This window comes from Salvelinus sp. IW2-2015, linkage group LG12 (genome assembly GCF_002910315.2).
Source record: "Salvelinus sp. IW2-2015 linkage group LG12, ASM291031v2, whole genome shotgun sequence".
NCBI lineage: Eukaryota > Metazoa > Chordata > Actinopteri > Salmoniformes > Salmonidae > Salvelinus > Salvelinus sp. IW2-2015.
This window is the reverse complement of record NC_036852.1, coordinates 13,092,748-13,164,836: the sequence shown is the minus strand read 5'-3', so window position 1 is coordinate 13,164,836 and position 72,089 is coordinate 13,092,748. Positions and strand designations below refer to the sequence as shown.

The 72,089-nt window shown below is 41.2% G+C and overlaps 2 protein-coding genes across 3 annotated transcripts; both read right to left on the bottom strand.

Annotated features, from left to right (window-relative positions):
* Nucleotides 1-29,466: 29,466 nt before the first annotated feature.
* On the bottom strand, nucleotides 29,467-31,014 carry LOC111971148 (neurogenic differentiation factor 1). Its single transcript, XM_023997937.2, has 2 exons — nucleotides 30,951-31,014; nucleotides 29,467-30,556 (listed from the first exon to the last, which is right to left on the bottom strand). The coding sequence occupies exon 2, from the start codon at nucleotides 30,543-30,545 to the stop codon at nucleotides 29,550-29,552; it is 996 nt and encodes a 331-aa protein (XP_023853705.1). The 5' UTR covers nucleotides 30,546-30,556; nucleotides 30,951-31,014; the 3' UTR covers nucleotides 29,467-29,549.
* A 7,476-nt stretch (nucleotides 31,015-38,490) lies between these two features.
* LOC111971075 (integrin alpha-4-like) lies at nucleotides 38,491-62,370 on the bottom strand. Of its 2 annotated transcripts, XM_023997876.2 has the most exons (28): nucleotides 62,097-62,370; nucleotides 61,839-61,954; nucleotides 60,547-60,650; nucleotides 60,170-60,299; nucleotides 59,884-59,951; nucleotides 59,642-59,768; nucleotides 59,281-59,366; nucleotides 58,503-58,565; nucleotides 56,358-56,495; nucleotides 56,006-56,114; nucleotides 55,688-55,782; nucleotides 55,102-55,192; nucleotides 54,836-54,881; nucleotides 54,506-54,660; nucleotides 54,046-54,206; nucleotides 52,853-53,005; nucleotides 51,858-51,934; nucleotides 51,263-51,413; nucleotides 50,885-50,983; nucleotides 49,874-49,950; nucleotides 49,466-49,555; nucleotides 49,281-49,362; nucleotides 48,992-49,099; nucleotides 42,602-42,937; nucleotides 42,261-42,386; nucleotides 42,076-42,171; nucleotides 39,631-39,750; nucleotides 38,491-39,252 (listed from the first exon to the last, which is right to left on the bottom strand). In XM_023997876.2, exons 1-28 carry the CDS (start codon nucleotides 62,270-62,272, stop codon nucleotides 39,172-39,174), a joined length of 3,261 nt encoding a protein of 1,086 aa, XP_023853644.1. In that variant the 5' UTR covers nucleotides 62,273-62,370; the 3' UTR covers nucleotides 38,491-39,171. The 2 variants fall into 2 exon arrangements, with proteins under 2 accessions (XP_023853644.1, XP_023853645.1); XM_023997877.2 differs by lacking the exons at nucleotides 38,491-39,252; nucleotides 39,631-39,750; nucleotides 42,076-42,171 and having other exon boundaries at nucleotides 42,320-42,446.
* Between the last annotated feature and the right edge of the window lie 9,719 nt (nucleotides 62,371-72,089).

Here is a 72,089-nt window from a genome sequence, read left to right as displayed (position 1 = left end):
CTTTGCTTAATATAAGGAATTTGAAATTATTTTAACTTTTGATACTTAAGTATATTTTAGCAATTACATTGAGTTTTGATAGTACTAGAAATACTTTTATACTTTTACTCAAGTAATAGTTTACTGGGTGACTACAACCATTTCGCTACACTCACATTAACATCTGCTTACCATGTGTATGTGACAAATAAAATTTGATTTGATTTGACTTTCACTTGAGTCATTTTCTATTAAGATATCTTTACTTATACTCAGGTATAACAAATAAGTACTTTTTACACCAATGGTGATGCGTAATTCCTATTGGAATCCAGCCAGTTAGGATATCCAATAAGTACAGTAGAACTGCAACCTGACTTCAGAATGACTGCCAGCGTAGGGAAAATGATATACTGAGACTACCTCAATCATCTAAACTGGAACAACCATCTCAGTACTAATCCATCTACTAACAGATCGGATTAGTTTAGAAAAATGTATGATGTATATCTTTGTAGCATAAAATGTATCAACCAATAAATGTACATACAAAAACAAAAATATTTAAACAAATCATTCTGAAAATCACCCTGCAATAGAGCATGCTGGGAAATAGGATATATGGTTCTATGTAGAACCCTTCATGCCTTACAAAAAATTCTTATTGCCTTCCAAAGAATTATGAAAGAATCCTTTCCTCCAAAAGCTGTTCTTAGGATGTTAAGGTTCATAGGTAGAACCCTTTGCCATACACAGAACCCTTTTATCTGCTGTGTAGATTTGGCCTAGTGTTTTAGGTTATTGTCCTGTTAAATTGTGAATTCATCTCCAGAAGCAGTCTGAATCAGGTTTTCCTTTAGGACTTTGTCTGTGCTTAGCTCCTCGGCTTAGTAAACTGCAAAAAAATCTAAACAAAAGTCTATTTCGATAGATTTAACCACTAAGTCTAAGCCGTTTGGGTGGAGGGGGCTGGGAGTTCTAAGCTGACCAATGTAATTGTTTTAAGACTGCCATACCATGGATCATTTAGCTATTCGATTTTTTATTTTAGGTATAAAAAAATGTTGCGGCATAATATATTGAATTTGGCCTTTACTACTATAGCCCATAGAAATACATTGAATAACACATTCATAAATGCCAAAAAAAAAACGGTCAAAAAATGAATCGTAAGGAATACGGTTTTGAAGTATCTGTCCTATATCTAGGAGATATAAGAAAAGCTCAGGAATTATATATATATWTTTTTTTACACATATTCAACCCTTTTTTGGGAATGCACAAAACTACCTCCATACTATCGTTAATTGTTTTAACTGGCATCAGGTACCTTCCGTCGAGTCTCTTGACAATTGTGGGGGTAGTAAAGCAAAATGATCATTGCATTTGTGAGAATCTCCCCTTTACACAGTGGGGTCAAATTAGTTTGTAGTCCAAACCGTTCAGATGTTTTCTTGAGATTACAGATTTTTTTCTGTAGCTCAGCCAACTTCCACTGCAGATGCGGAATGCCGCTATAGGTAGATATCTGAAACTATCTATAGCTTACACTGATGGATTTTGATGGGGATTTTTTATTATGTTACTTAGATTGACGCATCAGTACGTCAATTGACTCTAGGGGGTTTTAATGTTGATCTTGTCAGATTTGTATTTGTATTTATTAAGGATTCACATTAGCTGCTGCAATGGCACCAGCTACTCTTCCTGTGGTCCAGCCAAATTAAGGCAGTTGATGTATCAATTCATTCTTTGCAATTTATATAAAATTCTCTCTACAAAAAGAATGTTCAGTGTATGGTATATTCAACAGTCAGCATAGTGCAGACTCTGCCATGTGGAAATAGAAACAATAGAGCATTTATTTGGGTGCTGTCCATCGGTGGCCTGTTTTTGGAGTCAGGTCTAGGAATGGTTGTTATGCCGTAATATCAGGGTGCGGTTGGACCTGCAAACTGTATTGCTCTGGGATTTGAAGGACAACAGTCAGTCAATAGGAAATATCATTGTGCACTTGGGTAAAATAGTTATTCTTGGGGCAATTTTGGCAGAAGTCCCTAGTGAGACACCATCGGAGAATGGATGGATGAATTGCGAGAGGAAATTGTAGAATGATGATTTATTGGGAAAGATGGGTTGATTTGTGACTGTCTGAAGGGTGGAATTGGTGAGTTTTGGAATCATTATATACACAAATGTACAGTATAAATGTTTGAGGTCCTCCAATCAGGGCTGAGGGAGGGGATTAAATAATTGTGTATTTTGCATTTCGCTATTTATGTTCTGTGGTTTGGCTTCATGCTGTGAGCGTTGTGTGTGCTGGTCCTGGTAGTTATGGGTGCGCTTGCCTCCATGCCCACCCGGGCGTCAGGCAGGGCTTGGTTTTTCCCGCCCTTGGAAAATCCCCTTGGTCCGGGGGCGGGGCCTTGCCAGCATCTCGGGCAGGAGGGGCGAGCGCACCCACTGACCAGGGCACCCACTGATGGGAGCGGCTATTTGTATTGTCTGTGTATTGTATTGTATTGTTGTTTTAAAGAAAAAATATATGTACATTTTTTTATAATTATGAAGACAGTTAAATACAACTTACAATAAATTTAACAACAGATTTCACAACACATTAAGTGTGTCCTCGGGCCACTAGTCTACTACCACATGTCTACAACACAAAATCTATGTGTACGCGTGTGTTTAGTACATATGTTATCATGTATGTGTGTATGCATGTCTGTGCCTGTCCCCGCTGTTCCATAAGGTGTATTTTTATCCTTTTTTTTTCTGATTCTACTGCTTGCATGAGTTACTTGATGTGGAATAGAGTTCCATGTAGCCATGGCTCTATGTAGTACTGTGCACCTCCCATAGTCTGTTCTGGACTTGGAGACTGTGAAGAGACCTCTGGTGGCATGTTTGTTTGTGGTATTCATGGGTGTCTGAGTTGTGCGTTAGTAGTTTAAACAGACAGCTTAGTGCATTCAACATGTCAATACTTCTCACAAAAACAAGTACTGATGAAATCAATCTCTCCTCTACTTTGAGCCAGGAGAGATTGACATGCATATTATTAATGTTAGCGCTTCGGGTACATTCAAGGGCCAGATGTGCTGCCCTGTTAGGACCCCTGTTCTGGGCCAATTGTAACTTTCCTAAGTCCCTCTTTGTGGCACCAGACCAACACAAATGGACAGTAGTCCAGGTGCAATAAAACTAGGGCCTGTAGGACCTGCCTTGTTGATAACGTTGTTAAGAAGGCAAAGCAGTGCTTTATTAAGGACAGACCTCACCCCATCTTAGAAACAGTTTCATAAATATGTTTTGACCATTACCATCCTCAAATTGCTGAATCACGCACTGGCCCACTCCACCGTAGCCAACTCCATTTTATTGGCAATGATACTCTTTTACTGGCTGTGAGTGTGACATTGTTAAACGCAGCACAAAACACACACATCAATTCTGAGAGGGAAATGATCAGCGCTAGCGCGATGGATGTGACGAGAGTGGACAATGCTAATTGAGCTCCAGTTGGCGGTAGCTCTGGAAATGCGGCGTCCCCATGCAGACAGAACGAGTCTATCTGGGGAGAATTACATCAGGAGTGTTGAGGGGAGCTGCTGTTGGCTCCACTCTTAAAGCCCTAGAGAGGACAGGGAGATCGTTCAAGATTGATGTCGAAATTGGACGTCTATCCATGTCCTGAGGACATTGGGAAATGCTTTCAGAACTGGCCACTAGGGGCAAAAGTGAGTGCTATTACCATCAAGTAGGTTTGGGTTTTGCTAAAGCATTGTGGATGGATGTAAACCAATGGCTCTGGATAAGAAGGTGTTGTGTTCGATCCCAGTCGTGGACACTGTTTTTTATTTTTTATTTTAACCCTATCCCAAACCTTAACCCTTACCTTAACCATTCAGAACGAGTGCCTACATTTTACCCTCAACTTCAAAATGTGATGTTTGTAGAATGTGGATGAACATCTAATTCTGCAGTAAGACTGAGAGTTTGTTGCGCAGAAAAACCTATAGTCAATAAAGAAAATAAAACATTCCATTTTCACACTGTTATACAAATGATATTAATATGTACAGCATAGAATATGTACATTACAATACAACAAGCAGAGCTGATAAAAATATAAGCCAAGCACTGGAAGCTCCTCAGAGGAGGAAGGGGAGGACCATCCTCCTCAGTGAATTTCATAAAAATACTAATTGTAAAACATTAAAAAGTGATCCTTTTCAGATTAAACAATACTAAATATATTCACTTCACCAAATCATTTATTAAAACACACTATTTTGCAATGAAGATCTACAGTAGCCTCAACAGTTCTCTCTGGGGTAGCACCATGGTGTAGCCGGAGGACAACTAGTTTCCGTCCTCCTCTGGGTACATTGACTTAGGAGGCTCATGGTTCTCACCCCCTTCCATACTTACACAGTAATTATGGCAACTTCCAGAGGACATCCTCCAACCTACCAGAGATCTTGCAGGATGAACTGACATGTTGTCCACCCAATCAAACACCCTGGTCTCATAGACTAGACATAACATAGTAAACGTAAATCCAACACTCAAAAAAAAGAACTTGAATTTAGTGTGGTTACATAAGACAGATGGTCCCATGTGGCTCAGCTTGCAACACCAGGGTTGAGGGTTTCCATTCTCATGGGGGATCAGTATGAAAAAAAAGTATGCTCTGGATAAGTGTCTGCTAAATTACTAAAATGTAAATATATAAATGGTTTAGTTTTGTAAAAATATTTTTGCCTACTCAAACACCTGGCTCAAACAGAGAGGGATGCTATGTTAACTAGCTGGCAATGGCTATCAAGCACTGGAACTCTTCCAAGTCAAGTTAAGCTTTTGGTTTTATTAATTTATTGCCACTGGTGCCTGCCGGCGTAACTGCTAAACTGCTTGTTGTACACCGTACTACATGATTGTAGCGAGTTTACTAACGTGTTAGTTCTAGTAGCTATKTTGACTATGAGGTTAGCTAATAAGGCAACAATGATGTAGGCTGTGTGTAGCGGTTAGCAGTTATGGTATGACGGTTTGGTTTCTGGTTACAGAATAGCGTGTAGATGCGAGAAGGAATTATACAACGAGCAAAGAGATCATGCTGTTTGTATGTGACAGCCATAAAAGTGAACTGTGTTTCGGGGTGATCAGGGCTGTATTCATTCCGCCAATTCTGTTAAAATATTTCTTAAATGGAAGCAAACGGAATGAAGTGGGGATAAACAGACCGGAATTTGTCAAATAGAAACTCTCTTTTGCAACTGTTTGGAAATCAGCTAGACGCAGGCTAAAGTGTGCAAGTCTGTATTGAATGTGTCACTGTCTGGCAGACACTATACCCATCACGAGGTTGCTACAACCTACCCTACGATTAAAAGTTTACAAAGTTGGTGCACAGATCTGTCACCTTGATTACTCAAATGATTCTCTCAACCTGTACACCAATTTTGTAAACTTTTATTCGTAGGGTAGGTTGTAGCCACCTCTTGATGGGTATAGTGAACATTAAAGTATCATGTAGTAGCCTAAATCTAATGATGTTACAATAAGCTGGGTGAATGGAATATGAATGACAGTCATCCAATATGCTGTAATAGAAATGAGGCTATGCTCATTAAAAAACAAAAATGGTTCTCCCTCATTTTAACACGGCACCGACTGCCACTGCAATCAAGGGGGCGTTCAAGTTGTTACAAAATGTTTCATTGTGATGGGGAGGTCTGGAACCACACCTCTTCTTTCTCTTCACAGTCAGTCCTTTCCTGGTTCAGTTGGTTGGTCCAGTGCTGTAGGGCCATGTCTGTGTCTCCCCCTTCTGTGTGAGAAAGGCCTCAGTCCTGCCAGTGTGGGGTGCTGAAGAGCTCCAGGTCAGGTCTGGGTGGAAGGGTGGAGAGGATGCAGACGCTTGCCATGCAGAGTCCTGCCTTGGGGTGGAGATTTTAATGGGTTGAGGCTAAAATATACTCACTGGCCCAATGGCACGCCAAACTGTCTGTCCAAGCTCTGACCTCTTCTTCGGCCCCAAGTCTACAACACAAATGCACTGAGTTAGCCCCAACAACTCCATTGCGAGAGAGAGCGCGGGGGGAGAGGAGGGTAGACGAGAGGAGAGGAGGAGAGAAGAGGGAGATGGGGGAGAGAGAGAGAGAAGGAGGAGAGGAGAGGGGAGCGGAGAGAGAGAGAGAGAGAGAGAGAGAGAGAGAGAGAGGAGGAGGGAAGAGAGGAGGAGAGTAGCGAGGAGGTAGAGAGAAGAGAGAGAGGAGAGAGTTAGAGAGAGAGAGAGAGGAGGGAGAGAGGAGGAGAGAGAGAGAGAGAGAGACGAGAGAGAGAGAGAGAGAGAGAGAGAGAGCGAGAGAGAGGAGAGAGAGGGAGGAGAGAGAGAGAGAGAGAGAGAGAGGAGGAGAGAGAGAGAGGAGTAGAGAGAGAGAGAGTGAGAGAGAGAGAGAGGAGAGAGAGAGAGAGAGGAGAGAGAGAGAGAGAGTAGAGAGAAGAGAGAGAGAGAGAGGAGACTGGCTGCCTGAAAAAAAAGCTGGGGATATATGCCGCCCCCAGTCCAGTGTTATGTGGAAACGCAAATTACATGTTATAGTAGGTGTGTATGTGATCCCTGGTGGGGATTGAACACACAACCTTTGTGTAGTGTCACTCGTTACAACTGACGCCAACACGGAACAGTAGAGGGGCTCACCTAGGTCTGGCAGTTCTTTTCGGGTTGACTGCGTATGTTAGTGTAATGCCTAATGTGTGGATTTGTGTTTAAGCTAAAGTTACCGGTAGAATTCAGGGGTGAGTTATGTGACCCAGCTATGAGGGACATTGGCAGTCCTACTAAATGGGCACAACCGTAGTGAGCACTGCTTGGAGATTGGTCAGTCATGGCATAGGGATAGGATTTAGGATTTAAATAAGCTGTGACTGTTGTTGTGGTTGTTGCCACTTCTTGTTGTTGTTGCCACTGTTGTTGCTGCTGTAGCTGTTGGAGTTGGAGTCTTGCACTCTCATTTTTGATAATGTGGCAGTTATTCTGGTGGTTTGTTGCCATTCTCGTTGTTTGTTGTTGCAGTGTCAGGCGGTAGCCTGGAATATGAGTGTTGTCCATAGTCTGAAGCCTCTTAGTAGGGAGTACTTGTTGAGGGTTGGGTTGGCACACTGGGCTCTCCAGGGGCTGTGCCGCTCGCCACTGGGTGTGTTTAGGCCAGACCAGGGTTTGGATGGGGAGGGGATGCGGGCACGACTAGGGGGGGGGGGGGGGGGTGGTCTAGCTTGTTGAGCTTGGGTGGGGGGGGGCGGGGGTCAAGGTTCACAGGCATGCTGGGAATATCTCTTTCCTTATTGGTGGGTTTGTTAATGATGCGGTTAGAGTGACAGGACCACTGCTCTTCCTCTTCTTCCTTAACCTCCTCATCTTCCTCTCTCTTCCTCCTCCCTGTCCTCATCCTCCTCATAATCTTCTTCCTCCTCCTTCCTCACTGAGTTGTAATGGTAGAGAGAGGGAGGGTGAGATGCAGCGAAGTATATCTCCCAGACACAGTTGAACCACGCGAAGGACACTGGGCAGGGAAGTGGGCACAGAATGACTCTTCTGTAGGAGTGGCCGTTTTCAGCTCTCTGGGACCCCTTGAGGCCATATCATTCCTAGGATCCTGCCTGGCCTGTTTCTCACAAGCAGAGGGCAAAGGTCTACATTCATCACTTGCAGGCGCATCAGGAAGCATGACTGGGGGCTCCATAACCTGACCCAGAGCCAGAGACATGGGGAGAGCTGGATTCTGAGGCGAAGCCTAGGGCGGAGCCATTGGTGACTGTGAAACAGGTAGGACACTTTGGCACTGGAAACAGAACACAAGGAGCACAAAAACACAATTATAGAAAACTCTATGTACAGGGCTGTTGTGTAAACAAATGGTATGACCTGTAGTGTCAAATCATTCTCCAAGCTGTAATCAGCCAGGAACTATGAATTACTATCCAAACTATTCATCACATTACGAATAGTAGGCTATCTTACATAAGTCTGCAAATGTGATTATGCATGTAATGCTTTTATTAAAAGGTGCATTTGTATTGGGAAAACGTTCTTCCCCAAACTTAACTCACGCACAGTCTATGTATGCCTGGTAGGCTACACCGCTTGTAAAGCAGATTAATGTGCTTCATTTTAAGAAGTGAGCAAGAAATAAAGCAGCACAAGAAAGCTGAGATCCTCTTTTATATCGTGTCCAGTCAAAAGTCTTTAAACACGTGATTGCGCAATGGCTGGGCTTATAAGACCACGTTTCACTAGGCTCTGTAGGCTATGCATTTGCATTGATGTCAGAGTGATTAGAAGAACGATAAGTACCAGGCCATTAGTGACTGGTAACAAGTTCGGTAGGCTACTAATGACCATCAGCGGCATCAGAGCTCAGTTTTGGAGAAGCCTAGTCACCGTAACTAAACGGTCATATTGAATTTGATTGCGGTCATGGTGTGGTGGTAATATGGTGTGGTGGTAATATCAACTAGGGTTGTTTCCCTAGTTGGAACTAAGGCATTTTCGTTTGTAAAGTGCAAGGGGTGCAATATTTGACCACATTTGTCTCGTATCAGATCAGTTAGTGAGTAGCGAGGAGAAAGTACCGGTTTGTAAGGTCCTGCACGGGTGAGTTTTTTTGAGCTGCACCCACCCCACGAGTCCCCCGATATCTGACATCAGGACAGATTTTTCTCCGCAACCCGACCCACACATATAGAATCGTTCCAAAAGCCGATCCATGACACACCAACTAACACCAATGTATTTAATTGTTTTTATGACTCCAGAGTAGTAAGCTATAAGGCTATTAGTCTGTCAGAATTCATTTGTGTGCATGTTTATTCAACATTTGGATAAAACGTAACCATAACCATGAATTAAGAATAGGCCTATCTTCTTATTTTTTCATAATGCGATGCTGCACATAGCTCTTTTTCATAAGGAATCAAATTGTCTATCTAAGCCTTGCTCACAATCCAGGCCTGAATGCTCAAATCAGTTTTGGAATACTGACTGTCCAAACAGCAAGTTACAAGTGACCAAATCGGACTTGTGTGTGTTCAGACAGCAGTCATTTGCTGACATGTCTACGCTAGTTGTCATAGTAATGGCAGGTGTGTGCGCAGTGGTGTAGGCTGATTGGTGGTGGTGCTAGTGCACTCAGAAGTTATCTAGCAAGCTACGGTGACAACAATGCCTGCCATGGATGTTTCCCAGTTGCTTTGAATGTTCAAAATCATAGTGTAAGAACACTTTTAAAGCCTCAAAGGATATTGATCGAATTTTCAAAACGAGTCATTTTTGGCTAGCCAAGGCAGTCAACTATCTTGCTAGTTAGCTGTTTAGCTTTCTAGCACATTCACTAATTTGTTTGTAAACAATTAACACATTAGTTAGCTACCACATGTTCTTGTCAAACTGTCAAAACAGTAGCAAACAACAAGATATGCCAAATAATATTCTTAAAAACACTTGAGGGCAAATTTATCAGATTTGACCGTTCAAATACAAGTTGAATGGCAAGGATCTGTATCTGATTTCAAATCAGCTATGAAGGTGGTTTGAAATGTGTCTTGAAATATCCGATTCCATGTGCATTTTGGCTTGTCAGACTGCAAGGAAAAGAACAGATTTAAACTGCAATTGTGAACAAATCTTTATTAGCTTAATTAATGAAAGACTATAGCCAATATAACAAAACAATACCTTCACATGCAATTTTATTTTATTTTTTATTTCACCTTTATTTTTTTATTTTTTTACCCACTTTTCTCCCCAATTTTCGTGGTATCCAATCGCTAGTAATTATTATCTTGTCTCATCGCTACAACTCCCGTACGGGCTCGGGAGAGACAAAGCACAACCTAACCAAGCCTCACTGCTAGTTAACACAGCGCGCCTCCAACCCGGAAGCCAGCCGCACCAACCGTGCACCTGACCCCCTTGGTTAGTGCGCACTGCACCCGGCCCGCCACAGGAGTCGCAATGAGACAAGGATATCCCTACCGGCCAAACCCTCCCTAACCCGGACGACGCTAGGCCAATTGTGCTTCGCCCCACGGACATCCCGGTCGCGGCCGGCTGCAACAGACCCTGGGCGCGAACCCAGAGACTCTGGTGGCGCAGCTAGCGGGTGGCGCAGAGCACTAGACCACTGCGCCACCCGGGAGGCCTATTTCACCTTTAATTAACCAGGTAGGCAAGTTGAGAACAAGTTCTCTTTACAATTGCGACCTGGCCAAGATAAAGCAAAGCAGTTCGACGCATACAACACAGAGTTACACATGGAGTAAAACAAACATACAGTCAATAATACAGTAGAAAAATAAGTCTATATACAATGTGAGCAAATGAGGTGAGATAAGGGAGGAAACGGCAAAAAAAGGCCATGGTGGCAAGGTAAATACAATATAGCAAGTAAAACACTGGAATGGTAGATTTGCAGTGGAAGAATGTGCAAAGTAGAAATAGAAATAATGGGGTGCAAAGGAGCAAAAATAAATAAATAAATACAGTAAGGGAAGAGGTAGTTGTTTGGGCTAAATTATAGATGGGCTATGTACAGGAGCAGTAATCTGTGAGCTGCTCTGACAGCTGGTGCTTAAAGCTAGTGAGGGAGATAAGTGTTTCCAGTTTCAGAGATTTTCGTAGTTCATTCCAGTCATTGGCAACAGAGACCTGGAAGGAGAGGCGGCCAAAGGAAGAATTGGTTTTGGGGGTGACCAGAGAGATATACCTGCTGGAGCGTGTGCTACAGGTGGGTGCTGCCATGGTGACCAGCGAGCTGAGATAAGGGGGGACTTTACCTAGCAGGGTCTTGTAGATGACCTGGAGCCAGTGGGTTTGGCGACGAGTATGAGGCGAGGGCCAGCCAACGACAGCGTACAGGTCGCAGTGGTGGGTAGTATATGGGGCTTTGGTGACAAAACGGATGGTACTGTGATAGACTGCATCCAATTTATTGAGTAGGGTGTTGGAGGCTATTTTGTAAATGACATCGCCAAAGTCGAGGATCGGTAGGATGCAGTTTAACGAGCGTATGTTTGGCAGCATGAATGAAGGATGCTTTGTTGCGAAATAGGAAGCCAATTCTAGATTTAACTTTGGATTGGAGAGTTTACAGTCTAACCAGACACCTAGGTATTTGTAGTTGTCAGAACCGTCCAGAGTAGTGATGTTGGACGGGCGGGCAGGTGCAGGCAGCGATCGTTTGAAGAGCATGCATTTAGTTTTACTTGTATTTAAGAGCAATTGGAGGCCACGGAAGGAGAGTTGTATGGCATTGAAGCTCGTCTGGAAGGTTGTTAACACAGTGTCCAAAGAACGGCCAGAAGTATACAAAATGGTGTCGTCCGCGTAGTGGTGGATCAGAGAATCACCAGCAGCAAGAGCGACATCATTGATGTATACAGATAAGAGAGTCGGTCCAAGAATTGAACCCTGTGGCACCCCCATAGAGACTGCCAGAGGCCCGGACAACAGGCCATCCGATTTGACACACTGAACTCTATCAGAGAAGTAGTTGGTGAACCAGGCGAGGCAATCATTTGCGAAACCAAGGCTATCGAGTCTGCCGATGAGGATGTGGTGATTGACAGAGTCGAAAGCCTTGGCCAGGTCAATGAATACGGCTGCACAGTATTGTTTCTTATCGATGGCGGTTAGGATATCGTTTAGGACCTTGAGCGTGGCTGAGGTGCACCCATGACCAGCTCTGAAACCAGATTGCATAGCGGAGAAGGTATGGTGCTGTCTCTTATACACATCTAGATGTGTATAAGAGACAGGTTGCATATCACGGGGGCTGTTCGATGCTAATGCAGAAYGCCATAGGATGTTTTTGTGTTGGTTAAGGGCAGTCAGGTCTGGAGAGAACCAAGGGCTATATCTGTTACTGGTTCTAAATTTCTTGAATGGGGCATGCTTTTTTTAAGATGGCGAGGAAGGCATTTAAAAGAAAAACAGGCATCCTCTACTGACGGGTTATACACATCTAGATGTGTATAAGAGACAGGGCTATGTGTAGCCAGGTGGAAAGCATGGCCAGCCGTAGAAAAATGCTTATTGAAATTCTCAATTATAGTGGATTTATCAGTGGTGACAGTGTTTCCTGTCCTCCGTGCAGTGGGCAGCTGGGAGGAGGTGTTCTTATTTTCCATTGACTTTACAGTCTCCAATAACTTTTTTGAGTTTGTGTTGCAGAAAGCAAATTTCTGCTTGAAAAAGCTAGCCTTGGCTTTTCTAATAGCCTGTGTATATTGGTTTCTAGCTTCCCTGAAAAGTTGCATATCACGGGAGCTGTTTGATGCTAATGCAGAACGCCATAGGATGTTTTTGTGTTGGTTAAGGGCAGTCAGGTCTGGAGAGAACCAAGGGCTATATCTGTTACTGGTTCTAAATTTCTTGAATGGGGCATGCTTTTTTTAAGATGGCGAGGAAGGCATTTAAAAGAAAAACAGGCATCCTCTACTGACGGGATGAGATCAATATCCTTCCAGGATACCCCGGCCAGGTCGATTAGAAAGGCCTGTTCGCTGAAGTGCAATATTGTTTAGATAATGAAATAGTCACATTGAAACTTAAATAAACTATTTCCACAATTTAATAGGCTATAGGCTGCAAAAATAGTCTACTTTCATTTAGTAGGCTATTGGCTACTCAAACTTTTACCAGCAGCACAGGTTTAACCCTATCAGTCCCGAGACCCGAGCAAAAATCGTCTTTCCATTTATCTGAGTTTCATATATGTCCAGCCCTTAAATTTCGCCTCACAATGAAGTGTTACCATTTTATGTTCAGGACAACCAGGGCTACAAGAACAAACACAAAAGAATTTGAGAAAAACAGACAAATGTCAATAAAAAAAAAGTCTGTCAAAGCAAAAATCTGATAAAAAGTAACTTACTTATATGAATGCTGCAAGTACATAAATGGTTTGCTCAGTGGGAAAATAATATCCATTAGTCAGTGACAACTGTGTGGAGCTTATTACAGTATTATAGACACCATGTCCTTGGATATCCTATGATCTTCTATGTAGAAGAACCCCTTACCTTCTAACAACTCTTGTGTAGCTTGTGAGCATCACAGAGCCAAACATGGATTGCTAGTTGGTATCTACCGACGCAGAAGAAATAGACCAACCCATGTTCGTGTTTCTGAGAGACTCGACTGTCTTTACATAGATAGCTTTTAATACTTTGTAGTTCAAACCACATTTGACGTTCGTGTAAAAATACCCGGCCCCGGGCCCCTTCAGGATTCGTTCTTGTCTCACAAACACCACTCTAGCTCAGCCCCCGTTAATCATCACATAGTAGGTATCTATCAAATGCGGAAGAAGTATACCAATCCAATGGTACTACCCAGAAGGCTGTAGCTCAAACACTTAATGTTTAAAAGGGGTTAGAAGTCCAAAATGAGCCAGCTTTTCAAATACTTCTTTGCACTTTTCGAAGCTCTCGATGAAATCCTCCTCGAACGTGTACACCGCGTTGGACAGAGAGGGCAGAGGTATGAACGCCCATTATTTGCCAAATTTGCTTTTTTTTAAGATAAAATAATGGTTAAAAGTCTGGGTAAAAGACTTGCTGGCACGAAAATTCGCATAAATGACCAGTTCCCGAAGGAAATTGCGGAACGGCGCAAAGTTCTGTATCCAATTTTCAAGGAAAAGAGATTAAAAGGGAAAGGAGTAGCTCTCGTTGTCAATAAACTATATATTGATAACCAGTTGTTCAGAGACACAACGACTACTCCATGGCTATTTTAAAAATTACAAAGTTCTTATAGACAAGGAAAATAATGAAACACACAATTCTAGCCCGGTTATGGATTGTAACAATACAACAAAAAATATGGCTTTTCTATATATCTTAAAATATAACTAATTTGAACACAAAAGCACCAATTCAACATGGTGACAATAAACTCAGTAAACAGAAGGCATAGTATGTGTAGATGGTGTGGTGTGTGATTTTTGGTGTTTGGGAAAGTGTGGCATTGAGTGAGAAAGGAAATGGTTGCATATCTCAGAACCAATGTATTGCTGTGAGCAGGGGTTGTGAGAAAGCTTTCAACGTTGATGGATATACTTTTTAGAATTAATTATACATCTTATTTATCATGGTGGAACAGCGTTTTAAAATAAATTATACATTTAATGTATTTATTGTCCTATCATGGGAACAGTTTAAAAAAAAAAWWTTATTTATTTATTTATGATCCTATATTGATGGAACGGTCCACAACCCTATACCCTAGACACCCACCCGAATGACCCAGATACTGGGATGTCCCTAACTGTTTTATGGGCCTGCTGCAAGCGGTCTGTATGCAGCCAAAATGCGATCAGAGACCTAGAGCAGCACTGCCCCCTCAAGATTCTGAGCCTGCTTGGCAGGGTTGGTCCTGCAAAGCCAAAGCCCCCTAAAGGGAGAGCATAATATACAAGATAATTCTCAAAGCTGTTAATGAGAACCTTGACGACCTTGTACCTAGCCGGTGGAGATTCCGGTGGGGTGCCCCCACCCAGGCAGTGGCAGTGCTGGCAACACTAATAACACTAGTAACCCATKGGGAGGGGGGTCACACTCAGACATTCAGAGAGGGGGTATATTATTGTGGCCCTGGTGGCACAAAATCAAAAGTCTGACTACATGGAGATGCTTGGGAATATGGTCAATACGGGGGACCATGTTGTGGGTGTTTCAGGGGAAAGGGGTACATCTGACCTCCATCATCTAGGACGTGACAATGTTTAATAATATCTCCCCATTTCTGCCCATTTTTTGCACAGTTTTGCAGGCCTTCTCATACAGCTGCAACTGTATATGCATTTGTAAATCAAGATCTTTCTTGAGTTGGGCTCTGGGATGGTGCAACTGTTGAGAATGTGAGCCTCTGGTTGTGTGGGGGAAAGGGGTTGAGTGTACATGTGTGTGTATGAGTGTATCCCACAACTGTTGCGAGGGAGTAAAATATGTTAGGGACAGTATAGGATGATTCACAATAATTGCTTGCAATAATGTAATTTTTTTAATGGCGAGAGGTAAAATCCTTTGCATAAATTGCCTACATTACTACAAATATTAATAGCTAATTATGGACAATAAGATCAACAGGATTTTAAAAATATATATCTATTTTTGATTGCTGTATATAATACAAATCGAGGTGAGGGCGATGGAAATGCATTTGGCGGTTGATCTACTTCTGTTCTTTGAGTTGCACTGTGTGCTCTTTTCGAAGGATGCATCCCAGTCTCTTCAGGGCTATGGGATCCGGGTGTCGGGGGTGGTCTGCCGGGTATTGGGGTGACAACCCAACTTGGGATGAGGAGGGCTTTTAGCGGGTGGAATAGTGGGGACCAATTGGAGGTTTACTTAGTAGCAATGCAAATATCATGGTACAGCTATATAGACACTCAATCATCATTTTACTTTTTAATGGTAAGTTTACAAACATATATTTTGATAAATAGAATTGAAAGTTGTGTCTCATGGTAAGTGATGAAATAAGTATAGGCAGTTTTAATTGTAATGGCTTAGCAGATAATAAGAAAAGACGGTCAGTATTTACCTAGCTAAAAGAGAAGAAATATAATATCTATTGTTTACAGGAAACTCATTCAACAATTTTAGAGGAAGTTGGAAAGTGGAAAAAGGACTGGTTGGCGAAAGATATTTCTCCCATGGGCAAAGAAATTCAAAAAGGGGTGATGGTATTAATTAACAGTAATTTTGATCCAAATGTGCAAATTGTCCAAACAGATCATCAAGGTAGATGGATTATTTTAAATATGTTATTGGACAATAAACAGATATGGCTCATTAACCTATACGGTCCAAATAATGATGATCCAAGCTTCTTTGAAAATATATTTAAGAATGTATCAACTCTACAAGCAACACTAGACTCTATTATTATGGTGGGAGATTTTAATACGGTCTTAAATACCTCTATGGAACGGAAAGGAAATCCCACTACAAACTATCACCCTCAGGCACTTAAGGAAATCATGAATGTCATGGATATATTGGAATTAGTGAATATATGGAGGCTTAAATACCCTGACCTAGTGAGATATATGGCAGAGGCATAATCAAGCTAGATGTCTGGATTACTTTCTTATTATCATTCTCTCTGGCACCAAAAGTTTAAAAAAGGGTTGATAGGGGACAGAATGTGGTCGGATCACATAATTGGCATATATATTATTCTTAAAGAATTTCCACGTGGGCGAGGATATTGGAAATTTAATCAAAGCCTACTACATGATAAAATGTTTAACTAGGACAGAAGAAATTATAACTGACTTTATCAGACATAACATAGGTACAGCATATCCCCTTATTGTATGGGACACTTGTAAATGCAATTCAGTACTCATCTATAAAACAAAAGTAATTTAGATCAAAATAGTCCATATTAACAAATGAAATTTAAGGACTAACAGTACAGTTAGATAGCTATAAAAACTGTACCTGTCACGTTCGTCGTATGAATCGGACCAAGGCGCAGCGTGGTATGCGTACATTCTTTATTATAATAAGAATGAACACTGAACAAACTTAACCAAAAGACACCTGAAGCTTTACGAAACGAGTGCTGACAGGCAACTACACATAGACAAGAACCCACAAACACCAAAGGGAAATGGCTACCTAAATATGTTTCCCAATCAGAGACAACGATAAACAGCTGCCTCTGATTGGGAACCATATCAGGCCACCATAAACATACAAATACCTAGACCTACAAAACCCTAGATATACAAAACCCAAGACAATACAAAACCCTAGACAATACAAAACTAGCGTATCCACCCTAGTCACACCCTGACCTAACCAAAATAAAGAAAACAGAGATATCTCAGGTCAGGGCGTGACACGTACCATAGAGCACAGAATAAGTTAGAGGAAAAACAAAAGAAATGGAGGAACTTATTGAAGAAAGATCCAGTTTAATATATTATAAAAATAAAGCGAACTGGATGGAATATGGGAAAAATGCACCAAATCCTTTTCAATTTCAATATACAAATGCTACCAAAAAAATAAGTATTGAAACTTGTTACAAATGGAGTCACGCATGATTCACCGAATGATATTTTGAAAGAGGAAGTAAAGTACTTTAAGAATATGTTTTCATTTCAGTCTCCTCCATCTCCACTAAATAGCTAATTGTATGGATTTTTTTCCAAAAAGTAATGTAAAATTAACATCTGACAGAAAGACTCATGTGAAGGCCAAATTACAGAGTAGGAACTTCTTGATGCAATTAAACACTTTAAGGATGGGAAAACTCCAGGGCTGGATGGCATACCAGTGGAAGTATACCCAACTCTTTTTTATACTCAGAGACCATTATTAGCATGTTTTAACCACTCCAATATAAATGATAGATTATCGGACACGCAACAAGAAGGTCTGATCTCATTATTACTGAAAAAGGACCCAAGTGGTATTTTTATTTATTTATTTTATTTTACCGTTATTTTACCAGGTAAGTTGAGAGAACACGTTCTCATTTGCAGCAACGACCTGGGAATAGTTACAGGGAGAGGAGGGGATGAATGAGCCAATTGTAAACTGGATTATAGGTGACCGTGATGGTTGAGGGCCAGATTGGGAATTTAGCCAGGACACCGGGGTTAACACCCCTACTCTTACATAAGTGCCATGGGATCTTTAATGACCTCAGAGAGTCAGGACACCCGTTTAACGTCCCATCCGAAAGACGGCACCCTACACAGAGCAGTGTCCCCAATCACTGCCCTGGGGCATTGGGATCTTTGTTTAGACCAGAGGAAAGAGTGCCTCCTACTGGCCCTCCAACACCACTTCCAGCAGCACCTGGTCTCCCATCCAGGGACTGACCAGGACCAACCCTGCTTAGCTTCAGAAGCAAGCCAGCAGTGGTATGCAGTGGTATGATCCAGTCCATTTAAAAAATTGGAGGCCTCTTACACTTCAGTGTTGTGATGCAAAAATCCTAGCTAAATGCTTGGCGCATAGTATTAAAAAAGTATTCTCAGATATTATTCATCCTAATCAGACAGGATTTTACATGGACAATACATTGGAGATAATACAAGACAAGCGTCTATGAAAACAGTCCCCAACCAGAAACCGTGGATTGATGGCAGCATTCGCGCAAAACTGAAAGCGCGAACCACTGCTTTTAATCAGGGCAAGGTGACTGGTAACATGACCGAATACAAACACTGTAGCTATTCCCTCCACAAAGCAATCAAACAAGCTAAGCGTCAGTATAGAGACAAAGTAGAGTCGCAACTTAACGGCGCACACACGAGAGGTATGTGGCAGGGTCTACAGTTAATCACCCACTACAAAAGAAAAACCAGCCCCGTCGCAGACCACAATGTCTTGCTCCCAGACAAACTAAACAACTTCTTTGCTCGCTTTGAGGACAATACAGTGCCACTGACATGGCCCGCTACCAAAACCTGCGGGCTCTCTTTCACTGCAGCCAATGTGAGTAAAACATTTAAACGTGTTAACCCTCGCAAGGCTGCAGGCCCAGACCAGATGGCTGGTGTGTTTACGGACATATTCAATCAATCCTTATCCCAAACTGCTGTTCCCACATGCTTCAAGAGGGCCCCCATTGTTCCTGTTCCCAAGAAAGCTAAGGTAACTGGGCTAAATGACTACCGCCCCATAGCAGACACTTCCGTCATGAAGTGCTTTGAGAGACAAGGATCAAATCACCTCCACCCTACCTGACACCCAATACCCACTCCAATTTGCTTACCGCTCCAATAGGTCCACAAACGATGCAAACGATGCAATCGCAATCACACTGCCCTAACCCATCTGGACAAGAGTAGTACCTATGTAAGAATGCTGTTCATCGACTACAGCTCAGCATTAACACCATAGTACCCTCCAAACTCGTCATTAAGCTCGAGACCCTGGGTCTCGATCCCCGCCCTGTGAAACTGGGTCCTGGACTTCCTGACGGGCCACCCCCAGGTGGTGAGGGTAGGTAACAACATCTCCACCCCACTGATCCTCAACACTGGGGCCCCACAAGGGTGCGTTCTCAGCCCTCTCCTGTACTCCCTGTTCCCCCATGACTGCGTGGCCATGCACGCCTCCAACTCAATCATCAAGTTTGCAGATGACACTACAGTGGTAGGCTTGATTACCAACAATGACGAGACGACCTACAGGGAGGAGGTGAGGGCCCTCGGAGTGTGTCAGGAAAATAACCTCTTACTCAATGTCAAGAAAACTAAGGAGATGATTGTGGACTTCAGGAAACAGCAGAGGGAGCACCCCCCTATCCACATAGACGGGACAGTAGTGGAGAAGGTGGAAAGTTTTAAGTTCCTCTGCGTACACATCACTGTCACGAACGTTTAAAGGAGCGGACCAAGGCGCAGCGTGTGTTGAGTTCCACATCTTTATTAAAAGTGAATCTTCTCAACAAAATCAATAAACAAGCAATGAAACATGAAGTAACGTACTGCAACAAGCATATACCACAAACAATATCTCACAAATGCAGGTGGGAACAGGGACACCTTAAGTATGATCCCCAATTAGAGACAACAATAATCAGCTTCCTCTAATTGGGAACCATACTCAAACCCAAACATAGAAATATATCGACTAGAACACCACCTAGTCACGCCTTGACCTACAACACCATAGAGAACCAAGAGCTCTCTATGGTCAGGGCGTAACAATCACGGACAAACTGAAATGGTCCACCCACACAGACAGCGTGGTGAAGAAGGCGCAGCAGCGCCTCTTCAACCTCAGGAGGCTGAAGAAATTTGGCTTGTCACCAAAAACACTCACAAACTTTTACAGATGCACAGTCGAGAGCATCCTGTCGGGCTGTATCACCGCCTGGTACGGCAACTACTACGCCCATAACCGTAAGGCTCTCCAGAGGGTAGTGAGGTCTGCACAATGTGTCACCGGGGGCAAACTACCTGCCCTCCAGGACACCTACACAACCCGATGTCACAGGAAGGCCAAAAAGATCATCAAGGACAACAACCACCCGAGCCACTACCTGTTACCCCCGCTATCATCCAGAAGGCGAGGTCAGTACCTCTGCATCACAGCGGGGACGGAGAGACTGAAAAACAGCTTCTACCTCAAGACCATCAGACTGTTAACTTTGTCGGGATTGGTGTCACTTCCACGGGACAGTTGAGCTAACGTAGGCTAATGCGATTAGCATGAGGTTGTAAGTAACACAAAAATATCCCAGGTCATAGACATATCTGATATTGGCAGAAAGCTTAAATTCTTGTTAATCTAGCTGCACTGTCCAATTTACAGTAGCTTTTACAGTGAAATAATACCATGCTATTGTTTGAGGAGAGTGCACAATTTTGAACATCAGAAGTTATTAATAAATTAGGCACATTTGGGCAGTCTTGACACAATTTTGAACAGAAATACAATGGTTCATTGGATCAGTCTAAAACGTTGCACATACACTGCTGCCATCTAGTGGACAAATTCTAATTTGCACCTGGGCTGGAATGATACACTATCGTATTTCTCTTGCATTTCAAATATGATGGAACAAAAAAATACAAAATAACAGTTTTTTTTCTTTGTATTATCTTTTACCAGATCTATTGTGTTATATTCTCCTACATTCCTTTCACATTTCCACAAACTTCAAAGTGTTTCCGTTCAAATGGTACCACGAATATTGGGGGTGAATAGTTGTGCACGCTCAGGTTTTCAGTTTTTTTGTCTTACTTCTTGTTTGTTTCACAATAACAAATATTTTGCATCTTCAAAGTGGTAGGCATGTTGTGTAAATCAAATAATACAAAGCCCCCAAAAATCGATTTTAATTTCAGGGTGTAAGGCAACAAAATAGGAAAAATGCTAAGGGGGGTGAATACTTTCACAAGCCACTGTATTGGGGGTGGCAGGTTATTATATTATATTATATATATTATATTATATTATATATATACTGTATTAGTGGTCAGAGCGTTGGGCAAGTAACCGAAAGGTTGCGGGGATTGAATCCCTGAACCTACAAGGTAAAAATCTTTTCATAACCCACTGTTCCCCGGTAGGCCGTCACTGTAAATAAGAATGTGTTCTTAACTGACTTGCCTAGTTAAATATTATAATAATGAAGTCGCAGGAGAAATACTGGCAAATAGACACACTTAAAATAGATTTTTTTATGTGGATTTATATGAACTCAGGGGAAAATGACAAAATGCACTTTATATTTATTTGACAGGAGACATTTTGAGATTAACCAACATGAACAAAAGCAAACAATATTTGATATAGGAACTCGAAAAAATGCTCAGCTTTTGAAAGGAAATGTTGTTTTCTATGCAACTCAAGTTTTTGAAATGTCTCAAATGTTATTCTAAATTTCAATAGACTACATGCCATCTAAATTGCAGTATTGTTTTTGTAAAAAAAATACAAATTGTGCCATGCTGTAAATTATTAGTTATTCCTGTACAGTGAGACAAGGTGTTGTCATTTTGTAGGGCGAGCCTGACTGCCTGGTTCTAATCAAATTTCACCCATGTTTCCACAGTGATTAGTTTAAATAGCTACAATAAGGTCTGTGTAGCATGTAGGTGTACTGACTAGCTATTATTCCGAGAAGGTGATGTCAATCAATCTTTGACTAAAAAGAAAGACTTAAAAACCTCTTAAAGATATTCATTTGGTTAAAAAAACGTATTGCAAATAGTTAGCCTAAGTCTTACACAGACCTTTTTATCGCTATAAAAAATACATCTTGTGCGAAAATGGATGGGGGCAAATGGCAGCAAATCACTTCTTTGCTTTGTGTACTACAAAATGACACCGGCACACCTCAGCACTCTATTGCACTGAAATGTGGTTTATTTTATTTGCTTAACTTTTAAAAAGACAGGTTGACACCCTCAGTTATTTTGGAAATGCATGACCTCTGTTTGTCACTTCCACTAAATGGTACTTGTCTTTAGGATGTTACCAATTACCTGAAGTTGAACCGATTTCAAGTAAGGAAAGTGCTTATTCTAGAAACCACTGGTTTGAATGCATTTGCAACTCTTCAAGGCGCCACATGGTGGCACTGGTTAACACCATACACGCCTCACCAGTACCATACTTGACCCCAAATTAACCCACATACTACAGGTGTCATCTGTACTATAATCATCATTTCATTTAAGAAACATTTTCATTGCCATCCATTATGAATGTAGATCATTAAATATATTCTTACTGAACCTTCAAAGCAGTGTGTTTGTATTTCCAAAGTCTGATGTTATTTCAAATCAAATGTTATTTGTCACATGCACAGAATACAATGCTTACTTACATGGACTTAACCAACAATGCTGTTCAAGAAATAGAATTAAGAAAATATTTAATATTTATTTTACTTTTGTTTATTTGTTATCAAAAAATCTAAAAGAAAATACATAACAATAATGAGGCTATATACAGGGAGCACCAGTACCGAGTCAATGTGCAGGGGTACAGGTTAGTCGAGCTAATTTTTAAAGTGACTTTGCATAGATAATAAACAGCGAGTAGCAGCAGTGTAAAAACAAAGGGAGAAGGGGGGGTGGTCAATGTAAATAGTCCGGGTGGCGCTTTGATTAATTGTTCAGCAGTCTTATGGCTTGGTGGTAGAAGCTGTTAAAGAGCCTTTCGGTCATAGACTTGACGCTCTGGTACCCCTTGCCATGCGGTAGCAGAGAGAACAGTCTATGACTTGGTCTTTGACAATTCTTTTCGGCCTACCTCTGACACCGCCTAGTATATACAGTTGAAGTCGGAAGTTTACATACACTTAGGTTGGAGTCATTAAAACTCGTTTTTCAACCACTCCACAAATGTCTTGTTAACAAACTATAGATTATTGTCAGATTTGCCGAATGGAGGGCGAGGGAGAGTTTTGTGTGTGGAGTAAAGGTGGTCTAGAGTTTATTTATTTTTATTTAAAAAAAATTAAATCCTCAGGTAGCACATGTGACATGCTGGTAGAAACGAGGTAAAAGTCCCCGGCCACTAGCAGCGCCGTTTCTGGATGAGCATTTTCTTGTTTTCCTTATGGCCTTATACAGCTCATTGAGTGCAGTCTAATTGCCAGCATCAGTTTGTGGTGATAATATAGATGAGAACTCTCTTGGTAGATAGTGTGGTCTACAGCTTATCATGAGGTATTCTACCTTAGTCGAGCAATACCTCGAGACCTCTTTAATATTAGACATCGCACACTAGCAGTTATTGACAAATAGACACACACCCCCGCCCCTCATCTTACCAGATGTAGCTGCTCTGTCCTGCCGATGCACGGAGAAGCCAGCCAGCTCTATATTATCCGTGTCATTGTTCAGCCACGTCTCGGTGACGTTACAGTCCCGTTGGTAGGATAGTCTTAATCGTAGATCGTCCAGTTTGTTTTCCAATGATTGCAAGTAGGCCAATAATACAGAGGGAAGTGGTGGTTTACCTACTGGTATACAAATTCTTACAAGGCACCCTCCCCTCCTCCCCCTTTTCCTCTGTCTTTTCTTCACGCTGATGACAGGGATTTGGGCCTTGTCTTGACCAAGCAGTATATTCTACGCGTCAGGCTCATTAAAGAAAAATCTTTGAGGTGAGTAATCGCTGTTCTGATGTCCAGAAGCTATTTTTGGTCATAAGAGACGGCAGCAGCAACGTTATGTACAAAATGAGTTACAAACAATGCGAAAAAACAAACTTAACAGCACCGTTTGTTAGGAGCCCATAGAACGGCAGCCATCCTCTCCGGCGCCATTATATTCTTACTTTACACAACGCACAAATCTTACAAATCTTATATCAGAGTGATGTTCCAGACACTGTTGACAGAGATGGGCAGTATTTCTGTGACATGTATTTGAAATATGTATTTAAATTAGTTCTGAGTATTTTGTTATTTGTATTACGCTGGGCTGAACTACAAGCCTATGTATTTTGTAAATGAGCTGTGATGTGTATTTACAAAATCATTTCTTGATCCATTTTTGGAGCGGTTCACAATTTTCTGGCCCCCTTTTACCCTTTTATCAGGAATCTAATGGCACTATTTTGTGATCAGTGTCTGTTATATTAACCATATATGAATGTACAGTCGGAAGTTTACAAAGACTTTAGCCGAATACATTTAATCTAAGTTTTTCACAATTCCTGACATTTAATCCTTGTAAAAATGTCCTGTCTTAGGTCAGTTAGGATCACCACTTTATTTTAAGAATGTGAAATGTCAGAATAAAAGTAGAGAGAATGATTTATTTCAGCTTTTATTTCTTTCCTCACATTCCCAGTGGGTCAGAATTTTACATACACTCAATTATTATTTGGTAGCATTGCCTTGGAAATGTTGAACTTGGGTCAAACGTTGTGGGTAGCCTTCCACAAGCTTCCCACAATAAATTGGGCGAATTTTGGCCCATTCCTCCTGACACAGCTGGTGTAACTGAGTCAGGTTTGTATACCTCCTTGCTCTCACACACTTTTTCAATTCTGCACCCACATTTTCTATGGGATTGAGGTCAGGGCTTTGTGATGGCCACTCCAATACCTTGACTATGTTGTCCTTAAGCCATTTTGCCACAAATTTGGAAGTATGCTTGGGGTCATTGTCCATTTGGAAGACCAATTTGCGACCAAGCTTTAACTTCCTGAATAATGTCTTGATGTTGCTTCAATATATCCACATAATTCTCCTTCCTCATGATGCCATCTATTTTGTGAAGTGGACCGGTCCCTCCTGCAGCAAAGCACCCCCACAACATGATGCTGCCACCCCCGTGCTTCACGGTTGGGATGGTGTTCTTCGGCTTGCAAGCCTCCCCCTTTTTCCTCCAAACACAACAACGGTCATTATGGCCAAACAGTTCTATTTTTGTTTCATCCGACCAGAAGACATTTCTCCAAAAAGTACGATATTTGTCCCCATGTGCAGTTGCATGCCGTAGTCTGGCTTTTTTTATGGCAGTTTTAGAGCAGTGGCTTCTTCCTTGCTGACCGGCCTTTCAGGTTATGTTGAAATAGGACTTGTTTTACTGTGGATATAGATAGTTTTGTACCGGTTTCCTCCAGCATCTTCACAAGGTCCTTTGCTTTTGTTCTGGGATTGATTTGCACTTTTCGCACCAAAATACGTTCATCTCTAGGAGACGGAATGCGTCTCTTTCCTAAGCAGTATGACGGCTTCGTGGTCACATGGTGTTTATACTTGCGTACTATTGTTTGTACAGATGAATGTGGTACATTCAGGCGTTTGGAAATTGCTCCCAAGGATGAAGCAGACTTGTGGAGGACTACCATTTTTTTTCTGAGGTCTTGGCTGATTTTTAAAAATTTTCCCATGATGTCAGGCATTGAGTTTGAATGTAGGCATATAAATACATCCAAAGGTACACCTCCAACTGACTCAAATTATGTCAATTAGCCTATCAGAAGCTTCGAAAGCAATGACATCATTTTCTGGAATTTTCCAAGCTGTTTAAAGGCACAGTCAACTTAGTGTATGTAATGTCTGACCCACTGTAAATGTGTTACATTGAATTATAAATTAAATAATCTGTCTGTAAATAATTGTTGGAAAAATTACTTGTGTCATGCAGAAGATAAATGTCCTAACCTTGCCAAAACTTTAGTTTGTTATTAAGAAATGTGTGGAGTGGTTGAAAAACAAGTTTTAATGACTCCAACCTAAGTGTATGTAAACTTCTGACTTCAACTGTATATACATGTAGGTAGAGTTATCAAAGTGGCTTATGTATGGATAGTAACTGTAACGGCGTTCCTCCTCCTCTTCATCCGAAGAGGAGGAGCAGGGATTGAACCAAACTGCAGCGTTGTATTTAGACATAATGAATTTATTTAAGTGTAGACGAAAAACACGAACTTCACTTGAATACTTACAAAACAACAAAACGAATGTAGACAAACCTGAACATACGAACTTACATATAACACGAAGAACGCACGAACAGGAAAAATGACTACATAAATCGATGAACGAACGAAACAGTCCCGTATGGTGCAAACAAACACAGACGACACCCACGACAAACAATGTGACAACACCTACCTTAATATGATTCTCAATCAGAGGAGATGAAAACCACCTGCCTCTAATTGAGAACCATATTAGGTACCCATTAACCAACATAGAAACAGAAAACATAGACTGCCCACCCAAACTCACGTCCTGACCAACTAACACATACAAAAACTAACAGAAAACAGGTCAGGAACGTGACAGTAACAGAGTAGCAGCAGTGTAAAAAAGGGGGGGCTGGGGCAATTCAAATAGTCTGGGTAGCCATTTGATTACATTTACATTACATTTAAGTCATTTAGCAGACGCTCTTATCCAGAGCGACTTACAAATTGGTGCATTCACCTTATGATATCCAGTGGAACAACCACTTTACAATAGTGCATCTAACTCTTTTAAGGGGAGGGATTACTTTATCCTATCCTAGGTATTCCTTAAAGAGGTGGTGTTCAGGTGTCTCCGGAAGGTGGTGATTGACTCATTAGATATGATTAGATATTCAGTAGTCTTATGGCTTGGGGGTAGAAGCTGTTTAGAAGCCTTTTTAACCTAGACTTGGCGCTTCAGTTCCGCTTGCCGTGTGGTAGCAGAGAGAACAGTTTATGACTAGGGTGGATGGAAATGTTGAATTTTTTTTTTTAAATGTATCCACCGTGTGTCATCTACAGTATCTGAGGTCAGTGAATTGAAGTCCGTGAACGCATAGATCGGCTTGGTCCATGCCAACACTTTTTGTTTACTTTGTATGTACATAGTTTGTAGGTCAGTTAACAAACAAAGATGTCCTCACTGCTCTGAATGCTCAAGGAAGACATAACATGCTTGTCTCAAATAGGCTAATCTGTATTAGTCTGACAATCTTAACCGAAATCACGGGCTAAATTTGGATTGGAAAGTAAATCCCTAGAAGGTAACTGGGATTCTGGGCACACTGCTCCTGCTTGGTGCCTTTATGTACCTTGACCATCTGATGCAATGACTTTTTCCAAGCCCCAGGATTACCCTCCTTAATCGGGGTTAAATGAGAACCCGTGAACGCACCCCACCCGAGCAACGGCTCATTCTAAGAAGGGTTTAACCCAATCTCTAGAGCTGACCCTAAAGTAGATCCCTGAGAGAGACACTAACTAGCAACATGCACACACAAACACAGATGGGCAGAATTTATTTTACATGTATTTGAAAAGAGAGCTCGGAGAGATGACCAATCAAGTTAAGTTTTGTTTCATATCCACTTTTAAATCCACTGTCAAAACATGCTCTACCAGCCTGTTCAGGGTTCATTTTGGAATATTTTTTATTTTTACCTTTATTTAACTAGGCAAGTCAGTTAAAAACAAATTCTTATTTTCAATGACGGCCTAGGAACAGTGGGTTAACTGCCTTGTTCAGAGGCAGAACGACAGATAGTCTTTATTTAGTCTGGTAATAAGTCACGGAGTGGAAAATTTACTCAAACTTTTTTATTGGCAGACATATTTTTTGGGAACACATTGACATAATATTTTGGACATACTGACTTTTTATGTAGGGGTCGTGTCAGAGTTTGTATCACTGGAATCATGCAGCCCCAGCCACTCTGGCATTCCTTGCTCGGTCCCTCTTTCTTTCCACATTATCATAGTATTCAAAATAAGATAACATTATACGATATTGCTTAAACATTCAGATATTATGCGTATTATTCGAAAGGGTAACTATCTCAGTGGATAATAGTTACAGCAGTCTGTCTAATGGGTGTGGGGGTTGCTATAATATAGGCAGGATCTCATTCACATGATGGTTTTGCCCTCTTTACACACAACAACTTAGTTTTGAAGTTAATCGTTTTGAAGTTGTTTTCCAGTCAAGAGTCTTCTCCTCATTTAATCCCATGACACCTAAATCTGTTGGTCCTTAATACTTAGCTAGCCTTGTCAAGCTTGGATTTGTATCATGAAGGTGTAACCAACACACACATAGGTTGTCACTGTTCATGTTTACATTGTAATGTATATACTGAATTATATTGTTTATGAGGCCCCTGATCATTTCAAATCAAAAGGACAGTACAGGCCTTGTGTATTGTGGAAATAATGTGGGCAACAAGGGTGTCACCTTATTAACCATGGAGACTAAAGAGTGTTATTTCAAATGCAGAGGTGGATAGGACTCAGTGATCTCATAAAATGGCCGTATCAATCTATTTGTCCTCGGTTCAGGTATAATAGTGTTTCACACATTCATAATATAAGGCTGCAGAGTTTATAGTATACTCATATGGTGTACTATATATTACTATACTGTATAGTAGTGTGTAATATTTGTATTTATTAAGGATCCCCATTAGCTGCTACCTGGGGTCCAGCAACATTAAGGCAATTGTATACAGTTTAATATATTAGATGACATTACATTTCATAACACTTTTTACAAGACATTGTAAAAGGCCACTACTCTACTACATATCTACAATACAAAACGTTTGGCAGCAGTTTGTGCTGATTGTTTTAGGTTGAGTAGTACTTTAATAGTAATCCATGTCCACATTTGGGTTCAAATAGTATTTGCTTTATTTAAAATACTTTGTTATAATTGAACCTGCCTGGAGTGCCAGATGGGTGGGGTTTTGTCACTATTGCATTGGTGCCATTATGCCTGGCATGCTCAATCAAGTGCAGCTAAAGTATCTGAAAGAAAACACATACTATTTGAACCCATGATCTGATGTCTACTGACACTGTCTGAAGCTTGAATGGTGGCGGAAGGCCACACGTTGCGTCTTTTTGTGTTCAGTATCCTGTTGTGTTTTGACTACGAGTAATTGATAGGCGAACGTCAGAGGCTAATGACAAATGAAGTAACTGTATTATTGACTAATCATAATATGTATGAGAATCCAACAACTACAGAGCAGCTAGAGTATTGACCCATTGAAAGGAGAAGGACATGATGATGACTATTGACATATTTTTTCCTTTGAACAGTGCAGTCAGTCCATGTTTGCTAATTTTGTACCAGTACAAAGCTGGATGTCCATTATCGTTAGTTAGCCTACATTATTCGATGTTCTAATTGAAGCACCGGACAGCACATACAATGTTCTTGTTAGCAGGCTAATGCTTGGGTAAAACAGCGAGTAGCCTAATTAATGGTATACATTGATAGCACAATCATTACAAAGAGGGATAAGTAATTGGTTGAGAAATACACAAACAAAGTCATACATATAGAAATGTTTTTATTTCCATTATTGTTTGTTGTAACAATTATTTGATGAATGCAAACTATTGGTCTTGGTATATGATTGGGTTGGGCAACACAGACTCATTTGATCTTTCTACCGAGAAGTTTGCAGCGAAGAATGAAACAGTATAATTGTATGTCATACTAACGTTAGTAACGAATACATTAAATGCATACATCATTTACAAGTGCATTCACTGTCCATGAGTAATCAAACAAAATGTTTGGCATTGAGCTAAGCGTTCAGCATCCTCTCGTGATGAGTCTCAAATGACATAATGTTGTCCATGGGAATATCAAAGCGCTTTGATGAGCTTGCATAAAAAGGATGAAGACATTGTACTCCCGCCAGACCTTGAGTTGCATATTGTATGGAAAGGGCAAAGTTATTGTCGAACTCTGCCGTTGACTCGTGCTTGTAGGAAAAGTTYCCATTCACGCTCAATGGTGGACTTAGGGGTCCCTCGAACCGGGGGCTGGTGCTGGTACAGTCTGTGAATGTAGTTTCAAAGAWCGGCTCAAGCGCATTGTCGACAGTGTGGGGCTTGGCGTGGTGGATATGGGAGCTGTCCATTGTACCATATGGCGGGCTMGGGTAAGGGTAGGAGGGGTGCAAAGAGAAGGACGCAGTCGATGTTTGGTGCACCTGAGACGGGATGTCCTGGACCTGCTCCGGTAAAAACGTCCTGGGGTTGAGCTGCAAACATCCTGCCACTAGATTGGTGGTGGGCTGGGACAGTCCTTGGCATAGAGCCTGCACGAACAACATCAAATCTGGACATTCATCTGATTGCAAGATCTCAGAGAGAGCCCATATGTAATTTTTTGCCAACCTCAATGTTTCTATTTTGGAGAGTTTCTGAGTATTCGAGTAGCAAGGTACAACTTTACGCAAAATCTCAAGCGCGTCATTGAGCCCGTGCATACGGTTTCTTTCTCGCGCGTTGGCCTTCATGCGCCGGACCTTAAACCTCTGTCGGGCTTTTGTAATTTTCTTTATCTTGGTCCCAATCCTCTTTGGGCTATCATCAAGGCTCTCTTCTTGCCCCGACCCTCCTTCTCCCCCCTGCTCGTCATCGTTGTTACTCTCTTCCATTCTGTTGAATCCATCCTCGTCGTCATTGTCGCCGTCCTTACTCATGGTTTTGTGCACACCATTTACGGTTTCCATGTTCTGAGTGGCGCGGCATCCCTCAGTCCATTTGGAAACATGCTGCTGTGACACTGGCATGGTGCTGTCCTCTGTTGGGGCAGAGAAGGAGAGTTACTTCCACAGTTCAAAACTGCTGATACAAAGACACCTGCGGTAAATGTGTGTGGCTCTGTGAAATCCTAACGCCCATGTATGATTCTGTAACTGAATGATMTGAGCTTAGACAGATTAAACTATTAATACCTGCCAAATAGCCATGCAGGCAATGAATCATGTTATGAGGCATAGTAGGCTGAATGGGGCACTAGTACTTTACGTCATTATCATCCTTATGCATCATCCCTGCGCTTAATAAAGTGCCTTTGCAATTGTTTTCATAAAAAACACCAGCAGAGTAATGTTTGAACCCAACACAAATAGCAGTCTACAGACAAGAAAAAGTTAACATTAGAGACATTCTTAACAGAAACTATAAATAATTACCTTTTTAATGCAGAGTATGTTGTTATAAGAGTTCCATATCCTTTGAAAAGTCCTGATTCAATCTGTCTGCAAACCTCAGATGCTGCAGTTTTATAGTATTGATGCTGAGGCTGACTGATGGTGCAGTGCACCAATGGATGCACTTTATAAAATCCATGCGTGGATAACGGTAGGATCAATGCCCGCCCCTTTCTCAGACACGTGCCATGTCGCGGACCTAGACTCCGGCAAAAGGCCTCAAGCTTCACGTGATGTTTCCAATTTAGATTCACTGGACGTCTGGGTGCCTCCCCTATTGTGGCTGAAAAGAAATACGACCATCTGTCACCAGTCAGACTGCACGGACCTGTTAACACCCGCAGGATAAATGAACTCTTCCAATTAGCAGGTGTATGCCATGAAAGAAGCTTGCTCACACGCACCCTAACCCATTTCTGCCAGCAGCATAGGCCTACATTTTGTTTCCATTGAGGCCTAGAGTTATGGCAGAAAGATTAGGTTGGTTATAGGCCTACAGTTACGTTTAGTGTGACAGTGTGTATTTATTTTGGGAAAATGTTGGATTTGATGGTTGGATTAGCCCAAAAGCCTAAGCAATTGATATAGGCCTATTATTCTTATTAGACATTTCAGGTAGTAGAATACCGTTAACTTTTCATTAACACCTGTAGCCTATTCTAGGCTATAGGAAAAAGCTTGTAGCCCTAAAGAGTGCCCTTCACAAGAAAGTTTGAGGCCCAAATGCACAGAGAGGTAGACCTGTGGGTCAGACAACTCTAAACATGGATTTAATTGGGTTTTTAAATTCTAACCGTGCGTGCCTTGGCTGGTGGCTTAAGAGACGGTAGATGCGAGGTCTGAGCCAATAGTCCTTCTCAACCAGGGTTGGGCACTCGAGCCGCACACACAATAACAATATAGCAGTGTTTCCCGCTTCACTAACTTGGTCAGAATGGTCTTAGAGCTGTGTGTGTAAAAATGTGACATGATGGGAGAATATAACACTGTCTGTATATATAACACTGTCAACTCGGTTACATCCCCTCTCATCTGTATCTTAATCGGTAAGAATTAACCTGTGTTACCTCCGTGAATGCTCGGTCATGATACGAGCAACCCTGTTGATGATACGCTGTAACTGGTTAAGACCGGTCTTATTGCAATGATGTAGGGTGGAAAGCCACACTGTGGCACAGTAGTCCAGGTGAGTTTTATCATGGGTGCTAAATTGTCAGGATAATCAAATCAAATTCAAATCAAATCAAATGTATTTATATAGCCCTTCTTACATCAGCTGATATCTCAAAGTGCTGTTCATCCTTGAAGATGAAGTCCCTTGCCCTTTTTAGAGTGACAAATCCAGATAATCCAGATAKTAGTTTCCCTGTGACCAGGCTGGCGTGTTCAGTCCAGTGTTAGGTGTAGGCCCAACTACATCCCCAGGTACTTTATGGTGTTTACGTCTTCATAAGTGTTTTGTCAATCTGTTATTGTGATATTTTTGCCTGTGTATCTCAGCTTTTGTGGGATGCCAAACAGCATTGCCATGGTCTTCTGAGGGTGTAAGGAGAGCTTGTTGTCAGCAAACCAAGCTGCTACCCTCTTGATGTCTTTTGAGACTGACTCCTCACACTCTCCGGTGGTATTAACTGAGTAGAACAGGACTGTGTCATCTGCATATAATGTATATGTGACCTGTTTCATGAAACTAGGCGTATGTCGCGGGTCACTACTTCATAGGAGAGCCGCTTGAACGTAAAAAATWAAAAAATWAAAAATGGATTCATTTCAAGTTTGTGTACTGTTAGCTAGCTAACGTTAGCTGTCTGAATGCGCTTGAGCCGCTCTTTGAAACTACATTCAAACACTGCACCAGCTAGAGAGAGCCTGGAGGAACAGAACAAAGGCATCAGTGTTCCTACTTATCCTGGCATCTGGGAAACAACACCTTATGGCTTATGGTGCCCCCATGGTGCCTTATGGTGCCCCCAATCTATATGGGAGAGGTGACTAAGCAATCTTGGTATCAGCTATGTAAGGAACAGCATGGTCTGTAAAGGGTAGGATACTCAGCTCAACAGTCAAGACTGTTGAGTTGACTAGTTTCATTATTGCAGTAATTAATCGATATTGAATAAAGATGATTGTTTGAAGAAATGAGTCTCTCTCACCTGATTAGAATATTCCACCACAAGTTACGTGTATGATCTTATAATTTGTATTTCAGAGCCACTAGTTATAGCCTAATGTTAGCTAGCTAACATTGAACCTGGTTGGTTAGCTACCTGCAGATTCATGCAGGGTGGTAACGTCATGAGTTGGGATAATGGTTAATTGTTTAGCTAGCTAGCTACATGTCTTAACTTCTTTGGGGTAGGGGGCAATATTTTCACGCCCGGATGAAAAGCATGCCCAGAGTAAACAGCTGCTACAAAGCCATAAAAGCTAGAATATGCATATTATTAGTATATCTTGATAGAAAACACTCTGAAGTTTCTAAAATTGTTTGAATGATGTCTGTGAGTACAACAGAACTCATATGGCAGGCAAAAACCTGAGAAAAAATCCAACCAGGAAGTGGGAAATCTGAGGTTTGTCGATTTTCAACTCAGCTCCTATTGAATAATAATAATAATATTCAGTCATGTTCAGCCTTTGTTATCTAGCATTAAACATAACAGGAATAAAGTTTACCCCTATGGCTTCAGTTTTCGGTCTGCTGGCAGAATAAACAGCTCAAAGGCAAAGAAAATACACTTGACGTGTGTCAGGACCCGGTGAGAGAAACAGTCACTAATAGTCGGCAGAACCCAGAAGATGAGGCAGACTCAGCAGTACTAGAGATGGTGGTTTAATAAAAGGACAAGATCTTCAGGCAAAGAATATAAATCCACCACGTCCAAAAATAAAGCCAAGAGGCACAAAATGGATATCCTCCAAAATACAAAGAAACTCCACAAAGTGGWAAAAACAGCAGGGAAAAACAAACCTCAAAAGACTACTCAAAAATACACAAGCACTAAACCAGAGAACCTCTGGAAAATCCAATAAGAGAAATATATGTTCACAACAAGGCTGGGGCTGGGGCTGGGTGCTAACATACAAACACTGAGCAAAGAACTGAGGAACACACAGGGTTTAAATACTAACAAGGGAACGACACACAGGTGCAAACAATAATTAGAGCAAGGAAAAAACAAAAGGTACAAAAAAGGTGCAATGGGGACATCTAGTGACCAAAACCTGAACAGTCCTGGCCAAAACCTGACAACGTGTATGTTCAAAGTCTACAAACAGAATAAATTCTCAACAACCTTTTAGTTGTGTATTGGTTAGGTTACATTTAAGAATTTAACGGTATGTAGCCTGAAATGTTTTTGGACAAATATGGTTGTTCTGTGGAATGTATCATTGATGTTAGTTCTGCACAGTCACGGTTTATGTATTCAATCGGAAYGTTTTTGTTTGTCTACATAGGCTGTCTGGTGATACATGTCAAATAAAGCTATTTTATTTGCACACCTCCTTTTCTTAATAAAGGCCTATATTTGCATAGCAAATTATCATTTGTTTTTCCTATTTACCCATCTTATGTAAATGTAGTCTACTTAATACAGGACCAGGTCAAGACAGAGCATTAAGAAACAATTGTAAYGGCTGTTGGAAGGAGAGGACCAAGGTGCAGCGTGGTACGTGTCCATATTTATTTAATGAACACTGAAATAACAAAAATAACACACTGAAATAACAAAAATAACAAAGAGAACGACCGAAACAGTTCTGGCTGGTGCAGACACACAACAGAAAACATAGAACACACAACATAGAATGCCCACCCCAACTCACGCCCTGACCAAACCAAAAATAGAGACATAAAAAGGATCTCTAAGGTCAGGGCGTGACAACAATGATACAAAGTGAAGAGAGAAACTTCAAGTTATATCTGCTTTTTTTGTAAGATTCCTTTGGATGCCCCCATTTTCTGATCAGAAAAACAACCTGACAAAGGGTAAGCTCAATGTTCGTTCTTGGTATGTTATGGTATTTTATAGCAATCACGTTTCAGGAGAAGACCCAGATGCAGACAGTGTCGAAGTAACAAAAGTTTATTACTAGACAGGGGGCAGGCAAAGCGATAGGTCAAGGGCAGGCAGAGGTCAGTAATCCAGACCAGAGTCCATAAGGTACAGAATAGCAGGCAGTCTCGGGGTCAGGGCAGGCAGAGGTAAATAATCCAGGGTGGTGTGACAAGGTACAGAACAGCAGATAGGCTCAGGGACAGGCTGGCAGAATGGTCAAAAACTAGAAAACAGGAACAAGACAGGRGCAAGGGGAACCACTAGTAGGCTTGACGGACCAAACGAACTGGCAACAGACAAACCGAAATCAGAGGTATAAATGCACTTGGGATAATGGGGGATATGGGTGAAACCTGGAGGGGGATGGAGACAAGGACAAGACAGGTGAAACTGTCATGCCTGCTCCCGCTCCCTCTCTCTGGCGCTCGAGGGTCTCAGAGTAGCGCGAAACGGTGCTGAAATAGTTGACCACGCACTGGTGGGGTATTGCTTCAAATCCTATTGCTTCTAAAGTGAAATATGCTTTAAATGCCACAAAGTCACAAATAATTGAACACACACACACAATTCTTAACTCTAAAGCTTTCATATATAATAATTTCTGCCCCCTCGAATTCATATTCATTATATAAATAAGCCCATGTACACCTTGATATTGGTGTGCGCCATGAGGCCGTGCCTAATGTGGAAAAGGGGTGCACCATAAGGCCGTATTTTAGTAATAATACAAATATTGGCAATATTGATTTAAATAAGTCATTGTTTATTTAGTGGCACCACAAATGTGAATGAATATTTACAAAACACATGACAAAATTGCACAAAAAAATCACCTTTATTTAACTAGGCAAGTCAGTTAAGATCTAATTCTTATTTACAATGACGGCCTACCCGGCAAAACCGAGATGACTCTGGGTTTTTTGCGCCGCCCAATTGGACTCCCAATCACGGCCGGATGTGATACAGCCTGGATTTGAACCAGAGATTATAGTGATGCCACCTGCAATGAGATACAGTGCCTTAGACTGCTGCGCCACGAGCCATGACCAATATGAGATATATACAGTGGGGAGAACAAGTATTTGATACACTGCCGATTTTGCAGGTTTTCCTACTTACAAAGCATGTAGAGGTCTGTAATTTTTATCATAGGTACACTTCAACTGTGAGAGACGGAATCTAAAACAAAAATCCAGAAAATCACATTGTATGATTTTTAAGTAATGAATTTGCATTTTATTGCATGACATAAGTATTTGATACATCAGAAAAGCAGACTGCCATTAGGTACCGAGATGAGATCCTCAGACCCCTTGTGAGACCATATGCTGACACATGCACATTTGTGGCCTGCTGGAGGTCATTTTGCAGGGCTCTGGCAGTGCTCCTCCTGCTCCTCCTTGCACAAAGGCRGAGGTAGCGGTCCTGCTGCTGGGTTGTTGCCCTCCTACGGCCTCCTCCAYGTCTCCTGATGTACTGGCCTGTCTCCTGGTAGCGCCTCCATGCTCTGGACACTACGCTGACAGACACAGCAAACCTTCTTGCCACAGCTCGCATTGATGTGCCATCCTGGATGAGCTGCACTACCTGAGCCACGTGTGTGGTTTGTAGACTCCGTCTCATGCTACCACTAGAGTGAAAGCACCGCCAGCATTCAAAAGTGACCAAAACATCAGCCAGGAAGCATAGAAACTGAGAAGTGGTCTGTGGTCACCACCTGCAGAACCACTCCTTCCTTTATTGGGGGTGTCTTGCTAATTGCCTATAATTTCCACCTTTTGTCTATTCCATTTGCACAACAGCATGTGAAATGTATTGTTAATCAGTGTTGCTTCCTAAGTGGACAGTTTGATTTCACAGAAGTGTGATTGACTTGGAGTTACATTGTGTTGTTTAATTGTTCCCTTTATTTTTTGGAGCAGTGTATAATCATTTCTGCCCTCCGAATTCATATTCGTTATATAAATAGGCCCTTAAAAAATGTTCTGGCTTGCCATTCCAAATAAAATTGAATATTTTTTGGTTCATATAATTTAAAAAAAGAGGTCACTAGGTGTAGGCAAAACCATAAGCAAATAGATAAACTGTGATATGACTAAAGAGTTCATCAGGGTGATTTTTCCACAAATAGACAGGTATTTTCCTTTCCATGGTAGAAAGATCTTATCTATTTTTGCTAACTTTCTATACAAATGTATTTGAGTGAGATGTCTTTCTATTGGGATTTTATACCGAGTACGTCCACATCCCCGTCAGACCATTTTATTGGTAAACTACATGGTAATGTAAAATTTGAAATTTTTTGTGATCCAATATGTAATATATATAGTACACTTTATCATATAGTACACTTATCATAATTGGGTTTTAATCCAGAGGTATCCAAAAGTATCTAGATCCTCTAAGAGGCCGTGGAGGGATTATAATTGTGGTTTTAGCGTACAATGAACACCCCCTAGTCACGCCCTGACCTACAACACCATAGAGAACCAAGGGCTATGGTCAGGGTGTGACAATCACCGATAAACTGAAATGAGCGTACAATGACACCTTTGTTTTTAAACTATGGATTTCTAATCCCTTAATATTATTGTTGGATGTAATTTTAACAGCTAACATTTTAACAGTCGTACTTTATCAAAACCTTTTCAAAATCAGCTATGAAAACCAGGCCTGGTGTCCCCAATATTTCATAGAATTCTACTGTTTCTAGTACTTGTCAAATCAAATCAAATTTTATTTGTCACATACACATGGTTAGCAGATGTTAATGCGAGTGTAGGGAAAAGCTTTTGCTTCTAGTTCCGACCATGCAGTAATATCTAACAAGTAATCTAACCTAACAATTCCACAACAACTACCTTATACACACAAGTGTAAAGGAATGAATAGGAATATGTACATAAAAATATATGCATGAGTGATGGCCAAACGGCATAGGCAAGATGCAGTAGATGGTATAGAGTACAGTATATACATATGAGATGAGTAATGTAGGGTATGTAAACATTATATAAAGTGCCATTGTTTAAAGTGGCTAGTGATACATGTATTACATCAATTTTATTATTAAAGTGGCTAGAGTTGAGTCAGTATGTTGGCAGCAGCCACTCAATGTTAGTGATGGCTGTTTAATGGTGCTCCGTGGGATGCTCAAAGTTTCTGATATTTGTTTATAACCCAACCCTGATCTGTACTTCTCCACAAATGTGTCCCTGACCTGTTTGGCGAGCTCCTTGGTATTCATAGTGCCGCTTGCTTTGTGGTGTTGCAGACTCTGGGGCCTTTCAGAACAGGTGTACATGTACTGAGATCATGTGACACTTAGATTGCACACAGGTGGACTTTATTTTACAAATTATGTGACTTCTGAAGGTAATTGGTTGCACCAGATCTTATTTAGGGGCTTCATGGCAAAGTGGGTGAATACATATGCATGCACCAATTTTCCATTAAAAAAATTAAAAAAAAGTCATTTTTAAAATTTCACTTCACCAATCTGGACTATTTTGTGTATGTCCATTGCATGAAATCCAGATAAAAATCAATTTAAATTACAGGATGTAATGTAACAAAATAGGAACAACGCCAAGGGGGTGAATACTTTTGCAAGACACTGTACCGTGGGTCAATCAATCCTCAGTCACTGATTAAAGGGGAAGTTCAATATTATAAAACTTAAAGGTCACAAACAGTCAAAATCATGTTTTTCATCAGATTGGATGACATTTGGATGAAACCAGATCATAGTACGATGACAAAAGAATGAAAAGTGACTGTTGCTGGTACATCGATAACGTTTGACCATACGGTTACTGGCTTCCTCGAAAAGCTAAGGCTTTGTGAGAGACCACATAAAGCCGGTAATTTTAATACACCAATGGTAATATCTTATACTCTTACCTAATTTAAATAAGTACTGCCTTGTAGCCATCATTGCAGAAGGCGTGTTCGCAGAAGGGTGTGGTTTACATAGCTAGCTAGCTAGTTAGTCTACTGGTGCCAAAATGTGACTGCAGGGTGTCAGCAAATCTAATTAATTTTAGATGATTAGACTACTTTCAGATTGAGGAACCATCTAACATTATGTTGTACTGAATTTCCCCTTTAACTATGATATTGTGTCATATATTTGATATGAATCAATGTCCGTCCTCAGTAGTCCCAGCTGTGCCTTCGTATATTCTCCATCTTTCCTCCAAATCCCTCTTAAAGAAGCCGCTCTGTGAACAAAGTCCTTGATTTAGTACACAATTAAAACAGACATGCACAGGTCTAATTGTTAGCAATAAACAATTGTTGAATGTTACTTTGTTAAAATATACTGATATAAAAAAAAAAAAACATTTATGTTGTATGGTCTTAAAGGCTGTAGATGAAAAGCAGCAGTCGCTTAGTCTAACATAATACACATTCACAAGATGCTTAACAATTACATAAAGAACAGTAAGACCCAGAAGATGAACCAGTAAGAACCAGGAAATGTACCAGTAAGAATCAGTAATTAACAAGTAAGAAGTAATAAATTAACCAGTAAGAACCAGGAAATTAATCAGTAAGAACCAGGAAATCAACTCGTTTTTAAGAACTATAAAATGTACCGTCCACAAGCAGATGACCAGCAAGGCAAGGATGAGGAGGCCTAGTAAGAGACTGGCCACGATGATGGACAGCTCAATGACTGGTTTCAGTTTGTGGCTATGATGGGCCTCCAGGACAACCTGGAGAACATAGATCCAAATATGTAAGTGATAAACAATGCCGTATTAGTGCCTATTTTAAGTAGAAATGTAATTTAAATGTACAGTGCCTTGCAAAAGTATTCACCCCTTGGCTATTTTCCTATTTTTTTGCATTACAACCTGTAATCTAAATACATTTTTATTTGGATTTCATGTAATGGACATACACAAAATAGTCCAAATTGGTTAAGTGAAATTTCAAAAAATTCTAAACAATTTAAATTGGAAAAGTGGTGCGTGCATATGTATTCACCCCCTTTGCTATGAAGCCCTAAATAAGATCTGGTGCAACCAATTACCTTCAGAAGACACATAATTAGTTTTTAAAAAGTCCACCTGTGTGCAATCTTAGTGTCACATGATCTGTCACATGATCTCAGTATATATACACCTGTCCTGAAAGGCCCTAGAGTCTGCACACCATGAAGCAAGGGGCACCACCTAGCAAGCGGCACTATGAAGAMCAAGGGGCTCTCCAAACAGGTCAGGGACAAAGTTTTGAAGAAGTTCAGATCAGGGTTGGGTAATAAAATAATATATGAAACTTTGATCATCCCAAGGAGCATCATTAAATCCATTATTAAAAAATGGAAAGAATATGGCACCACAACAAACCTGCCAAGAGAGTGACGCCCACCAAAACTCACAGACCAGGCAAGGAGGGCATTAATCAGAGAGGCAACAAAGAGGCCAAAGATAACCCTGAAGGAGCTGCAAAGCTCCACAGCGGAGATTGGAGTATCTGCCCATAGGACCACATTAAGCTGTACACTCCACAGAGCTGGGCTTTACGGAAGAGTGGCCAGAAAAGAAGAAGCAAACATGTCTGGTGTTTGCCAAAAGGCATGTGGGAGACTCCCCAAACATATGGAAGAAGGTAGTCTGGTCAGATGACACTAAAATTGAGCTTTTTGGCCATCAAGGAAAACGCTATGTCTGGCACAAACCCAACACCTCTCATCACCCCGAGAATACCATCCCCACAGTGAAGCATGGTGGTGGCAGCATCATCCTGTGGGGATGTTTTTCATCGGCAGGGACTGGGAAATTGGTCAGAATTGAAGGAATGATGGATGGCGCTAAATACAGGGAAATTCTTGAGGGAAACCTGTTTCAGTCTTCCAGAGATTTGAGACTGGGACGGAGGTTCACCTTCCAGCAGGACAATGACCCTAAGCATAGTGCTAAAGCAACACTCAAGTGGTTTAAGGGGAAACATTTAAATGTTTTTGGAATGGCCTAGTCAAAGCCCAGACCTCAATCCAATTGAGAATCTGTGGTATGACTTAAAGATTGCTCTACGCCAGCGGAACCCATCCTTCTTGAAGGAGCTGGAGCAGTTTTGCCTTGAAGAATGGGCAAAAATACCAGTGGCTAGATGTGCCAAGCTTATAGAGACATACCCCAAGAGACTTGCAGCTGTAACTTCTGCAAAAGGTGTTTCTACAAAGTATTGACTTGGGGGGGAGAGGGGTGAATAGTTATGCACTCTCAGGTTTTTTGTCATATTTCTTGTTTGTTTCACAATAAAAAATATTTGCATCTCCAGTGGTAGACATGTTGTGTAAATCAAATGGTACAACCCCCCAAAAAATCTATTTTCATTCCAGGGTGTAAGGCAACAAAATAGGAACAATGCAAAGGGGGTGAATACTTTCGCAATCCACTGTATATTGAATTAAAAGACTGTTATATTCAATAATGTGCCCTTTAATATAGACCACATGGAGAGTTCAATGAATCAGATTTTGTTAATATGAGGAAAGACTTGCTAAAGTGGCTAAATTAATTATTCTGACATGTCCCTCTGAGCACCCTCTGTGACTTCCAGGCAGATTGTAACACAATTAACCCCAACATTTCTCCAAATTGTCACCATCATTGTAAAGCCTTAGTTATTTTGTTGCTTTAACAAAGTTATTTCTGAAGATTATCATTATTAATTTAGTGTGATTAATGATACATTTTAAGGTAAAAAAAATATCAACCTGTCCCTCATTTTAACCTCTTGAAGTCTCTTTTTTTTTACCAAGTTACACATTTCAAAAGGCACCAAATTGGTAGAACGTCCAAAATACCTTGAAGATAACAGGCTAATGTATGTACAGTATTGTACTGTAGCAACCCTAGCCTAGCGAAGATTACGATCTCTTGCAAGTGGGTTTACCCTATTGGAGCAGTGGTTAGCAAGTTTGCCTATGGTCTGGGAGACCTGGGTTTGACACCCACAAGGAACATTTCACAGTTGCCATTCACTCATTAGAGTTGGGGATTCTCATGAATATTAAAAAGTGTTTGACTTACCACTGTGATGGGGTCTTCTTTTAAGAACCAAATAAATGGGTCCTTCTTGGGTGATATGACAGCAGTGGTCTCTAACAGCATGACACTATGTCTTCCCTTGGAGAGAGAACACAGGGAAATGTCACCACAATACTTATTAATTTATTAAAAACCTATACAATTAGTATACACTGCACAGTCCTCACCGGTGAGATGTCTAAAACTCCCGAATTCATTTCGACCTCCATTTCAATGGTGACATCTTTCCCAATGTCCATGTCTCCAAGCTCACACACCGCGTACAGACACAGAGCATCCTCTTTCATACAATACTGGACAAAAAGACAATGTCCTTACAATTGTTCATAGTTTTGCTCATCAATGGCCCAGTTCTGATTTGAAACATGTACACAGTTAAATCCACATTTGTCACATTGGCATGAAAACATTTTTTCAACATACTGTTTTCAACATACTGTAAGTTTGAGTTTCAGCGTTCTGGTCACAAAGTGGCTTCCAAGCAAAGCATTGTAACAAACGTACTTACCATGTGTCTTCTACTTCTTTTCGAGAAGAAGTAGGAGAAAATTTCATTCAAGGGATTGGAGTCAGGCAGATCACACTCATTCTCAAGAACACTGGTCCAGTTTCTCACATTGGCCATATAGGATGTACTAGTCCAATTGGTGTCAGTGGTACTGGAAGTATTAGTCCAATAAGGGTGAGTGGTGCTGGACCAATTCGTCCAATAGCTGTCAGTGGTAGTTGTCACATTTAACAAAACACTGTCAACAGTACTGGCTCTCTGGCTTCCATACATGTTGCCATGTGTACTGCTGGTCCCATCAGTGGAGTTTCGAACGTAACACCACCCAGAAGATGACTGTATGTGAGAGACAAAGTAATGTGAACACCAGGATAAGTCAATTCTAAACATAAGAGACATGGATCATGTTCATTAGGATAAAGCAGGGGTCTTTAACCTTTCTTGCCCAGGGACCCCCACCTAGGCAAATCAGCAACATAAGGACCCCCATAAATCTGTTAGCAAACAAAAATCCTCACATCTTTTCTTATCATCAGGTGAATGATACTGGCAAGGAGAAGTAATCAACATTTAAATATGAATTGATTTAGTAGACAGTTTTTCATTATTATGACCTCCCTACACAGTGCCGAGCAGAATTAGGCAACTGCCTATGGTGGCAGATTGACTAGGGTGGCATTTTCTGAGTTGAACTGGCCAAAACGCACCTACAACAACACATAAAACATCACAAAATTCTGCCCCCAAAATATTTCTCAACCACTGGCATATGGGCTTTTTAGGCGAGCGCTGATGCCAGCCTGTGATAAGCCGTGCCCACTGTACTAAGGAGGGGCTTGCGAAAGAGGATTGCGAAAGTATTTACCCACTTGGCATTATTCCTATTTTGTTGCCTTATTTTGTTGCCCTTGTCATTTGGGTTGTATCATTTGATTTACACAACATCCATACCACTTTGAAAATGCAAAATATTTGATATTGTGACGCAAACAAGGAATAAGACAAAAAAAAAAACGAAAACTTGAGCATGCATAACTATTCACCCCCCCCCAAAGACACTTTTGCAGAAATTACAGCTGCAAGTCTCTTGGGGTATGTTTCTATAAGCTTGGCACATCTAGCCACTGGGATTTTTGCCCATTCTTCAAGGCAAAACTGCTCCAGCTCCTTCAAGAAGGATGGGTTCCGCTGGTGTAGAGCAATCTTTAAGTCATACCACAGATTCTCAATTGGATTGAGGTCTGGGCTTTGACTAGGCCATTCCAAAACATTTAAATGTTTCCCCTTAAACCACTCGAGTGTTGCTTTAGCAGTATACTTAGGGTTATTGTCCTGCTGGAAGGTGAACCTCCGCCCCAGTCTCAAATCTCTAGAAGAATTTCCCTGTATTTAGCGCCATCCATCATTCCTTCAAATCTGACCAGTTTCCCAGTCCCTGCCGGTGAAAAACATCCCCACAGCATGATGCTGCCACCACCATGCATCACTGTGGGGATGCTGTTCTTGGGTTGATGAGACGTGTTGGGTTTGCGCCAGACATTGCATTTTCCTTGATGTCCAAAAAGCTCAATTTTAGTCTCATCTGACCAGACTACCTTCTTCCATATATTTGGGGAGTCTCCCACATGCCTTTTGGCAAGCACCAGACATGTTTGCTTATTTTTATCTTTAAGCAATGGCTTTTATCTGGCCACTCTTCTGTAAAGCCCAGCTCTGTGTAGTGTACGGTTTAAAGTGGTGCTATGGACAGATACTCCAATCACCGCTGTGAAGCGTTGCAGTTTCTTCAGGGTTATCTTTGGTCTTTTTGTTGCCTCTCTGATTAATGCTCTCCTTGCCTGGTCTGTGAGTTTTGGTGAGCAGCCCTCTCTTGGCAGGTATGTTGTGATGCCATATTCTTTCAATATTTTAATAATGGATTTAATGGTGCTCCGTGGGATGTTCAAAGTTCCAGATATTTTTTTTATAACCCAACCCTGATCTGTACTTCTCCACAAATTTGTCCCTGACCTGTTTGGAGAGCTCCTTGGTCTTCATGGTGCCGCTTGCTAGGTGGTGCCCCTTGCTTAGTTGTGTTGCAGACTCAGAGGCCTTTCAGAACAGGTGTATATATACTGAAATCATGTGACACTAAGATTGCACACAGGTGGACTAATTATGTGACTTCTGAAAGTAATTGGTTGCACCAGATCTTATTTAGGGGCTTCATAGCAAAGGGGTGAATACATATGCACACACCACTTTTCCGTTTTGCATTTTTTTGAATTTCTTGAAAAAAGTATTTTTTTTCATTTCACTTTACCAATTTGGACTATTTTGTGTATGTCCATGACATGAAATCCAAATAAAAATGTTTTTAGATGACAGGTTGTAATGTAACAAAATAGGAAAAACTACAAGGGGGATGAATACTTTTGCGAGGCACTGTGCAATACCCTCCAAACCGATCCATGCATCTTCAAAGTGGTAGGCATGTTGTGTAAATGAAATGATACATCCCCCAAAATCCATTTTAATTCCAGGTTGTAAGGCAACAAAATAGGAAACATGCCAAGGGAGTGAATACTTTCGCAAACCACTGTAACTGACATGTAACATTAGCTAATGTTTCATCCCCTCTCCACTGAGGTGAATGAATTAGGTACGCTAGCTAGTAGCTATCACAGCCCGGTCAGCTCTAGCTATCTGTCAGATAGCGATATGAGGTGCCTATTTTTAATAACAGCTGTTGTTTGTATGGAAATGTTTTGTAGCCTTTGGTCTGGTCAAAAGTGTGCCAACGTTAGCTGTAACTTTTGCCTCAATCACACTAGACCAGATTCAAACGTTGAAACCATCATATTGTGACATTTCTTCAGTGCAATGTGAGTTTTTATTAGTCAGTATGGCAAAGTAATGTTATTGATCTGTCAGTTTCCCTAGCTAATTCCCTACTTTACACTGATAAAGTAATAAACAGCTCTAACGTTTCAGGCTTCACTGTCATGGTGCACAGTTGAGGTCTGCGCCAGACCGATTTCTTTATCCTGCTCCTTTCTGCACCTGCAGCTTCTCATACCACACCCTGCTCGCACCAGCTGGCTTTCTGTCTGACTCCCACCCGCTACCGCAAGGACTGGCCCCAAACCCAACTGCAGTCCAGTAATGTTATTTTAGGCTTATGTGACACAGCTCACTTGCCAGYCATGGTCCCGGCAATATGAAATGTGCAAAAATAACATTACCTGAGATTCTCTTATAGCCTAATATGAGGGCCATCTTTATTACTGGGCTAGATCAGCCAATATGCTAGATGTAGTTTGAAAAGAGCAAAGTTGGAGAGACTTTCACTTTCTCTTGAGATATTTTTATAGCCTACCTTTTAGGAGTGGGAAGATTTTCAGATAGAGAAATATGGGTGATCAATATTAAGGAATTTCTGGGCAATGTAGTAAACTATAGCCTAATCATAAGCCTATTTAGGAAGTACATTTCCTTGGAAAGATAACTGCCCCGTGCTTCTCTGAAAAGTGTGTGGCCTTTTCTGTAGCCCACAGGCTGGATTTAAAATGTATGACAATGTCATGAGATGGAAACTTTTCACATCATGCAGGTTTTTTCCTGAAATAGCCTAACCTAAATAGCGCCCAATCTACAAAAAAATGCTCTGACATGTTAACAAACAACTTATCCTAAAAACAGGACAGGTCAAAGTAAAATGGACAATATGGAATGGAGAATCAGGCTACTCACAACTACTGTTCAGGAGTTTCATCCCTTAGTCGAAAATGCCATGATCAGTGGTTTCAAGTTTGTATCCGTCAATGTTTTACGAACTGATCACATTGCAAATAGGCTCTGGATAACTCCTCCTGATAAAGTTGGGTAGTTGATATTCAGAGCTTAAATAGCCAAATTGATTAGTTACAAGAATCAGGACTAACAAAGCCAATGCAATGGCCTGTTTTACAAATGGTTGGCATACCACATGGATCGGCGTTCATAAAATTCCATTGTGCTATGACATGGAAGGCTTCACCCCAATAAGCATGGACCAACGCCGACGTCTTTTGGACATCTTTTTTTGTCCAGACTGGCCGTCTCTTTTCAGTGTGTTTTACAAACGGTAAGCCTACCACATAGATGGGCATTCCTAAAATTACATTTCAGGCAACACTGTAGGCTATACCCCAGTATGCACGGACCGATGCTGAGTTCAAAGTCCACGGATATTGGTTTTTGGTCCAGTCTAGACCAAATCTGAACCAATCATAGACTTCTATGTTTGGTTTAGATTTTTTCCGGTCTGGACCAGCCTTGATTTGGCCTATACATAAATGTCTATGAATGAGGTATTCTCAACTTTCCTTCAAAACTGAAAATTTACCTGATTTCAACTTCTGGGGAAAAAAAGCATTTTCACCTTTCATTCAGAACTTAAATTGAACATCTGGAAAATATGTATTGTAGATGTATTTTCAATGTCATTTGGTTTACTGGGACTATTCTAGTTTTTTTTCTGTTACGGGGGGGGGGGGGGTTTGGGGGGGCATAAGAGGCCCCAGGTTTGATATTCCTGGGATAAACAACAAAAAACGTTTAAAACCATTTTTCAACTGAAATTGAAAATGATGCCTTCGTGCCTGTGTGTTTCTTGTCAGACAAATCCAAGTAGTCCTTCCCTGTTTACGTTTGTTTTTCCTGTTTGGTGTCTTAAGCACCTATCCATCTGATAGGGAGCCTATCATACAAGTTCACTATTTACTGAAGTAATCCAATGCAAGGTTATTTATGTAAAAAGAAAACTAGGTTGGGTAGAAGTTATTATTTTACAGCATGATATAATGTTTGTATTATACTGTATCTGTTTGCTACTAATTTGGTTCGTATGAATGACAGACCATATGACGTCTCGGAGCTACAAGGGGGCAAAAGGGGGCTTAGCCCCCTCAGTTCAAACTTTATCCCCCTCAGTTTTAGTTTTATGTCCCAATATGAAAATAGCAAAAAAGTTTAAATGATTGTGACAGGTTGGTGCCCAAAAATCTGTATCTCTCAGCTGCACTGTGTCAGCACCATGGACAGGGCCCGCTGTTGTGTGTGTGTAGGCAGCCTGGTCTCATAGACTAGACGTAAAATAGTACAAGTAAATCCATGGCATCCACAGCTAAATGCGAGAACTCATTTTCCACTTTTGACAAACGTGTTCAGTCAGAACAGAAGCAGCATGCTACACCCAAGGAAAGATCAACTAATCCATCTGGCATGTGAGGGGGATCTTACAAGAAGATTTCAGGGAGAATGGAATGATCGATTACTCAGGAAGATCCAAAGAGTTGCAACTCTTTTGAAAATGTAAGATTGAAACAATCCAGCTGGTTGTTTTTTTTTATCAAAATCTTTGAACCTGTCACTTCCTGGTCAAAAGCATATTTTTTTATGTTTATTGTGGTATAGTGTGATATAAGAGGAATTCAATATAATTCCAATGCAAGAACTCAATTGCTACATATTGGTATGTTTCATCGTAGAAATAGATAGGCTACATTCTATTATGGATTTCTTGGTAGCCTATTGATTGTCATTACTGTAAATGGAACTGTACGTATTGGACACATGTTTATGGTAGGCTGAAATTGCTTCATTGATTACATGGGTCGAATTTGATTCACAGAAGTGTATTGTGCCATATCACAACGTGTTGCTGAACTCGTGAGCGAACTGCATGCTTTTCCATGTTTGAAGCGAGCCTGTATAGGCCAATTTATTTGGCAAGACAGCTGTGCATGGCTGCATCATACTGTAGTAGTCTGTAGGCTATGTTTTGGTTATTTGGATCTCCATTCGAGCCTCAATATAGATTGTGTCATGCCTTTATCGATCAGAAATTTTGTTTACTAGGCCTACTTGGTACCTCTGTTTTATTCTGTTCGCATTCGCAGTTGTGTCTGTATTCTAAGCCAAACTGCTATTCAGTATTTTTGTTTGTATGCATGAATAACTAGGCTACTACCTTCAGCATTTAGTTTGCATTATTTTGGTAAGACAGCTGTGTGTATGGCTGCATTCACATAGGCTGTTTGCAATAGTGTAATTGCTCATCTAAATAGCATTGCTGTAGGGTCTGTCCATTGTGCTGATCCAGCGCAGCAGAGATATTCTACAGATTTGAAAAGCACAGAGTCTCTGCATTTAAACTTTATGTTTATCATGGTATAGCGTTATTATATAAACAGAATTCAATATAATTCCAATGCAAGAACCCCCAAAAATGTTGCCGCCTCGGCAATTTCAACTGCCCCCTTAGTCACTTTATCCTGGCGCCAGGTCTGCCATATGACTGTCTTCACCTGTGCAATTATGTTCTGATTCAGTCTTCCATAACATTAACTGAGCAACGCAAGCACATACCTGTATGTCCAAAATGTTGAGCAGTCTGTATGGATACGGTGCTAAAGCTTTGGGGATATCAATTTCCACTCTTGTGCCGTGAGATATGCTTGGACCAGCATTGACAACCTGAGTGCGATATTAAAAGATAGATGTCTAGGTATGAACAATAATACCATAAAGCGCCGAAACTTTACATTAGAGCCCTAGCCAGAATCCATGACAATTCAATTTTTCTAACAATCCTGTTATCAAATGGAATTCTCACCTGGCTGTGCTGTTATTATAGAAACACATTTAACAACAATACCTTGAAAGTGTAGTTGAACCTCTCAGCGGAGCAGTGTGGCTCCTCAAAGTCCCCAAACACAAACTCTGTTCGGGATACAAAACTACAGCCACAGGGATATAGATAATTACAAATACATTGATAAATCAATGTTTACTCAGTGTTTATAAAGTTGTATGCTAAAATATTGTGATACCATGTCTTACCCGTGGATGTTTAGATTCACTCCATATCTCAATAGCAGAGTCAGATTAACAATATTGTCATGGAGAAGATCTTCATTTTCAAAATTCTCCCTGTATAGAGAGAGACATGTTCAGGTGTAATGTTTTAGGAGGGACTGATTTATTCAATATAAATTATATATGTGTACAATGAGTGTACAAAACATTAAGAACACCTGCTCTTTGCAACTCAATATTAGGAAGGTGTTATTTATGTTTTGTACACTCAGTGCACAGTAGATGTAAATAACACCAAATGAAGTAAATAACACCCAAAAAAATTGTTTAAGATTCAAAACAGCCACCTTTGTTGATTTTTCACATTATCAAGTGGGAAAGCAAGTGAAAACAGGACAGTGTTAAAAAATAAAATAGACAGTAAATATTTACCGGGTTGCATTGATTATAATTTCCAGGTCACCAGGTTCACTGTCAGCACTGACATCCAGCAGAAAACTGATATTAACCTTAGAGGGCAAGATATAGAGACATAATATCATGAGAAATTCTAAATATGTCACGTCAGATAATGACATTATTTCACAAAAATACATCAGGGTAATCACAAAACAGAAGAAAATGTAGGGAAATGAGGAGATACTACTGCTAAATGAGGAGATACTGAAATGTTTYGTTCAGTATGCTCTTCTGAACACGACCCAGGACCACTTTTGATGACCCAAGAAGTGTATTATGATAATAAAATACAAGGGAATTAAAAGTAAATCGACTGAAAAACCTTGCAGAAGAGGGCTTAGGTCTTTTTGTACTTTCTGTGCAAGTACTTAAAGGCACAGTGCAGTCAAAAACATGATTATCCTTTTTTTTTATATAGATATTTCCACACTATGAGGTTGGAATAATACTGTGAAATTGTGAAAATTATGATAATGCCCTTTTAGTGTAAGAGCTGTTTGAAAAGGCTGCGTGACATTTCAGGCTGTTTTGGTGGGATGGAATTTTGTCCTGCCTGGTGATATCACCAATAAGAAAGAGAGTTTCAAACCTCTCTGCAATAAAATCTAGTTTTCCGTCCCCTACTCCCAGACAGTCCTGGCAAAATTATTGCTAGAGAAATTACTCTTTGATAAGAAGCTATTTTTGTTTCTTTTGGACTATTTTAAAGCAATCACAGTAAGAAATTATTCAATATTGAGATAAAACCTGCAACAAGTTTTTACCTCAAGGGAGGAGATGTTCTTGCTCCCTACATCACCGCGAATGTCATTTTTGAAAATCACTGTTTTTAGAATGTTTAAACATTTGATGATGTCATCAGGTAGAACTTTTTAACTTTACATTGTTTCCCACAAAACGTCAAAATGCGCTGTTTTCACATATGTTAACACAGATAATGAAAGTGAAGTTGAAAAGTGGTGGAGTTGCCCTTTAAGTATATACTTTGGCTAAGGCGTTGAAAAACAAATTTCCCACGCTGCAATCTAGCCCGACACTTGTCTTCTCTTCCTCTGCGATTTTACAGCTCACGTATTTCTCCTCCTGCAACCACATGTGCAACATTCGGTTAGACCCCATTCAGTTTGCAATATGCCCCATGTGCATGAGCCAAGAGCTCTCTGTATCAAAGGGATAGTTCAAAACACATCATCATCATCATTTTGCTCTGTGCTGAAAGGGATCTTAAAAACTTGACTGCTGACGTACACAATTTTAGGGTTCGTATCAATAGTGGACTAATGAACTAAATACTATGTTTGACAGTAGATAAAACATCTCTGGTAGGTGTAAGGTTGTGTTAGCAACTAGCAGAGCTCCTACAGCATCCAACACTTTGATGAAGTAGAGATTGCTGGGGTATCTCAGGTGAAGCATGGGGCGGAAGGCAGCATCGCCAGCATTGGACAGTGTAACGTTCAGTAGAATGGTCTTCCCCTCCCCCAGGGCAAAGTATGGCATGTCTCTGTGTGTCCTGAGAAGGAGAAAGAGAGAAAGAGAGTTATAAAGAGAGATAAAAATAAATATCGTCAAAGTTGTTACAAGTAAACCTCAGAGTCCAGCTGTGGTTTTGTCTGAATGAGTAACAGTTACTAGCACATACAGTAAAGAGCAATCAAGACATGTAGAGGGTGACAAATCTCATGGCTCTGATCGAAAGATGCAAGGCAGAGATGAGAGAAGAGGAAAGGAGAGTGATACACACGCACACACCCACATATATAACATATATATTATAATATATAACCTACTACCATTTTCATGCACTCATTATCAATAGGTTGCCCCCATTTCCCTGTATTCACAGCATGAAATGACTTACACTCGTGCTCTTCAGATTTAATTCACAGAGTGAAATGAAACAAGTAAATTCAAGAGTAAAGATTAATATAGATGATCTGAGGGAGAAGGAGTTCACCTCGGTAACAGCAGCTGTGCAGACACTTGCAGATTGGTGGAACAGTTGGCCCAGGCACAGTACCTGGTGAATACAGTCTGTGGGAGGCTGTTACCTTTAGTGAGGTAATTAACTACTTCCTTTTCAGGTGCAAAGCACAATGCAAGAAACACTACTAAAAAATGCCGGAAATGTACATGTTAGAAATGTGTTGAAAATAAAATAATCACACAATTTTTGTGAGGAGTGCCTTTTTAGTTCCTATATACATATATCAAATTTAACCTTTATTTAACTAGGCAAGTCAGTTAAGAACACATTCTTATTTACAATGACGGCCTACCGGGGAACAGTGGGTTAACTACCTTGTTCAGGGGTAGAACAACATATTTTTACCTTGTCAGCTCGGGGATTTGATCCAGCAACCGTTCGGTCACTGGCCCAACACTCTAACCACTAGGCTACCTGCCACCCTAATGTTCCACATACTATGGAACATGTTAGAATTTCCAATGGAATATGTTAATCTTGTGTGAAATTTCCGGTAGAGAAAGTTGAAAACCCACCCATATATGCTGTACCAGTGCCATATCATGTCCAACTAGGAACTATCAGGATACTAAATGATAATCCATGCATTAACTACATACTGCACTATACAATAATATAGCACACCACTGGATGGCCGTATTTGAATATTTTGAAAATGCATTCCTTCTCCCATCCTTTAAGTATAGTCCTTATCTAAATTGACCCATTGTCAAGTCTCGCTCTCCTTAGCTATTGTTTTAACCAGGACAACATTTTCCCAGGAAAACCCATTTCCCTTTCAAACCAATGGAGAAAACCACTCAATTTACCACGATCTTTGACAATGGGTCAATTGGGTGACAATCCTGCTTTCCCCTATCCAATCACGTGTTATCTTTGATTATTTCAAGGAAACAGAATAAAGGAATGGTGGATTTCAAAGTTTTTGAACAGGGCCCCAGTATTTGATCTCCACCTCAACCTACCTTGTTGGTCAGCAAGTTGCTGTACTCCCCTCCCCTCTTGAGCATAGGCCTGAGAGGGGGAAAGCTCTTGGAGTTACCCCTCACCACATTGTGCTCTCCCAGCTCATACTGCAGCTCAAAGTGGATGGGGGTGAAGATGTCCCGAATGTCTCTCTGGAAAGGGGAGGAAGGGGAAGGAACAAGACTGTACTGTAGATATATTCACCACTACTTTCAGGTGGATTGCAGTTAAGTAATGGGTAAACTGCTTATTCTCTTTGGCATACTATGAGCAACATTTTTTCTCATGTAAAAAATCACAGATGCCTAAAATACTATAAAACTAACTTGAAACATTTATTTAACATTGTAATAATGTGACATGCACGGATGCACACAATACAAATGTGAGTTACATTATTTGGAACTTGCATCATATAATATGCCTTCCCTTCTATTTGAAATTGTTCTGTTATTATTTGACACGTGCATACTACGGGTGAGAGTTCAATGCACATGGTTTCCCTGAGCTGGTTCATTTTTCAAATTTTGGTTTTCAAGAAGGAAGCTGTGGTATGTTCAAGACCTGGGTATCATGACTCCCCTGATGCACAGTGACCTCCAGAAGCCTCTTTTAGGAGAACCTGTTTTGGTCTCGTTTTGCATCAACCATTCAACATCCTTAACATACTATATGTTATACACCACATGTTGTCAACATCACCTACAATTCTACAGACACACCACACACATGTACACACATTCTGACGAGCAGATGTAGGCCTACTTCACCTTTTGAAAAATACTTTCGCACATACTTGATATCAATAGCTTGCTTCTACAAAATCACATCTACTGTAGTAGAACATCAATAGATAAAACAGGTTATATCTATTGCATCTTAGCCTATGCGCTCTGACATTGCTTATGTGTATATTCTTATTCCATTCCTTTACTTAGATTTGGGTGTACTAGGTATTTGTTTTGGAATTGTTAGATATTACCTGTTAGATATTGCTGCAATGTCGGAACTAGAAGCACAAGCATTTCGCTACACTCGCAATAACATCTGCTAACCATGTGTATGTGACCAACACAATTTGATTTGATTTGAGAGCCTCTCTGGGGCAGAGATTACCTGACTAACCCCTTTCCATCTAACACTGTCCCCCCCATTCCCTGCCCTTGTCCCCTCCATCCTCCAGTCCCCTCACCCTCAGAAAGGCCAGGTGGGTAACACAGGTCATGTGGCCATGCCTGGTCTGGATGCTGCCTGCTGTGGCATTTGATAACGCTGTGCCGTTGGTGGTGAAGAAGAATCTGGACTGGAGCCCCTCTATGTGCTTGACATCAGCCGTCAGGTTGTACAGTATTTCTGCATGTGGGACACAGATATGGGATAATCCTTTCAGAGCACCACTGATAGTTCAAGAACAGTTACATTACATAGATATGTGATATAAAATATTTTTACAATTGTTTTTAAGAAATGCTAAACAAACAATAAGCTACAAAACCAATAAACCACATTTGTATGACAAAGATAATCTAAATCAACAKAAAAAAGTGGCATGTGTGAACAACKTGGCACAGATTAGCTATGAAAAGGTTAAGGCTGCTGTGTGATGTGGTGTGGTGGGGTGTGTTAAGGTGGAGTGGGGTGTGGTGGCTCACCGATGAGCCCAGAGACACGTTGCGCGTGCAACTGGAAGCACACAGTAGTTTTGAGGCATACGGCAGGCTGGCCGTTCTCTGTACACAGGGCATGGGTGCGGTTCACAGTAGGAGGAAGAAGTATCATCGCCTCCACCACAACAACCGCCCGTGTCCTACCACCCAGAGACGGAAAAACACATAACACAAACACACATACGCACACACACGCGCGCACACAATGCATACACGCACACACACAAAATGAAAGGGAATCCAAAAAAAAAAGTATATTCTTCAGACTCTCAAGTTCAGATTGTTTAACTGTGTCTTCTGTCACTGTTACTGTACCTCAGAACAACAGCAGAGTCGGACAGAAAGGCTCCCACGGCCACATCTGTGGACAGATATTGGGAGAGGTAATGTTACCTTACTACCAGTTACACTAATCTCTAACAGTATATGAATATTAAATATTATTTAAAAAGTAAATTGGTTTGTTTGACAGAAGAAAAATGTAGGCTATATTAATATGAACGAATAGCTTAAAGAGAGATAGATAGAGGAAGGAAGGAAGGAAGGAAGGATGGGGTTGTTGGGGGATCAGAGTGTCTTACCTGGGTAACCGTTTTCATCAACATCAATGCCCCCAGACACAGACTGGCCAAACATCTTGAAAGCACTACCCAAAGCAGACCCAGCAATCCTCTGTTTATATGGGAAGAATGAATATCATATTCTTGTGAGTTGGAAAGATCTAAGCACCATTGTCATTGTTTCCTCCCTTATTCATTGTCTCGTCACCAATAGTGATGTACTCATACTGGATGTGTGATTGAACAAACCAACAAGCTTCACAGTTGTACTGTAACACACAAGCTGAGTAAAAAAAAAACGGTTTTAGGGAATTCAGTCAGAACTGATATTTCCAGCAGTTCAACTCCACTCTTAGAAAAAAAGCGTTATTCTGCTGTCCCCATACGGGAACCCTTTTTGGTTCCAGGTAGAACTATTTGGGATTCCATGTAGAACCCTCTGTGAAAAGAGGGTCCTTCAAAGGGTTCTACTGCGAGGACAGCCGATGGAACCTTTTTAGGTTCCAGATAGCACAGTTTATTTTAAGAGTTTGGGGACAGACGCACGCACAGACACACATACACACTCATTCCCATGCACACACACTAACACCATTTGGAGACATACTTGAGAAAATTGTTGTTCAAGTCCCGTCTTCCTCCCATTGTAGATATAAATAGCACCATGTAGGTCATCCTCTTGTGGTGCCCCAACCGCAACATCTGCAAAGCAGTTAGGCAGTCTCTATTCATTTTAATCTATTCTCATATGTTGAGATTCTGTCACTGGCCAAACTAGCTTAATAATTTGACTTTTGTGTTTCACTCTGCAGCTGTGTTAATATGACTTCTATTTGGATTAATGAGAGGTACAATTTTCCATACTCATTGAAAACCATTTAATGGTTAATCCATTTTTGGACCCAAATTACATATATACATTTACCTGGATAGCCATCATCATCAATATCTCCAAGACTTGTGATACTTTCCCCAAACCGGGCTGCATATGAATCTCTCCCTGCTAATGTAAACTCCATCTCCTTCATGTTAGCCTGAGGAAGGGAAAAAAAATGATTTTTGGAAATTGACATTTCAACAGCATTGTGTCTAGATACCAATTAGAAATTGGAGGAAAACCGCAATCCTCCAACCAGGATTTCTGGAAAACCTGAGAATTTAGGGAAAGTTACCAGAATTTTTAAACCCTATTGCTGTGAGAAAGTACAAAGGGGTAAATTAGATCTACCAGCCCTCCACCATACAGTAACTTGTCTAGGGGATGACAATTTGCTCACCTGTCCCTGGTTCATGTAGATGTGCACACGGCCCTCCTCCCTCACGGCGCTGAACATTGGAGCTCCCACCAGCAGGTCAGACAGGCCATCAGTGTTCAGGTCCACCGCACACACAGTGGCCCCAAAATAGGAACCCAGCTGTGAAAAGGATGCAAAAGAAAGAAAACATATCTTTGGCCGGTTTCCAAGAAAGAGATGAAGCCTGTATTGGACTAAAAAGCATTTTCAATGAAGACTCTCTAATGAAAGTGCTTTTTAGTCCAGCACTAGACCTAATCTGTGTCTGGGAAACTGCACCCTTGTGCAACAAACCAAAAGACTTGAAGATATGAAGTCTTTAAAGCCTTATGATTGGATAAGGTAACCCACTGGTAGTTCAATACTCTCTGCACGTCAGAGAGCATCCATTGGATAATGTCAGCGTTGTGATTGATGGCAAATATTCCCCTTCAGAAAATGATCAAACGCGTTGAGACGGACCATTTCAACAAAAACACAAGATCACCAAAATATAGACAAAACATCATCCAGCGTAGCCATAACATGACAAAACATAATCACCCTATGTACAGTTGAAGTCAGAGGTTTACATACACTTAGGTTGGAGTCATTAAAACTAGTTTTTCAACCACTCCACAAATTTCTTGTTAACAAACTATAGTTTTGGCAAGTCGGTTAGGACTTCTATCTACTTTGTGCATGACACAAGTAATTTTTCCAACAATTGTTTACAGACAGATTAGTTCACTTATAATTCACTGTAATACAATTCCAATGGGTCAGAAGTTCACATACACTAAGATGACTGTGCCTTTAAACAGCTTGGGAAATTCCATGATGTAATGGCTTTAGAAGCTTCTGATAGGATAATTAACATTACTTGGAGGTGTACCTGTGGATYTATTTCAAGGCGTACCTTAAACTCAGTGCCTATTTGCTTGACATCATGGGAAAATCAAAAGAAATCAGCCAAGACCTCAGAAGAAAAATTGTAGATAACCACAASTCTGGTTCATCATTGGGAGCAATTTCCAAACGCCTGAAGGTGCCACGTTCATCTGTACAAACAATAGTACGCAAGTATAAACACCATGGGACCACGCAGCGGTCATACCGCTCAGGAAGGAGACGCCTTCTGTATCCTAGAGATGAACGTACTTTGGTGAAAACAATCCCAGAACAACAACAAAAGACCTTGTGAAGATGCTGGAGGAATCAGGTACAAAGGTATCTATATCCACAGTAAAACGAGTCCTATATCGACATAACCTCAAAGCCGATCAGCAAGGAATAAGCCACTGCTCCAAAACCGCCATAAAAAAGCCAGACTACGGTTTGCAAATGCACATGGGGACAAAGATGGTCTGGTCTGATGAAACAAAAATAGAACTGTTTGGAGGAAAAAGGGGGAGGATTGCAAGTCGAAGAGCACTATCTCAACCGTGACACAAGAGGGTGGCAGCATCATGTTGTGGGAGTTCTTTGCTGCAGGAGGGACTGGTGCACTTCACAAAATAGATGGCATCATGAGGTGGAAAATCATGTGTATATATTGAAGCAACATCTCAAGACATCAGTCAGGAAGTTAAAGCTTGGTCGCAAATGGGTCTTCCAAATGGACAATGACCCCAAGCATACTTCCAAAGTTGTGGCAAAATTGCATAAGGACAACAAAGTCAAGGTATTGGAGTGGCCATCACAACGCCCTGACCTCAATCCTATAGAACATTTGTGGACAGAACTGAAAAAGCGTGAGCGAGCAAGGAGGCCTACAAACCTGACTCAGTTACACAAGCTCTGTCAGGAGGATTGGGCCAAACTTATTGTGGGAAGCTTCTGGAAGGCTACCCGAAACGTTTGACCCAAATTAAACAATTTAATAGCAATGCTACAAAATACTAATTGAGTATATGTAAACGTCTGACCCAATGGGAATGTGATGAAAGAAATAAAAGCAGAAATAAATAATTCTGACATTTCACATTCATAAAATAAATTGGTGACCCTAACTGACCTAAGACAGGGCATTTTTCTTGGATTAAATGTCAGGAATTGTGAAAAACTGAGTTTAAATGTATTTGGCTAAGGTGTATGTACACTTCCGACTTCAACTGTAGACAAAACATGGTAATGACCCTCCCTCACCTTTTGACCTTTGACCTCAGAGATGATGCTCAGTGTCCTGGACTCTATGCTAAAGATGTAGGCCTGGGGAAGAGACGGAGAGGGACGGTCACTTACATTTGGAGACTGCACTGTCTGATGCTGAGGCATGAACTAATGTTTAAGAAAGGGATTGTTTTTTTGTCCATTCTTATAGCAATGGTTATGTGGCCCTACAGATCAGGGTTCAATAACTTTTGGCCAAAAGGCCCATTTATGATTTGTGAGGATGTCCTGTGGGAAAGTTCTTGAGAAAAAATAATTTGAATGATCAGACACTGAACTATAACAAAACACCCTCAGAAATCACATATTACCCTGTATGAAAACGATCATAAGACATCTGTCACTTCTCTGTTCCTTAATCACTGATCTGACATGACAAATTTAGAGAAGGATATGCAATAGAACAGGGCTGCCCAACCCTCTTCCTGGAGATCTAGTGTCCTGTAGGTTTTCAGTCCAACCCTAATTTAGCATATCTGATTCAGCTAGCTAGGGTCTTGTTGATCAGCTAATTAGTAGAATCAGGTGTGTTAAATTAGGGTTGGACTGAACCCACAGGACGCTAGATTTCCACAGAGGTGGGTTAGGCAGCCCTGCAATAGAACATTTGCTTACGCCGATAGGGTAATCTCTGGTCAGTGATTACTTCAAGGAAGGGCGGAAGGAAGGAAGAATGCATTTCAAGGACCTGAGTGTATCTCTGTTTTTCTGTAGATGACAATGGGTTGGAAAGGGATGCAGTGTTAACTCTTACTCTACCAGTCTGCCCATACTGGGGGGCTCCTCCCACTACCTCAGTGGAGTCTGGGTGCAGGAAGTGGCCAGCGCTGACTGAGTACCCTAAAACAAGAGAAAGACACTGCATCAGTTTCACTGCTTACATACATACACAATGGATTCTTCTAACCTGTCAGGAGATGAGTGTGATGTTCACGTGAAAGAAAAGAGCAGGGGAGTTTAGGGCTAGGACTAGGAGAGAGAGAGAGACGGAAAGGACAGTATGGTCACCCTACTGTACATGCATTGAATGTCAGTCACTTTGAGATGATAGAAAGCCAAGATATGAATATAACTAGTGTAAAGGTTATGTCAGTTCACTTCCCTAATTCACTTACCCAAATAACTTCCATAGAGGACAACGTTATCATCMAAGTAGGCAGAAGTGACCTGGCTGGATATGTTGTGGACAAAAACAGACCCAGTCCAATACAAGGTTCCAGGGGCTCCCATTACTACGAGGTCCTGTTAAGCAAAACAGTACACACCAATGTAACTAATCTCAATTTAATGTGCAATATTACAGTGAGCATTTGCAATAAGTTAGAATTCTCTGAGAGCAGACATATTTCAAGCATACCCCAATAAGGACATTTGAAATCCCTGCTTGACATGATGCATAGTCATTGCCAAACTGTTTTTGGTGATCTATTTAAAAACAAAGCAAATGTGTAAGGACAACAATGGTTGATACAAACTATTCATAATGGAGGAAAAAAACACTAGAGATGGTATATCAACATTAAACAAGGCAATGCACAATTACTAAACCATGTTCTTTAATTAATTAATTAATCCATTCATTCATTCATACAGGAAGACAATATTCCTGGACAGTCATGTTGAGTGATGCAATATGGCCATACCTCTGTAACATGGAATCAAAGGACTTGATTGACTCAAGTCCGACTCCAATTTGTAGCACACGCCATGTGGCAACTTATTTAGATCTTCTTTTTTGGTGTAGAAGACATTTTTCCAACGATGTCCACAGGCCTGAAATGTAAAATGAAATACTCAAATTAACAAATAATGTTGGTTTATTAAATGTCAATACCGAGGTGTGTCTTTACTCAATGTAACACGTCTAGTCAAGACTGAAATGAACCCCAACAGACAGAGACAGAAACTGTGCAAAAGTTTAAATTGTACACATCATATAGGAATCTCTCTCTCTCGTTCTTTCTCTCTGTTTCTCTCTCTCTCACTCGAACACACACACACACACRCACACTACACATACCATCACTAGTCCATCCTGCTGCCGCCTGGAGAGGCTGACTCCAAGCCACTGGTTTTCAACCTCCGCAGAACAGTGTCTGCCACAGGGCATGTCACTCATGACACCTACATGGAGAAATTAAACAACAACAGCAACATGTGTCATCAACCCAGAACAAGAATGAATTTATCAGGAAATCAACCACGCAACAAACTAGCTCCTGGCAACTGCAAATTAGGTATTTAGAGGGGAAACCCTGGGTATTTAAGTATCTGAAGACTGCTTCTAGTGCAGACTGGGTGTTACTAATAAATAATAAAGTATTCAATTTGCTTAGCCTTTTTATTACAGAAAAAATCTCAAAGCATGAAAAAAGACAAACAAACACAAACAAATGCTATTTAGTTAACAAATGTAGTTGATTACAATATGTTGGGCTACATCTCAGACTTAACTTTGATCGTGGTCTTAACGCCAAAAGATCCAAACCTCTTGACGAGGTCACTAGGTGTTGGGTTAAGGTCACTACATTAACCCTTCCTTCCAGAGATCAGGTCCCCATGCTCACGTGTACATGCCAATGGCCTCACGGGCGCAATCCCACTTCCGACACCAGTGTAGCAGATTTGGAGGTTAGCCCTGACCATGACTCAAACTCGGGTCCAGCAACTGTCAAGCCAACACCTTAACCTTTACGTCAAGAGGTCCGAACATCTTGATGAGGCCGCTAGGTTTGTCACGGTTGCTACAATATTTTAGCAGAATCTATTATCCTCAATCTACATTGAAATGACTAAAACCAAATAAAAAATAGGGTAGAAATGTAAATGGACCTACATTTATATAGTTTATTCACTTTGTCCAGTTTACTAACAATCACCAAAACGAAAGCAAGACAATCAGGGAGCATTGAAAATACAATTAAAAAGATGGATAGAGGACTATTTTTTGCAAGTTTTGAAAGCAAGGAAATATAACACATTTTTAGTGCGGCCCTCTGGACTCTAGTAAAGACCAAAAATGGCAAAATGAGTTTCACATCTCTGGTGCAAAAGGACACTGKTAGGGGGGGGGGGACACTGAAGCTGTTAATATTGTGGAGATATTAGTACAACACCTACAGTAATAACCGCATAAAGTGGTTGACTGACAGAAGAAGATCCCAGGGTTCGAATCCCAATAAGGCTGTCCCTAAAATGTGAGATGAATGATGAAAAAGCTGTACTTAAGGTATCTAAAGATTGTTGATGCAGTAAATCAACAATAACATGGATTAAGTATGATGACAGTTAATAATTGATTAATATACTAACCGAGTTCAATCTGTTCACAGTCCTTCTTGTCTGTAATTTTGCACTTGTAGATTGCTCCAGGATTCCTGACAGTCTGGTTGAACTTTGAATTTGCAACTGGTGCGCCAACTATTACCCTATAACAGACAGAATTTGACAGTCATAAATGTGTAGAAGATAATGGGAAGATTAAAAACAATTTCAGACTAAAATAAACATTCCCTTCTGTTGCACACTCAATCATTTACATTTTCATCGCATTAACATTTCAACACGCACCATGTCTGTTGCTGATGCTTGTGAAGCAACACAGAATATCCAAAAAATGATCCATTCGGACCACTGAGTGGAATAGCGTGCGGTATGTCTAAATTGTACAAATCGGCATGACGTAAGAGAAAGCAAAACAACATGTTTAGCCCTACGCTGTATAACCCTAGCCCGTATGTAGTCATTTTTTGATAAATGTAGCAGCGTTCCAAAGATCAAAAATGAAACGAATGTTATCTTGCTAAAACATCTGTGGGGGCTTTCGTCCCTTGCTGCTCCATCCTCGGATACACGGTAATAGTGCAGTATGAGGAGGATGCACTAAAAATGTAGTAGGCAGAAAGTTTGACAGAAAGTAAGGTGGAGTCATAACAACACAGAGGCCACCCTCACTTCCCCAATTTGGCACGCTGGAACATTAAAACAATAGCCTGTCAATGTGCTTCTATGATTAATTTTTAAGTCTCCATTAACCTGCACTGACACAATTGTAAAAAAAAATTATTCATGTTGTGACTTAGCCTGAAACAAGGCAACATTATGCTGTCATTGAAATAAGTATGTTTTGGTTGAGTACATGAGCTTGTTTGGAAGTGAGAAGGCAAATTCAAAATATGTGTTAGGAGTGTGTATCGGAGGCGAAGTCAGGTGCAGGAGAGCAGAGTGTAGTGAACAGGCGTTCTTTTATTCCGGTCAAAATGACAGCACAAAAATAACATAAAATGTGCCCAAAACACGGAACATAGACAAAAAGTAATGCGCGTAACAATATCCGCAATATCAAAATACACGTAACACAAACAATCCTACACAAAGACATGATGGGGAACAGAGGAATAAATACATATGAATTGATTGGGGAATGAAACCCAGGTGTGCAGGGAACAAGACAAAACAAATGGATACATGAAAAATGGAGCGCGATGGCTAGAAAGCAGGTGACTTAGACCGCCGAACGCCGCCAGAACAAGAAGAGGAGCCGACTTCGGCAGAAGTTGTGACAATATGGGAATTGTAATGTCTCTGTCTTTTCTCCCTGGAAGTGACAAAAATAATTGAGTGTTTGATGAACCAGCATCCTGTTTAATTGCTATTCATATGATTTTGATGACATCAGGATCAGGTATCTGGACAGGCCTATTCTCACATAAATCCTTATTTAAATCAGGTCAAAGGCAAAAACACAGAAATTGTCCAGAATACAGACTGGATCTTAACTTGTTCACTCTTTTGTCGCGAAGAGTTGTCCTTATATATATCCGGAAATTCAAATGAGCCTTGTGAATGACTGAAAATGAGCAGTTCTCTTTCTCTCTATGTGAGGGCAAGGCTTGCAAATAAAATCATATTCTCTCTCGCTCGCTCAAACGCTAGGCCTGAAATGCAGCCATACACACCAACAACTGTTGTTTTATATAGCTTAATAACACAAGATATACAGTATGTCATGCAATAAAATGCWAATTAATTACTTAAAAATCATACAATGTGATTTTCTGGATTTTTCTCTCACAGTTGAAGTGTACCTATGATAAAAATTACAGACCTCTACATGCTTTGCAAATAGGAAATCCTGCAAAATCGGCAGTGTGTCAAATACTTGTTCTGCCCGCTGTATATTGATCTTCACTAGGCTAAGGTTACAAATTAACTAGAAATTTAGTTAATTTGTGAACTGGGGTGTTCTAACGGTTAGAGCCGCTGCCTTCAGCCAGCACATATAGGTCTCCAGTGTTGGGGTGGGTTCAATTCTGGCCCATGCACTTCTGGCACAAATAACTCAATACCCAGATTGAGTTGATGTAGTTACACATTTCATATATGTATAGTCCAGGTTTAATTTACTCTTGATCTTAGGAAATAAATAGGAAACAAATAAGAACAGTCAGTAGGCTACACCAACATTCGTTCCCATTCATACAAAGTGTTGGATCAATTGCCATAGTAGATTTGCTGTGGTAAACAAGGACATAATGTATTTCCATTGCACTGAATGCTTGTCAATTAGATAAATTGTCCTATGTCTATTAGAAAATGACTAAGTTGTTGCGATGACAATACCAACCACATGGCAAACATATCTTGAAAGACGTTGGTTGCAAGCATCTTTTAGGGAGCAATAGTGAGGTGACCAATAATGGTTGCAATAGATATCAGCTGTGCGGGTGAATTTAGCTCGTATTGATGGTTTAACGAGACATCAGCTGGCGATAAAAGGATGCTGCCTTTTGGGGCAGAATTTCTAGCCAGGATGCAAGAATTGGCATATAAAATGGCATACAGTTGAAGTCGGAAGTTTACATACACTTAGATTGGAGTCATTAAAACTAGTTTTTCAACCACTCCACAAATTTCTTGTTAACAAGCTATAGTTTTTTCAAGTCGGTTAGGACATCTACTTTGTGCATGACGCAAGTCATTTTTCCAACAATTGTTTACAGACAGATTATTTCACTTATAATTCACTGTATCACAATTCCAGTGGGTCAGAAGTTTACRTACACTAAGGTTACTGTGCTTTTGTGCTTGGAAAATTCCACCAAATTATGTCATGGCTTTAGAAGCCTCTGATAGGCTAATTGATTGACAATGATTCAATWGGAGGTGTACCTTTGGATGTATTTCAAGGCCTACCTTCAAACTCAGTGCCTATTTGCTTGACCTCATGGGAAAATCAAAAGAAATCAGCCAAGACCTCAGAAAAAAAATTGTAGACCTCCACAAGTTTGGTTCAACCTTGGGAGCAATTTCCAAATGCCTGAAGGTATCACGTTCATCTGTACAATCAATAGTACGCAAGTATAAACACCATGGGACCACGCAGCCATCATACCGCTCATGAAAGAGATGCGTTCTGTCTCCTAGAGATGAACATATTTTGTACGAAAAGTGCAAATCAATCACAGAACAACAGCAAAGGACCTTGTGAAGATGCTGGAGGAAACAGTTACAGAAGAATCGATGTCCACAGAAAAGCGAGTCCGATATCGACAACCTGAAAGCCCGCTCAGCAAGGAAGAAGCCACAGCCCCAAAACCGCCTTAAAAAAAGCCAGACTACAGTTTGCAACTGCACATGAGGACAAAGATTGTACTTTTTGGGGAAATGTCCTCTGGTCTGGTGAAACAAAAATAGAACTGTTTGACCATAATGACCATCGTTATGTTTGGAGGAAAAAGGGGGAGGCTTGCAAGCCGAAGAACACCATCCCTACCGTGATGCACGGGGGTGGCAGCATCATGTTGTGGGGGTGCTTTACTGCAGGAGCGACTGGTGCACTTCACAAAATAGATGGCATCATGAGGTAGGAAAATTATGTCGATATATTGACGCAACAGCTCAAGACATCATTCAGGAAGTTATAGCTTGGTCGCAAATGGGTCTTCCAAATAGACAATGACCCCAAGCATACTTCCAAAATTGTGGCAAAATGGTTTGAGGACAACAAAGTCAAGGTATTGGAGTGTCCATCACAAAGCCCTGAAAAAGCGTGTGCGAGTAAGGAGGCCTACAAACCTGACTCAGTTACACCAGCTCTGTCAGGAGGAATGGGCTAAAATGCACCCAACTTATTATGGGAAGCTTGTGGAAGGCTACCCGAAACATTTGACCCAAGTAGATTTTTTTTTAGGCAGTGCTACTAAATACTAATTGAGTGTATGTAAATTTCTATCCCACTGGGAATGTGATGAAAGAAATTAAAGCTTAAATAAATCATTCTCTCTACTATAATTCTGCCATTTCACATTCTTAAAATAAAGTGGTGATCCTAACTGACCAAAGACAGGGAATTTTTATGAGGATTAAATATCATGAATTGCGGAAAACTGAGTTTAAATGAATTTGTCTAAGGTATATGTAAACTTCCGACTTCAACTGTAAATAGAGTATACAACAATCTCAGCTGTGTAGATTTTGCTGCGAAGAGACAGAGTCTTTCATTCTGTTATTGACCCTATGTAGACTGTTTCTGGCCACAAGTTCAGGAATGGCAAAAAAAACATGAATAAACCCTGCAAATAGCAGTGTCGGGCGATTTGAAATGCCATAGTCCATCAACAAGGTTTGATCTTTAGGTTCCAAATTCATTTAAAACATCAACGAACAGTTGAAAAATATGGTACAGTGTCACACCCTGATCTGTTTTGCCTGTATAAGTGCTTGTCTCCACCCCCCACCAGATTTCTCCCATGTCCCCTTATTATCCCCTGTGTATTTATACCTGTGTTCTCTGTTTGTCTGTTGCCAGTTCATTTTGTTCATCAAGCCTACCAGTGTATTTCCCCTTGCACCTGTGTGTTCTAGTTCCTGTTTTCTGTTTTTTCCCGGTTTTGACCATTCTGCCTGCTCTGACCCTGAGACTGCCTGCTGTTCTGGACCTTTTGCTCCCTATCTGGATTACTGACCCTTGCCTGCCCTTGACCTGTTGTTTTGCCTGCACCTGTACGAGGAATAAACTTTTGTTACTTCGACACTGTCTGCGTCTGGGAATTACCTGAAACGTGATAGTGCGAACTGGCCATAACCGACCCAGCAGACTCCCTGCAAGGAGCCACCATTGGATGACACAAGCAGTTACTGCAATGTCTTATGGAGGGAATCCATACACTGGCAGAACGCCATGACCAGGCATTCGAGACTATGCTGGAGCAATTCCGCGGATTCCCCTCTGGGCAACGGGTCACACACTTAATCTCCCAGCCTACCCCAGTGYGCCAAGAACCCCGCTTACCTACTCCAGAGCATTACGCTGGAGATTCCGGAACCTGCCGGGCTTTTCTCTCCCAGTGGTCCCTCATTTTCGAGCTGCAGCCTTCTTCGTTCCCCTTGGACTGCTCGAGGATAGCGTACCTCATAATGCTGATGTCTGGGAATGCACTCGCTTGGGCTACCGCAGTGTGGGAGCAACAGTCTGCCGTCTACCTTTGTCTAGTGGAGTTTGTGGCGGAAGTTTGGAAGGTGTTTGATTCTCTGTTGTCCGGGTGAGAGGCTGCTCGTAAGCTGCTCCAGCTTCTTCAAGACTCCCATAGTGTGGCAGACTACATGATGGATTTTTGCACGTTGGTGACTGAGAGTGCCTGGAACCCGGAGTGCCTGGAATCGAGAACGTAGGAAGGAGAAGGAATCTGTGCCCTGTCGCCTTTGTTCGCCCTCAAATCCCACCTCGCCTCCGAAGAATCCCAGAGACCCCCGAAGTCTATATGTCCAAGTGAACCCGACATCACCCAAGTTCTCTCGGGAATACCCGAGGGCTGCCGACTCGCCTCCTTCGGAGTGCTGGCACCTGGGCAGGGCTAGATTGACTCTGGTTGAGTGCTTACGCCGACTCCACACCCAGAGCTGTCTATATTGTGGAGCTACATGACATATTGTAGCTACCTGCCCATTAAAAAGCCAGGCTCATCAAGAAGGGGCGAGTACAAAAGAAGTTTGGTTCGTCCTTCTGCCTCCCCCGCCGGCGCAAGATTCTTCTTTGTGGAAAAGAAGGACAAAACCCTGTGGCCGTGCATCGACTACAGGGGCCTCAACGACATCAAGGTGAAGAACCTTCACTCATCTCCTTGGCCTTCGAGCCACTCCAGGGGGCCACCGTGTTCTCCAAGCTGGACCTACGGAACACCTACCACCTGGTGCGGATACGGGAAGACGACGAGTGGAAGACTGCCTTCAACACTGCCAGCGTTCACTACGAGTATCTGGTCATGCCATTTGGCCTTACCAATGCCCCACCTGTGTTCCAGGCTCTGGTTAATGATGTTCTCCGCGACATGTTGAACTGGTTTGTCTTCATCTACCTTGACAACATCCTCGTCTTCTCCAGCTCCGCCCAAGAACACAAGCTCCAAGTCCGACAGGTTACCCAACGTCTCCTGGAGAACCAGCTTTTTGTGAAAGCGGAGAAATGTGAATTCCATCGCTCCACCATCACCTTCCCTGGTTACATCATCGCTGCAGGGAGTTTACAAATGGTTCCCAGGAAGTTGAGAGAGGTGGTGGATTGGCCGCAGCCTACATCCAGGGTGTGCTGTAACGTTTCCTGGGATTTGCCAACTTTTATCGCCGCTTTATCTGGGGTTACAGCACACTTCCCCCCTGTCTGCACTCACCTCTCCCAATTTTCTGTTCACGTGGTCCCCAGCTGCTGACAGCTTGTTCCGGGATCTCAAACATCATTTCACCATAGCTCCCATCTCGGTTCATCCTGACCCGTCCCGCCAGTTTGTGGTGGAAGCCGATGCTTTGGATGTCTGAGTGGGGGCCGTCCTGTCCTAGCATCTGCCCTGGATCTCAAGTTTCATCCCTGCGCCTTCTCCCATCACCTCAATGCCACAGAGAGGAACTACGATGTGAGGAATCGTGAGCTTCTCGCGGTGAAGTTGGCGTTGGAGGAGTGGAGGCACTGACTGGAAGGGGTCGGAAGATGAGTTCATTGTGTGGACCGACCACAAGAACCTGGAAAATCTCTGCACCGCTTAAGCATCTCAATTCCAGGCAAGCTATAGCCCCGCGGCTCACCCTTGGACCGCAAGGGGGTCCCAGATAACCGGATGTTTGTGCCTGATGCTGTCCGCTCCTCGGTCCTGGAGTGGGACCACTCCTCCAGGCTTGGCTTCCACCCGGGGTCCCGTTTGTCCCTGGCTTTTGTGCGACAACCCTTTTGGTTGCCTACCATGGTCCCGGATGTCTCCACGTTCGTCGCCGCCTGCACGGTCTGTGCGCAGAACAAGACTCCCGGGCAAGCTCCGGCTGTTCTTCTTCAACCACTGCCTGTCCCTCTCCATCCCTGGTCTCACATATCCCTGGACTTCATCACGGGTCTTCCCCCATCTGATGGCAACACTACAGCCATCCTGACTGTAGTGGACCGGTTTTCCAAAGCTTCCCACTTCATTCCTCTCCCTAAGCTACCCTCTGCCAAAGAGACGGCCCAGTTCATGGTGCAGCATGTCTTCCGGATCCATGGACTCCCAATGGACATGGTCTCTGACCGGGGTCGTCAGTTCTCCTTCTGGAAGGCGTTCTGCACGCTCATAGGTTCATCGGCCAGCCTGTCATGCGGGTTCCACCCCAGTCCAACGGACAGTTGGAGCACGACAACCAAGACTTGGAAATGACTCTTCGCTGCCTGGTCTCGCCAACCCCACCAGATAAAACCAGGAACATTTTTCCGCTGTACCGGGATATTCCACCAGATGGAGACTGGCTGCTTATTGCAAATGGACAAAACATCAACAAACTGACATGGCCTTTTCTTGTGAACGGAAAAGACTTCGAAGACGAAATTCGGTGAGCACAGGTTTGGCCAAATGTACTTTTAGCCCAGAAACAAGATGGCATTGAGGCCTCAACGTAAGTTAATTAATAACCTCTTGGCAATAGGGGGTGCTGTTTACACTATGTAGATTTTTCGTTCCCAGATTAAACTGCCTCGTACTCAATTCTTGCTCGTACAATATGCATATTATTATTACTATTGGATAGAAAACACTCTCTAGTTTCTAAAACCGTTTGAATTATTTCTCTGAGTGAAACAGAACTCATTCTACAGCACACTTCCTGTCAAGAAGTGAGATTTCTGAAATTGAGGTCTCTGTTCCAGGGTCGGTTTATAAATTCCCTTAGAAGCTATGGGGCTACATGCACTGCATACGCCTTCCCCTAGATGTCAGTAAGTGGTGAGACTTTGAATGGAGCGGATAGCACCATCTGGGGGAGTATAAAACGTCTTGGAACGGAAGTACCGGCCTTTTCGACCGGGCGCCTGACGATTTTGCGATTTTGCGATTTTCCTGGATTTCTTTGTGATGCGCTTTCACGAGTTGTACACCTCTCCAGTGGGTGGCTAACGTTAGCGGCTATTTCGACAGGACAAGAGGACATCTTTCAACCCAAAGACGATTGTTCTGGAGAAAGGACACCTTGCCCAAGATTCTGATGGAAGCTCAGCTAATAGTAAGCAGTCTTTATGCTGTTAATTCGTACTTATGTTGACAAATGTCAAATAATAATTCCGCCATGAATTATGGTGCGGTCTCGCTTTAGCGCACGCTGTATTGCGCAGTAACGTAAATTTTTTAAATCTAACACAGCGATTGCATTAAGAACTAATTTATCTTTCATTTGCTGTCCAACTTGTATTTTTTAGTCAAGTTTATGAATAGTTTTCGATTAGAATAGGTGCYTCTCCAAGATGGMGCCGGACAGATTKCTYTAAGTTTTGGCCACTAWTSWCATTGTATAACCACGATTTGTGCCGCTAAATATGCACATTTTCGAACAAACTCTATATGCATTGTGTAATATGATGTTATAGGACTGTCATCTGAAGAATTCTGAGAAGGTTAGTGAAAAAATTAATATATTTTGGTGGTTTATACGTTATCGCTATGTTTGGCTTGAATCAATGCTGTTGTGATGTTTGCTATTGACGTAAGCTAACATAACGCTATATTGTGTTTTCGCTGTAAAACACTTAGAAAATCTGAAATATTGTCTGGATTCACAAGATCTGTGTCTTTCAATTGCTGTACGCTCTGTATTTTTAAGAAATGTTTTATGATGAGTAATTAGGTAATACACGTTGCTCTCTGTAGTTATTCTAGTCGCTTTGGTGAGAGTTGTGATGGTGGCTGCAATGGTAAACTATGATTTATACCTGAAATATGCACATTTTTCTAACAAAACATATGCTATACAATAAATATGTTATCAGACTGTCATCTGATGAAGTTGTTTCTTGGTTAGTGGCTATTTATATCTTTATTTGGTCGAATTTGTGATAGCTACTGATGGAGTAAAAAACTGGTGGAGTAAAAAAAGTGGTGTCTTTTGCTAACGTGGTTAGCTAATAGATTTACATATGTGTCTTCTGTAAAACATTTTAAAAATCAGAAATGATGGCTGGATTCACAAGATGTGTATCTTTCATCTGGTGTCTTGGACTTGTGATTTAATGATATTTAGATGCTAGTATTTACTTGTGACGCTATGCTAGGCTATGCTAGTCAGCTTTTTTTACTGATGGGGGGCTCCCGGATTCCGGGTTTGGGAGGAATTAGAGGTTAACCTTTCAAGGACACACTTTCCGCTAGCGGAACCCCCACAAGATTCCGCTGAAAAGGCAGAGCGGGAATTCAAAAATATTTTTGGGAAATATGTAACTTTCACACATTAACAAGTCAAATACAGCAAATTAAAGATAAACATATTGTTAATCTACCCATCGTGTCCGATTTAAAAAATGCTTTACAGCGAAACACAACATATGATTACGTTAGATCACCGCCAAGTCCAAAAACACACGCCTTTTTCCCAAACAATGATAGGAGTAAATAAAAGCAGAAATAGAGATAAAATTAATCACTAACCTTTGATGATCTTCATCAGATGACACTCATAGGACATCATGTTACACAATACATGCATGTTTTGTTCAATAATGTGCATATTTATATCAAAAAATCTTAGTTTACATTGGCGCATGTTCACAAATTCTCCAAAATATCCGGAGAAATTGCAGAGAGCCACATCTAATAACGAAATACTAATCATACACTTTGATGAAAGATACATGTTTTACATAGAATTAAAGATACACTTGTTCTTAACTTCTTTGATATAGGGGGCAGCATTTTCCCTTTTGGATGAATTGCGTGCCCATAGTGAACTGCCTCCTACTCTGTCCGCAGTGCTATATATGCATATTATTACTACTATTGGATATAAAAACTCTGAAGTTTCTAAAACTGTTTGAATGATGTCTGTGAGTTAAACAGAACTCATATGGTAGGCAAAACCTGAGAAAGAATCCAAACAGGAAGTGAGAATTCTGAGACTGGTCAATGTTCAACTCATCGCCTATTCAATTCCCTGTAAGATATGGATCTGTTTGCACTTCCTACGCCTTCCACTAGATGTAAACAGTCTGTAGAACGTGGAATGAAGCCTCTAGTGTGATGTGGGGCGGATGGGAGGTGTGGTTCCTTCTCATGATATCGCCTT